This window comes from Bos taurus, chromosome 27 (assembly GCF_002263795.3).
Source record: "Bos taurus isolate L1 Dominette 01449 registration number 42190680 breed Hereford chromosome 27, ARS-UCD2.0, whole genome shotgun sequence".
In the NCBI taxonomy this organism is placed as follows: Eukaryota; Metazoa; Chordata; class Mammalia; order Artiodactyla; family Bovidae; genus Bos; species Bos taurus.
The window spans coordinates 5,069,466-5,141,554 of NC_037354.1; positions in this window are offsets into that span (position 1 = coordinate 5,069,466).

The following is a 72,089-nucleotide window of genomic DNA, read 5'->3' on the forward strand; positions in this document are numbered from 1 at the left end:
CTTCTCCCACCCCCACCATGCTACCTGAATTCCCACCTCCTCACAGGTCTCTCTGCACACTTGGAACAAAAAGATCTTCCCTCCACTAACCTGTGTTTGCAACCAAAACAAGGCAATTGTAAAGAACAAAGTTTAATGAAGTAGGAAACAAATATAGCCTAGAAAAAGGCAGCAATGCTCAACTGATGGTTTTTTTTTCTTAAATAAAATAAATAAACCCTTAGTAAGACTAATAAAAAACTAAAAGGTAACAGTACCAATATCAGGAAATATGAAAAAACAACAGTATAGGTCCAACATATATAATATCTTTTATAGGAATATGAACAATTCTTTGCCAGTAAATAAAACATTTAGGTAAAATTGACAACTATAATTTTAGAAAACACAAATAACCAAACTAAGCATTTTAAGAATTTTTAATGAGATTTTCTTCTGTGTACTAAAAAATTAAATATAGAACTAAAGGCTTCTCTAAAAAGAAAACTCTTTGCTTACATGGCTTCATTGGTGAATTCCTCCAAAACTTCAAGGAAGAAATAAAGCCAGACATTTACAGAAACTAAAAAAAGGTGGACAAATTCCAATTTTAATTTGTTAGGAGGCCAGAGGAGCTCATTACTAAAATCTGATGAGGGCATGATAAAGAAAAAACATCCTCAATAAAACATTAGTAATAAAATTGAGAGATATATTGAAAGACAATATATTTCTGCTTCTAGGGAGAGTGGTGCAAATTGTGGGAAATCCTAAATCACTAGAAAATAAAATGAACTATTCTCCCCACAAAAGAAAAAAAAACCTATTTGAAAGCACAGAAGAAATACCGCAAAGTGAGAATTAGTGGACTTCAGATCCTAACCAATGTTGTGAACTCACAGGATGCCTGGGTACTTGCCAGTTTTAGATGCAAAGCAAAATGATAAGAATTTGGGGCTGCTGCCCCTGCAGAGTTGACAAACCAGCAGAATTTTTGACCATCCTCCAGGGCCAGAAAGACAAAAAATGAATGCTTGACAGATGTACAAAAGCATGGGCATTTCCCCCCAAAACATCTCCTGTACCTTGAAACTGCCTGGACAGGAAACTATATTTCTAACGGGATAGGCTTTGCAAAGCAAGTGGAGTTTTCCAGTTCTCACAGTGCGACAGAGACAAAAACTGGAGTTCAAGAGACAGCCTGCAAACAGAAGAGGCTTTTGGCCCCCAGGTGGCATGTCTCTATGCCCCAGCACCTGCGAGGAATGGCACGTCACCCTGTCCAGAGTGTGGCCCACCTGCCATCCAGTCCAGCTCCTAATTTCAACCATTCTTTCTCCCTAGAAGAGGATAAAGCAGGGATCCTCTATATTATTTATAAGAGCTTTCTCATTCAATAAAAATGAATAAGCACACTAAGATAAAACAACATGAAACCAACCCATCAATAAAAATAATAGAAATAGATTTATGTTTCATTCAGATATGAAACTTAAAAGGATTTAAAGTAACTATGATGAATATGTTTGATGGAGAAAAACAATGAAAATTTGGAGAATCTCAGAAGAAAAATAGGCTCTCAAGAAAGATTAAAGTTGGTTCTCTAGGAGAAAAAAAATAATACCAGTAAACATGTAGCAGTGAAAGTGGAAAGTCACCCAGTCGTGTCTGACTTCTTGTGACCCCATGGACTATATAGTCCATGGAATTCTCCAGGCCAGGATACTGGAGTGGGTAGCCATTCCCTTCTCCAGGGGATTTTCCCAACCCAGGGATCGAATCCAGGTCTCCCACATTGCGGGCAGTGTTTTTGCCAGCTGAGCCACCAAGGAAGCCCAAGAATACTGGAGTGGGTAGCCTATCCCTTCTTGAGCAGATCTTCCCAAACCCGTAATTGAACCAGGGTCTCCTGCACTGCAGGCACATTTCTTTACCAGCTGAGCTATGAGGGAATCCCAACATCTAGCAAGAAAAATATTGAATAAAAGTGGGGAAAAAAAACATTATAATATCAGGAATGAAAAGAGAGTATCACTAGAAGTCCAAGGAATACTAAAATATAACAGTTCTTTTATAAATGACTTCAAGCATAGAGTTTTGAAGACTGCTTGAAAAAACTAAATTCCATGAAAAATATAATTTATAAAATAAGACACAAAAGAAATAGAAGATGTGATTGCTTATAATGCTATTTTAAAAATTACTTTGTAGTTAAAAATATTTTCAAAAACAAAACTCTAGGTGTCTTCATCAGTAAATTCCTCCAGTAACTAAAAATAATGCCACTCTAATTAAAGTTATTCAGTTAATTTGGAAGGAATAAAAAGGACTTCCCAAATTTATCATGGTGATCAACTTGATAACTGCAGAAAAAGCATTTGATAAAATTCAAACCCCAGTTATGGTTTTAAAAATTAGCAGACAAGGAATAAAAAGTAATTTATTTAATCTGGTAAAAAAAATATGCAGAAAAATGCCTACAGACTGCAGCATACTCATTGATGAATTATACATAAAAAGCTTTCTCACTGAGAATGTATCATGACACTTACCACTGCTATTACTATTTAACACTTTACTGAGGGGATAGCCAATGTAGTAAGGCAGTAACATGGAAAATCTGAAGACTGCAAATAGGGAAAAAATTAGTCATTTTCCCCATGTGATATTTTCTTTACAGAAAATCCAAAGGAATCTAGAAACAAAGTATTAGGATTAGTGAAAAAAATTAGCAGTCTTTGAATGCTATTTTTAAAAATATCAGTTATTGCTACTCAATGAACAAACTGGAAAAGAATTTTAAATATCTTCATTACAATAGCATCTGAAAAGTATCAAATTTCAGAAGATATGCATGATCTCTACACAGACAAATAGAGCTAACAAATATTATAAATAACCCCCAAACTGGCCTTCACCAAAGAGCTTCCTATATTTTGACAAAACTCTAGGAGAAGTGCAGTGGAGAAAGAGTGATTTTTTTCAATAAATGGTTCTGGAGCCAACACATACAGACAAAAAGGAAAAAAAACTAACTTTGACTCCTATACCTTGGTGGGAAAAATAATTTCCAAGGGAATTCTAGACCCAAACACAGAAGCAAAGTGATGTGGTGAATGCCAAAATTTTCAACAGAATACATAAACAATAAACATAAACAAAGGTAGTAATTGACAATATCAATTTAATAACATCTCTTCATCAAAAAAACACTACTAAGTGAAAAAGCAAGTCTTAAACCTCCCTTTCCTTCATTCTGTGCAATAGCTGACAGTGAGAGACCCAGTGCAACAAGGCAGCTTCCAGTGGTTTGTGTCACAACCAGTAATCCATCCACTGACCCTCCATTCACACACCCACCCATCTATCCATTGACCATCTGCACACCCACCTGTATTTACATGTATACATGCATTTCTGTGTGTATGTATTTGAAGTGTAAGCGATAGAGCCATTAAAGGCAAATGGATTTACATCACTTTGAATTTGTACATCAAATCTCTTGATTGATGTCCCTGGGTCACTAAGTGAATGACTTTCAAGTCTGTAGAAGTATGTATAATAATACCTCATCCCATAGCTGTGTGACTCAATTGAAAGCACCATGAATCATATGAAGCATTGTCTAGAGGGCAGCATATTTTGTCATATTTTTTTTTAAATACTGAAAGTTCTTTAGTTCTGTGACTAAATTCAGCATACATTGTCCTGTTCTTATGCTTATCACCACATAAATTTTGACCTTGGATGAATGATGGGATTTTTTTTCATATAAATGAATTCTCCAGAATCACAATCATCTTGTGATCTATCTTAAGGCTAAAAACTATCTGACGATGCTTCTAGCTACATAAGTATATGTTCCTCTGCCCTCAAGACACAAGGGGCCAACCAGAGGCCTGGTTCAGAGAATCAAGGTATGTATACACCCTAAGCAAAGACTGTCCTTCCTTTTCTTCCCTTATGATGGATTTAATATGTTACCTTACAGACATGGTTGCACAAAATTTGAGAACTGCTCTGGAGTCACCTTTCTCTCCTTCTACCGTGACCCAGACAATCACTTGATGGAGAGTAATACACGGCAGAATTCTAAGAAGTCCGTTTATGAGCATGTTTTCATGATGCCATCATATTCTTCGCTTACGAGGTGGGAATTCAAATGTTTCTAAACTCCTGAAGCTATGTATTACCCTTGGAAGTTCTTTTAAAAAAAAAAAAAAAGAATGAAATGTGTTACTTTTAAAAACTGATTAATTTTCACATAAGAATTTTGAGCACACTGTCTAAATAATAACTATTACTCATAATACACTGGCAAAAACAGTCATACAATGGATAGTAAATTCCACTTCACTGAAAACAGTTAGCTGGTGAGGTTGAACTTTTTTGACAATATGAAGTAATAAGAAACTTAGAAATACACTGCTTTTGAAGATGGATGATCATGCACCAGTCTACTGCAAAATGGACCTGAAACATTTTGATTTCTCACTTAGTTACAAAAAATGTTTCATATAACACTGAGCTGAGAATGATTCCAAGATGGACTTTGAGCTTAGAGTCAAAGAGAGATTGACTCATGGAGTCCCCCACAGACACAGGCAGATGCCAAGCCTGCAAAGACTTGTCACTCAGATATACAGACCATCATTCTGTATGTTTAGGTGGTTTTCACAATCTTCTTCTCCTGTTCAGACCCCTATAACCATCTGTGACCTGGGCAGTGCTATCTAGCTCCACAAGGGAGACCCCCAACCGAGGTTTCCAATAGCATCAAATACAACAATGTACTGCAAAAATTGTATGTTGTTTATATGATTAACAGGCTTCCCTGGTAGCTAGCTGGTAAAAAATCCACCTGCAATGCAGAAGATCCCAGTTTGATTCCTGGATCAGGAAGATCCCCTGCAGAAGGAATGGGCTACCCACTCCAATATTCTTGGACTTTCCTGGTGGCTCAGACAGTAAAGAATCCAACTACAATGCAGGAGACCTGGATTCAATCCCTGGGTTGGGAAGACCCCCTGGAGGAGGGCATAGCAACCCACCCCAGTATTCTTGCCTGGGAAATCCCATGGACAGGAAAGCCTGGTGGGCTACAGTCCATGGGGTCGCAAAGAGTTGGACACGACTAAGCGACTAACCACAGCATATGATTAACAAAAGGTTATCAAGTCCAAAACCTGAACGTACTACCTATTGCCAAATCTCTTTTACTGATGTTTTCTTTTTCTGAATTGTGTCATTCAAATTCAGGGCCACTATGTACAGCTGTATAAGGCTCTTCTAACTCCCTGGTACCATTCACATACCGGGCAGTATTAAATGGTCCCCTAGAGATGTGTATTAAATGGTCCCCTAGAGTTGGAGAAGGAAATGGCAGCCCACTCCAGTGTTCTTGCCTGGAGAATCCCAGGGACGGGGGAGCCTGGTGGGCTGCCATCTATGGGGTCGCACAGAGTCAGACACGACTGAAGCGATGTAGCAGCAGCAGCAGAGTTGTGTAGGGGCTTCCCAGGTGGCACAGTAGTAAAGAACCTACCTGCCAATGCAAGAGACACAAGAGATGTGGGTTTGATCCCTGGATAGGGAAGATCCCCTGGAGGAGGAAATGGCAACCCACTCCAGTATTCTTGCCTGGAAAATTCCATGGACAGAGGATCCTGGCCGGCTTAGAGTCCATGGGGTCACAAAGAGTCAGACACAACTACGTGACTGAACTAACACACAGAGTTGTGTGGCACAGGCGACCTGTCACTCCCCCTAGAGTGACATCAAAAACCTAGACTCCACCATGTCCTTAAATCCAGTGGCCAACACATCCTTGCATCTCAACATCCCCACGCCCACTGCTTCCGGTAAGCTGTCTGCCTCTAGCGTGAGCCAGCGTGAGAAACTGCCTCCATCTGTGGTCCCTTCTAAGCCAGTAACCAAAACAGGCAGAGTCAAATGTTTAAAACACATGCTTGTTGTGACAGTCCCTTATTTAAAACACTCCAGCGCCTTCCCCTCCATCTACAGCATAAAGTCCAAACTCCTCAGCTCAGCACTCCGGCTTCCAAGATCAGACCTGCCTCCCCCTCCATCCTCTCCTAAGAGCAGTCCCTCCTCTGCTGAAGCCCTGCCCCACACCCCCCAGCTCCAGCCTCGGTGGAGAACACAGGCTGCCTCACACACGCTGTGGTGTGTGTCCACGTCACGCCTTCATGTCTCCACAGCTCCACCTTCCATAAAATGCACGTTTTCACCTGTCCCCTCGTTGAAGTTTCCTACTACTCCTCCCTCTGCCCCGCGTCGCTGCTAATTCACCTTATTAATATCCACCCACACTGAGAGTAACTGTGTCCATGTCACTTTTCCTTACCAGACCGTTAGGTCCTTGAGAACACGTCAAAGGCACGAGCTACAGTTATATCCTAGGCAGCTACCACAGTGACTGGTACTCAGTGAGGCCCAATAAATGCTGCTGAATGCATTAACAGAGGTTTTAAATATCACCAACTTCCTGCTTCTATTGTTCGAGTAAACTCATAAAATTAGTATTAAGAAAGAGAAGCTAGCCTATATACAGTAAAATCATACAGATACTGAATAGAAAAGATACAGAATACATAAGTACTTCAAAGAAAATGAAGGTAAGTTGCAGATGGAGATTAACCTTGGTTAATACAATTTTTATTTCATGAAAAGCATCTCATTGAGAATGCCATCATGGAAGATTATTGACCATTCATGGCATCTTGCTTTAATTCAAAGGTCAATGGGTTTCTTCATTAGAAAACCTATTTTCTTGTTTCAAAATGAGATTTGAAAAAGAATAAAATCTCATGGTTCTAATTCATAATAAAATATTTGAATAAATTTCATAAGCTCCATTTGAAAGGATAATTTTTTTTGCAGTGGATTCTTTTTTTTTTTTTAATTGGAGGATAACTGTTTTACAAAGTTGTGTTGGTTTCTGTCATACAACAATGAATCAGCCATAAGCATACAATGTGCCCTCCCTATTGCCTGTACTGCAGGAGACCCAGGTTCTGTCCCTGGGTCAGGAAGGTCCTCTGGAGAAGGGCATGGCACCCCACTCCAGTACTCTTGCCTGGAGAATCCCATGGACAGAGGATCCTGGTGGGCTGCCGTCCATGGGGTCGCACAAAGTCGGTCACGACTGAAGCTACTAAGCAGCAGCATCAGGATACCACAGGGAACAAACACTCCATATTGTGTAATTAAGGGGAAAGAATCTAAAACAGAAAAATATATACACACACATATATATAAATGAAGTGCTATGCTGTATACCTGAAACTTACATATTGTAAATAAACTATACTTTAATAAAAAGCAAATAAACATTCCCTTTTATAAATTCGACTATTTTGACTTTCTCTTTGAGCCTGTTACATCATCTGCCTTGGGCCCCTATATCATGAATTTAAAAAATCCCTTAACCCACACATACAGTCACACATATACATACACAAATCAGAGTCTGAAATGCAGCCACAGCTTTGTTGTTGTTCAGTTGCCAACTTGCGTCTGACTCTTTGCGACCCCATGGACTGCAGCACACCAGGCCTCTGTCTCTCACCATCTCCTGGAGTTTGCCCAAGTTCATGTCCATTAAATAAGTGATGCCATCCAGCCATCTCATCCTCTGTCGTCCCCTTCTCCTCCTGCCCTCAACCTCTCCCAACATCAGGGTCTTTTCCAATGAGTCAGCTCTTCACATCAGGTAGCCAAAATATTGGAGCTCCAGCTTCAGCATCAGTCCTTCTAATGGATATTCAGGGTTGACTTCCTTTAGGATGGACTGTTTGGATCTCCCTGCAGTCCAAGGGACTCTCAAGAGTCTTCTCCGATACCACAGTTCAAAGGCATTGGTGCTCTGCCTTATTTATGGTCTAACTCTCAGCCACAGCTACATATCCACAAACAACCATCCATTGACAAGGAAATCATGACTTGATACACAATCATCATCTTGCAAAACTCCAGGCTACTGCAGCTAGATGTTCGGTCAGGTTAGAGTGGACATATGGTGAAGCCCATTATTCTGCCAACTCCTGCTTTAATTCAATCTAAAAGTATCCTCCAACTCAAAGCTGCAGCACTTTAAATTGTTTCAATGTTTTTAAAGGTAGACATCCAAGGACACAGAGACCTCTGAGCAGACATACCAACTCACAGGCAAGCTGAAGCACCAGGCACCTAGAGGAGAAGCTCTTTCCAACAGAATAATTGTGAGAAAAGCCACAGTGCTTGTTAATGAAAAGCACCTCCTTTAATAAGTGCTGATAAAGATTATAATTAAAATTTAGCCTTTGAACACAAAGACTGAGAAATGTTTGGAAGAAGTCTTGAAAAATCCTTATAAAAAGCCAAAACCTTTCCAAAACAGACTGGTACAAGGCAAAAAAAAGTAGCAAATGAGCCAGAAATATGGATTTAAAACAATATATAGAAGATTTCCATTAGCACAGTCGAAGGCTTTCACAATGCTTTAATAAGGCTGTAATAGAAGTTACATACAAAGCACATGCATGAATATATATGCACAGACACCTCACAAGGCGACTGTATTCCACATGGCATGAGGGTTTCATCCCCTTGGTGGAGCTCCAGTTATTCACAAAGTTTCCTTTCCACATGTGTCATACCTGGGGTCCATTTTGACTAGTAGCAGCACTGTGCTGTGCTTAGTCGATCAGTCATGTCTGACTCTTTGCCACCCCAAAGACTGGAGCCCACCAGGTTCCTCTGTCTATGGAATTCTCCAGGCAAGACCATGCATATTTGTAATTTCAGCAGCTAGAAAATATTTGCAAAGTGCCATTTTAACACTGGATATCTAAACGATGAATATTGTACTATCTGAAATTACTCTATGGATATAAGCTGCAGATTGCCTTGAAAATGCTTTGGTATAGGCAGGGAAAGTGTGTGCTTTTGTTTTCCTTTATAAATTCATCATCTAGTATGGGACAGACAAAGAAAGCTGAAATCAATAATATTAGGGACAGCCAAGAGACCTATTCTGAAACTTAATAGCATGTAAATTTGTTCCTTACAAGATAAAGAATCCCTACCTTGTTTCATATCATCTCCATCAATCTGAAAAGAAATTAAATTTAGACTGTAGTCAATCAAGATAAAATCCGGGGCACTGTAGTCCAGTTTTTTAAAAAATAGAACTAGAAAAACACAGAATGACAAACTAGGAACAAAAGCATACCACTGAAGAGGCGGTGTGTTCAGTTGCCCAGTCGTGTCTGACTCTGAGACCCCATGGACTACAGCACACCAGGCCTGCCTGTCCCTAACCATCTCCTGGAGCTTGCCCTAGTGCATCACCACTGCAATGAACATGAATGCATGAAGAGGTCGTAGGACATTAATACTGGCATCAAAAATCTGCCAATTAGAACTTACAGATATTTTACAAAAGAAGACATACAAATGGCCAACAACACTAGTTATTAGAGAAATGCAACTAATTATTAGAAAAATGCAAATCAAAATTACAATGACATATCACCTCACACCTGTCAGAACAGCCATCACCAAAAGTCTACAAATAACAAACGGTGGAGAGGGCGTGGAGAAAAGGGAACTCTCCTACACTGTTGGTGGAAATGTAAATTAGTGCAGCAACTGTGGAAAACAGTGTGGTTTCCTTTAAAGGCTAAAAACGGAGTTACCATACCATCCTGCAAGCCCACTCTTAGGCATATATCTGGAAAAGATGAAAACTCTTGATTTTAAAAGATGTATGCACCACAACGGTCAAAGCAGCACGGTTTACAACCTCCAAGACATAGAAGCAACCACTGATGGATGAGTGGATAAAGATGTGTGTATGCACACACACACATACAACGGAATGCTACTCAGCATAAAAAAGAATGTGATAGTGCCATTTGCAGCAACATGCTTGGACCCAGAGATTATCATATTAAGCAAAGTCAGTCAGACAAAGAAAGATAAATATCATCTGCTATCACTTATACGTGGAATCTAAAAAACCCATACATACGATCTTATTTCAAAACAGAAATAGACCCACATAGAAAATAAACTTATGGTTCCTAAAGGGGGAAAAGGAGAGGAGGGGGAAAAAAAGCAGTTTGGGATTAACAAACACACACTTCTTTAAAACAGGTAAACAATAAGGATCTACTGTATAACACAGGGATCTATAGTCACTCTTGTAATAATTTATAATAGAGGTGGGAGGGGGGTTCAGGATGGGGAACACATATACACTCATGGTGGATTCAAGTCAATGTATGGAGAAATCAATACAATATTGTAAAGTAAAATAAATTAATTAAACTAAATAAATAAATGTTAGCATCTAAAATAACTTGTAATGGAAAATAATTTGAAAAGGAACATATATATGTATATATAACTGAATCACTTTGCTGTATACTTGAAACATTTTAAGTCAACTATACTTCAATTAAAAAAATTTTTTTAAGTATAATTGAAGAATACGTTTAAGGAATTGAAAAGGCTGGAAATCCAAGTGGGCTAAGAATGCCTCAAGTAAAAATTAATAAATATAAACCAATGACAAGACAAATACTGATAAAATTCTCCAGTTCTTCTAAAATTTAGGAATTCTCTGCTTTTTGAAACAGAAAGAGTGACTGAGAGAGATGCAGGTGACATGGAGACAGAATGAAGGTGGAGAGGGCAAAACTGAGATTCTCTTCATAGCAGGGGCTGCTCTAGGTGATTTTATGACAAAATGGTAATGTGAGAATGTAAGAGTATGATTGTCTAAGAATCCTTTAAAAACTGTGATGCAAGAAAGCCAGGAAATGAAAGAAGCCAAGCCGTCACTTTTTGTGAAGGCAAAATGACAGGTGCTGAGACCCACAAGCTTGAGGACTGAGGTGCTTCTCGGTCCACAGATGGCGGTGGGTGGGTTGAGAGAGGGAACAGGAATAACCTTGCATGAAGAGAGCACTGCAGAACCTTACTGACAGGATGAATAAGACCAATTAAACAATTTGGAGAAAGGAAAATATCACGAATGTAGGTGATCTATTCCTGACACAAACCAAGAATAAATAAAACTAAGCATGAAGAATGTTGCTAATTAGTATAATTAACTATAGCAACTAATGAAACAAACAGGATTTTTTTAAGGATGGAGAAAGCCTGGTTTCCAGTCTGCAAATGAAACTGATCACAAATACAAAGACAGGCAACAGGATAGCTGAAAGGCTAAAAATTCTTCGTATTCACACAAAGAAATGCAAGACAAGGTGTATGAATGGAGAATAGTTAGACAATCACAGAGATGCAGCCATAGACACAACTTCCTTTTGAAAAGGAGAAGGACCCCATGGGGCTCTCTGAGGGCAAGGTGGCAGGGACAGGATTTCCCCCACCTCTGCTGTTTTAGCTCCTCTCTGGAGTACCAAGGTAACAGTATTCAGTATTCGAGGCACATTTCCTGAATCATTTTGCAGATGTGAAAAACCCCCCACCAAATGGAAGACTTAACCACTTGATGGCCATGACCGCTCAGCCCCAGGCCTCCTGGAGCCTGAGGCTGATAAAGATACTCCCTGTGACACCACCCGATTGATTCCCTTACCTCAGAGAACTGTGCACAAGCTGATCACACACTCTGCAACTCCCCCCAGCTCCACCGCCATCACCTGGCTTTTAAAAGTACTTGGGGGTGGCGGGTAGCTCAGGCTTTTTAGGGCATGAGCCACCTGTCTCCTTGCATGGCCCTGCAACAAACCTTTCTCTGCTCTGAACGCTGACATTTCTGTTTGACTTCACTGTGCATCAGGCAAGAACCTGGGCTAACACTTCCAATAAATAGCAGGAAGGATCTTGATACTCAACGATGTCTCACTAAACTGAACATTTTTGCACTCATTCCACTTCAAGGTGCAATTGCTTGGACCACCTACAAGGACTTTGGGGTCCCTGAAGCCTCTTGCCAAGATGCCCAGATTTGAGGGTTCAAAGACTACATGCAACAAGTTGGGGTGTAACCAATAGGACCTGAAATAGATTTGAGCAAAAAGCTATACTTGTGAGGTGCAAGACAGGTGCCTGATGGACCACAGACTGTACAAGGGTTTTCACTTGTATATTTGACTTTCAACAACCCCGTGAGATAATTATTACCCACTACAGGAATCAAGAGAAGTAAGATTAAGCAAATTGGCAGAAATGCTGGCTTTGGTTGCTGGCTTCTAGCTCCCAATCCCTGGTACTTGCCAGTAATCCTCTTTTTCCTGGAAAATGGGGTATTTATTCTGTTCATTCTGTAAGCCTGGGGAAAGATAGTCTAGACTTACCACTAGGCTAGAATAAATGCCACCAACCACCATTTACCAAAGTGCCAGGTGTGCCCTGGTTCCCCCACACCAGAAGGGGCACATCTCAGTCTGTTCGAGCTGCTATAACAAAATACAATAGACCCAGCAGTCTGTGAACAGGAGAAATGTATTTCCCACAGCTCTGGAGTCTGGGAAGTCCAAGATCATGGTACCGCCAGATTGTGTGTCTGGAGAGGGCCCACCTCCTGTATCTCAATGTGTCCTCAGTGGTGGAAGGGGTGAAGGGGCTCTCTGGGGTCTCCCTTCTAAGGGCACTAATCACATTCATGATGGCTCCATCCTCATGACCTAATCACCTAGTCCCCCGACCAAACTCGTCACAGGGGGTTAAGATTCAACATATGTATTTTGCTTGGGGCAGGGGACACACAAATATTCAGTCTCAGCAGGGCACATATGGGGACTGGTCAGCAAAGACCTTCCTATGCTATGACACTTTGAGGCTCTATCTGCTGCCCGTTGGAGCAGATGGCTGAGAGGAGAGATGGCTGGGGACCTGGGACTCAATTTAAGAAATAATTCTTCTCTCAACCCAATACTGCTGGTTCACAATAAAGTATGTAACTGATGCCTTTATTCCCCTCAGACAAGGGCTGTAACTGCCACTGCGTTTTAATCTGTGTTTCCACATGGCAGCCATCAGCCATCTCTGGCTGTTGAGCACTTAAACTGCAGGTGGACTGAACTAAGTTGTAAATGCAAAATGCCCTGGATTTTTAAGATACAGTACCAAGAAAATGTACAACATCCAGTATAAATAGGTTTATACTGGTTACATGTTAAAATGGTATTTTGAGTATATCCAGTTAAGATGTTACTAAAATTAAATTCATCTGGTTTTTATGTTAACGTGAGTACTGGACAATTTGAAATTACATATGTGGCTCATGTTATGTTTTAGCGCTGGTCTGAGTAGCCCTTAATAGATTACAGATGAGAGCAATCAATCAATCTTTTCAACACGCCCCATGGTCTAATATTCACAACTATGATGCTCACACTTGAACACATGTGAGAACTGCCAGGAGGGGCTGGTCAGGTGGCAGACCACCGCCCTCACCCCCTCTTTCCCACAAACTGTCTGAATCAGGGGATCTGGAGTGAGCCCATGTAATTGCATTTTGAACACAGATGCCAGGGATTAGCCTTTGAGAACCACTATTACCACATGTGGTCAAATTTACTCCACCAGCTCCAGTGGCCTGAGAATAACCTTGAGAAAAATGTTTTTTTGTTTAGGTTGTGCAGTACCTTCTAATTAGACACCCTAACATTTATTTAAAAATAAAATAAAACCTTCCAGTAACAGACCACTCACCAATGTATTCTGGGATCACACACCAAATAAGATTAAGGTCAATAAGACATTACTTAGTATTCTGAGGCTATTATTAGGTAACCTGCCTGAAGTTATCATTGATATACAATAACACAGAAAATGCTTAGGGCAAGAGTGGCCAGATTAGTGCTCAGGTTGTAAGAGGTGATGTATGCAGATGCGGAAATACAGAGGTTAAAGGAGGCAGAGGACTTATTAAAACTTGTACACTGAATCTATTTATCGCCTCTTACACCAAGCAGGCTGCCATAGTGCTGAGCACAGGGGTTTGCTTTTTCAGCCTAACCGAGGTTAATCTTTCCCTCTCCTCTCTTCATGTTATATTCATGACCTGAAAAATTATTGCAAAAAAGGGAGTTCCAGGCACCGACTCGTCCCTTCTCCTAATGGGAAATCAGGGTATCTGTGAGCAAGAGTTCAAGATTGATTTATTTCCTGAGATTAGGAGCTACTGATCTCAAATGGTGATTGAAAGTCAACCAGCATAGGTCAACCACTAAGAAAGTACTAGAAGCATAGGCCCATGGAGATCTTACAGGAGACCACCTTCACCAATTATTTCACTGGACTTCTGAGTCTTTATTTTCTATCGTTTAAAGATTTTATATTTTAATGCTACTTTGTGACATTATAAAGCTAAGCGCTCCTATAGTCAGAGGACAACCACCTGCATCTCCCACCAGGAAATGTGTTGCATTCGTTTTTAGAGTTTAGTTTAGGTATGAACTTGATTTTAACTAGTTTACCTTGTTAATTCTCAATGAACTTCTATTTCACAAAGTCCACGCTGAGCACCCCAGAATGCGCACATTCAATCTTGCTGATTTACACACATATCATTGATAGACTGCAATTAACACAAACTGTGCACCCACAAAGACATTATCACTCAGCAGAGGTTTCCAAGGTGCCTGTTCAAAAGTCCTAATTCTATTGGCTGTATTAATTAACATACGGAATTTTAATTTTACTACTGCATAGAGGAATGTCATTCTTGAATTTAGAGAAACTATTATCTAAAGAACATACTAATACAGTCCCAAGTAATTCACGCAGAAAAATACAAATGAAAAATAAAAAGTTGCATTCATCACTCCTCACACCAATACCACTGCCCTCTCTAAAGGCAAATTCTATTACCATTTTGATGTAAATGTTTCCAGAACATCTGATAGGTGTTTAGATGTATATCTGCACATATGCAAATCTTTCACTTTCACATAAATGCAAGTATACTAAACACATTTTTTGAAAAAATTTATTTTGTTCCTTAAGAATATTCTAATATTTGGGATTATATTTTGTATCTTTCTGAAAATAGAATTATTACTTTATATACACTCGAACTGCATGGGGGTTGGGATGGGCTAAGATGCTGAAAATAGAATTATATGTATGTGTTAGTGTGCTTACAAGCACTCAGGCATACATCAGTCTTTTTACTACTGTAAAGTATATCAGAGTATGGATATGCCTTTGTTTTCTGTTATTAATTGTTATTAATTATCTGCGTGCATGCATGCCAAGTCACTCTAATTGGGTCCGACTCTTTGCAACCCCATGCACTGTAGCCCACCAGGCTCCTCTGTCCATGGAATTCTCCAGGCAAGAATATTGGAGTGGGTTGCTATGCTCCTCCAGGGAATCTTTCCAACCCAGGGATTGATCCCATGTCTCCTGTGGCTGCTACATTGCAGGTGGATTCTTTACTGCTGAATCACTGGGGAAACCCATTAATTATCTAACCATTCCCTTATTTTAATTTTCTCTTCAATGTTTCTCTATTGCCAATGATGCTATGATGAACACTGTGCTAATGAACAATGTATCAGGCAAACACTTTTCCAAAATAGAAAACTAGAAACAGAATCGCCTAGGTGTTTTGTTTTTTTTTTTTTTTTTGGATGTATATTGATATTGCCCACCTGCTTTTCAGAACAATTGATCCATTTTATACATCCAGTATCAACATTCTCGTGCCAATGTTAGATGTTATTTTTTACTGTTAAAATATGAGAATAAGAATGCACACAAATTTAGAATAAGTTTCATCAGATATTGTACATATCCCTGGAGAAGGCAATGGCAACCCACTCCACTACTCTTCCCTGGAAAATCCCATGGATGGAGGAGCCTAGTAGGCTGCAGTCCAAGGGGTGGCTAAGAGTCGGACAAGACTGAGCGACTTCATTTTCATGCATTGGAGAAGGAAATGGCAACCCACTCCAGTGTTCTTGCCTGGAGAATCCCAGGGATGGGGGAGCCTAGTGGGCTGTAATTTATGGGGTCCCACAGAGTTAGACAGGACTGAAGCAACTTAGCAGCAGCAGCTACATATCCCAGTCCATCTTTCAATGTATCTGACCCTGTGCCTACAGCACATCTGTTTAAATACTATAGTTTTACTAAAATTGAAATTATTTATTAAAGCTGCTTCTGGCTGTCTCTTTGACCTCAAAAATGCAGTCCTCAGACAAGCTGCTCCCAAGCCCAAACCACATCTCAGTCTCAATCCCAATCTTCCTCAACATGGACACAGTGCCTCTAAGGAAGACTACTGGCTTTCTGTCAACTACATTCTCATCTGTATGGGAATAACAGATGGGGATAACTATTTGTATGGGATGGGGATAACTATTTCTCCCTCGGAGTGACTTACAGCTGTCTGGTATACAGCTGGTGCCTAATTAATGTGGGTCCCCACACCTCACTCACTTCTGCTTCTCCAACACTCCCCCACTCTCATTAAACTCAGAATGCCCTGACAGCTTTCCCTTCCTCACAACTCTATGCAATGCCTTAAAATTCAACTGCTTTATCTGGCACATTCTGGCTCCTCAAAGTAGACTGTCAGTGCTGCCTCATTAGTAAAGAAACTAATCCAAAACTTGGCAAGCAGGAGGGCTCTGCTTCCTCCGTCCAAAAGGACCCAAGATGGCAAGTCAGAGGCACAAAATGCCAAAGGCCTGATTGGTCCTGATGTAATCCCCCGCCAAAGTTCCACAGTCCTCAGAGAGGGCGCTGTGCTTGCTGATGACACTGAAAAATTGTGTGAAAAGAAAATCAAAAGGAACTTAGTTCTGCCTAAGCACTTCAGCACAGGCTTGCTGCCGTCTTAGATAAGGAGATGTGCAGAGCTGTGTGAAGACTGCTGGCTGGAGGCCAGCGGACATCACAGACCCTTGGAGGGGTGCCTGGGCCAGGGTCCAGAGCCAGCCTGGCAAGGAGCAGCCTGGCAGCCATGGAAGGGCAAGCGCTATCGCTGTGGGTCCAAGGGACCTTGAAGGTCCATGGTAAGGTTCCCAGATATGATCCCCTGAATTGCAGTCCGAAGTGTGCTCATATGTGTATGTTTTCTCAAAGAGAATTCCATCTCTCTCTCTGCAGATTCTCCAAGTGGTCCAGGACTCACAGCCAAGAAAGAAAAGAGGAAGTAGAAAAAATAGAATCCAACATCTTTGCAAAAGCAGATGAAACTGAAAGCCTGTTTTTACCTGTCAGTCTTTTCTGTTTCATCCTGTATTTTATACTAACTAGCCCTCTTTGGTTGGAAGCTATCAAGATACTTCATCCACTTTCACCAGCCTCCCTTAAAAGATATGTCCCAATTTTATTAGTTTCACAAACCACTACCTCAAAAAACATGAGAAAATAAGAGAATATAAGAGATCAATTTTATTCAGTTCAGTTGCTCAGTCATGTCTGACTCTGCAACCCCATGGACTGCAGCACACCAGGCCTCCCTGTCTATCACCAACTCATGGAGTTTACTCAAACTAACGTCCATTGAGTTGGTGATGCCATCCAATTATCTCATACTCTGTCGTCCCCTTCTTCTCCCACCTTCAATCTTTCCCAGCATCAGGGTCTTTTCTTTTTTTTTTTTAATTTTATTTTATTTTTAAACTTTACATAATTGTATTAGTTTTGCCAAATATCAAAATGAATCTGCCACAGGTATACATGTGTTCCCCATACTGAATACTCCTCCCTCCTCCCTCCCCATACCATCCCTCTGGGTCGTCCCAGTGCACTAGCCCCAAGCATCCAGTATCGTGCATTGAACCTGGACTGGCATCTCGTTTCATACATGATATTTTACATGTTTCAATGCCATTATCCCAAATCTTCCCACCCTCTCCCTCTCCCACAGAGTACATAAGACTGTTCTATACATCAGTGTCTCTTTTGCTGTCTCGTACACTGGGTTATTGTTACCATCTTTCTAAATTCCATATATATGCATTATTATACAGTATTGGTGTTTTTCCTTCTGGCTTACTTCACTCTGTATAATAGGCTCCAGTTTCATCCACCTCATTAGAACTGATTCAAATGTTTTCTTTTTAATGGCTGAGTAATACTCCATTGTGTATATGTACCATGGCTTTCTTACCCATTCATCTGCTGTTGGACATCTAGGTTGCTTCCATGTCCTGGATATTATAAACAGTGCTGCGATGAACATTGGGGTACACGTGTCTCTTTCCCTTCTGGTTTCCTCAGTGTGTATGCCCAGCAGTGGGATTGCTGGGTCATAAGGCAGTTCTATTTCCAGTTTTTTAAGGAATCTCCACACTGTTCTCCATAGTGGCTGTACTAGTTTGCATTCCCACCAACAGTGTAAGAGGGTTCCATTTTCTCCACACCCTCTCCAGCATTTATTGCTTGTAGACTTTTGGATTGCAGCCATTCTGACTGGTGTGAAATGGTACCTCATAGTGGTTTTGATTTGCATTTCTCTGATAATGAGTGATGTTGAGCATCTTTTCATGTGTTGGTTAGCCATCTGTATGTCTTCTTTGGAGAAATGTCTATTTAGTTCTTTGGCCCATTTTTTGATTGGGTCATTTATTTTTCTGGAGTTGAGCTGTAGGAGTTGCTTGTATATTTTTGAGATTAGTTGTTTGTCAGTTGCTTCATTTGCTATTATTTTCTTCCATTCTGAAGCCTGTTTTTTCACCTTGCTAATAGTTTCCTTTGATGTGCAGAAGCTTTTAAGGTTAATTAGGTCCCATTTGTTTATTTTTGATTTTATTTCCAATATTCTGGGAGGTGGGTCATAGAGGATCCTGCTGTGATGTATGTCAGAGAATGTTTTGCCTATATTCTCCTCTAGGAGTTTTATAGTTTCTGGTCTTACGTTTAGATCTTTAATCCATTTTGAGTTTATTTTTGTGTATGGTGTTAGAAAGTGTTCTAGTTTCATTCTTTTACAAGTGGTTGACCAGTTTTCCCAGCACCACATGTTAAAGAGATTGTCTTTAATCCATTGCATACTCTTGCCTCCTTTGTCAGAGATAAGGTGTCCATATGTGCGTGGATTTATCTCTGGGCTTTCTATTTTGTTCCATTGATCTACATTTCTGTCTTTGTGCCAGTACCATACTGTCTTGATAACTGTGGCTTTGTAGTAGAGCCTGAAGTCAGGTAGGTTGATTCCTCCAGTTCCATTCTTCTTTCTCAAGATAGCTTTGGCTATTCGAGGTTTTTTGTATTTCCATACAAATTGTGAAATTATTTGTTCTAGCTCTGTGAAGAATACCATTGGTAGCTTGATAGGGATTGCATTGAATCTATAAATTGCTTTGGGTAGTATACTCATTTTCACTATATTGATTCTTCCAATCCATGAACATGGTATATTTCTCCATCTATTAGTGTCCTCTTGAATTTCTTTCACCAGTGTTTTATAGTTTTCTATATATAGGTCTTTAGTTTCTTTAGGTAGATATATTCCTAAGTATTTTATTGTTTCCGTTGCAATGGTGAATGGAATTGTTTCCTTAATTTCTGTTTCTGTTTTCTCATTATTAGTGTATACGAATGCCAAGGGATTTCTGTGTGTTGATTTTATATCCTGCAACTTTACTATAGTCATTAATTAGTTCTAGTAATTTTCTAGTGGAGTCTTTAGGGTTTTCTATGTAGAGGATCATGTCATCTGCAAATAGTGAGAGTTTTACTTCTTCTTTTCCAATTTGGATTCCTTTTATTTCTTTTTCTGCTCTGATTGCTGTGGCCAAAACTTCCAAAACTATGTTGAATAGTAATGGTGAAAGTGGGCACCCTTGTCTTGTTCCTGACTGTAGAGGAAATGCTTTCAATTTTTCACCATTGAGGATAATGTTTGCTGTGGGTTTGTCATATATAGCTTTTATTATGTTGAGGTATGTTCCTTCTATTCCTGCTTTCTGGAGAGTTTTTATCATAAATGGATGTTGGATTTTGTCAAAGGCTTTCTCTGCATCTATTGAGATAATCATATGGTTTTTCTTTTTCAATTTGTTAATGTGGTGTATTACATTGATTGATTTGTGGATAGTGAAGAATCCTTGCATCCCTGGGATAAAGCCCACTTGGTCATGGTATATGATCTTTTTAATGTGTTGTTGGATTCTGATTGCTACAATTTTGTGAAGGATTTTTGCATCTATGTTCATCAGTAATATTGGCCTGTAGTTTTCTTTTTTTGTGGCATCTTTGTCAGGTTTTCGTATTAGGGTGATGGTGGCCTCATAGAATGAGTTTGGAAGTTTACCTTCCTCTGCAATTTTCTGGAAGAGTTTGAGCAGGATAGGTGTTAGCTCTTCTCTAAATTTTTGGTAGAATTCAGCTGTGAAGCCATCTGGACCTGGGCTTTTGTTTGCTGGAAGATTTTTGATTACAATGTCAGTTTCCGTGCTTGTGATGGGTCTGTTAAGATTTTCTATTTCTTCCTGGTCCAGTTTTGGAAAGTTGTACTTTTCTAAGAATTTTGTCCATTTCTTCCACGTTGTCCATTTTATTGGCATATAATTGTTGATACTAGTCTCTTATCATCCTTTGTATTTCTGTGTTGTCTGTTGTGATCTCTCCATTTTCGTTTCTAATTTTATTGATTTTATTTTTCTCCCTTTATTTCTTGATGAGTCTGGCTAATGGTTTGTGAATTTTATTTATCCTTTCAAAGAACCAGCTTTTGGCTTTGTTGATTTTTGCTATGGTCTCTTTTGTTTCTTTTGCATTTATTTCTGCTCTAATTTTTAAGATTTCTTTCCTTCTGCTAACCCTGGGGTTCTTCATTTCTTCCTTTTCTAGTTGCTTTAGGTGTAGAGTTAGGTTATTTATTTGACTTTTTTCTTGTTTCTTGAGGTGTGCCTGTATTGCTATGAACTTTCCCCTTAGGACTGCTTTTACCATGTCCCACAGGTTTTAGGTTGTTGTGTTTTCATTTTCATTCGTTTCTATGCAAATTTTGATTTCTTTCTTGATTTCTTCTGTGATTTGTTGGTGATTCAGCAGCGTGTTGTTCAGCCTCCATATGTTGGAATTTTTAATAGTTTTTCTCCTGTAATTGAGATCTAATCTTACTGCATTGTGGTCAGAAAAAATGCTTGGAATGATTTCTATTTTTTTGAATTTACCAAGGCTAGCTTTATGGCCCAGGATGTGATCTATCCTGGAGAAGGTTCCATGTGCGCTTGAGAAAAAGGTGAAATTCATTGTTTTGGGATGAAATGTCCTATAGATATCAATTAGGTCTAACTGGTCTATTGTATCGTTTAAAGTTTGTGTTTCCTTGTTAATTGTCTGTTTAGTTGATCTATCTATAGGTGTGAGTGGGGTATTAAAGTCTCCCACTATTATTGTGTTATTGTTAATGTCTCCTTTCACACTTGTTAGTATTTGTCTTACATACTGCGGTGCTCCTGTGTTGGGTGCATATATATTTATAATTGTTATATCTTCTTCTTGGATTGATCCTTTGATCATTATGTAGTGACCATCTTTGTCTCTTTTCACAGCCTTTGTTTTAAAGTCTATTTTATCTGATATGAGTATTGCTACTCCTGCTTTCTTTTGTTCCCTACTTGCATGGAAAATCTTTTTCCAGCCCTTCACACAGCGAGGAAATGCCACAATAAAGAGAACTCCACAAACTGCCAGAATACAGAAAGGACACCCTAAACTCAGCAATTTAAACAAGATGAAGAGACAGAGGAATACCCAGCAGATAAAGGAACAGGATAAATGCCCACCAAACCAAACAAAAGAGGAAGAGATGGGGAATCTACCTGATAAAGAATTCTGAATAATGATAGTGAAATTGATCCAAAATCTTGAAATCAATATGGAATCACAGATAAATAGCCTGGAGACAAGGATTGAGAAGATGCAAAAAAGGTTTAACAAGGACCTAGAAGAAATAAAAAAGAGTCAATATATAATGAATAATGCAATAAATGAAATTAAAAACACTCTGGAGGCAACAAATAGTAGAATAACAGAGGCAGAAGATAGGATTAGTGAATTAGAAGATAGAATGGTAGAAATAAATGAATCAGAGAAGATAAAAGAAAAACGAATTAAAAGAAATGAGGACAATCTCAGAGACCTCCAGGACAATATTAAACACTACAACATTCGAATCATAGGGGTTCCAGAAGAAGAAGACAAAAAGAAAGACCATGAGAATATACTTGAGGAGATAATAGTTGAAAACTTCCCTAAAATGGGCAAGGAAATAATCACCCAAGTCCAAGAAACCCAGAGAGTCCCAAACAGGATAAACCCAAGGCGAAACACCCCAAGACACATATTAATCAAATTAACAAAGATCAAACACAAAGTTAACAAATATTAAAAGCAGCAAGGGAAAAACAACAAATAACACACAAGGGAATTCCCATAAGGATAATAGCTGATCTTTCAACAGAAACTCTTCAAGCCAGGAGGGAATGGCAAGGCATACTTAAAATGACGAAAGAAAATACCCTACAGCCCAGATTATTGTACCCAGCAAGGATCTCATTCAAGTATGAAGGAGAAATCAAAAGCTTTTCAGACAAGCAAAAGCTGAGAATTCTGCACCACCAAACCAGCTCTCCAACAAATACTAAAGGATATTCTCTAGACAGGAAACACAAAAATGGTGTATAAATTCAAACCCAAAACAATAAAGTAAATGGCAACGGGATCATACTTACCAGTAATTACCTTAAATGTAAATGGGTTGAATGCCCCAACCAAAAGACAAAGACTGGCTGAATGGATACAAAAACAAGACCCCTACATATGTTGTCTACAAGAGACCCACCTCAAAACAGGTCTTTTCAAATAACTTAGCTCTTCGCATCAGGTGGCCAAAGTATTGGAGTTTCAGCTTCAGCATCAGTCCTTCCAATGAATATTCAGGACTGATTTCCTTTAGGATGGACTGGTTGGATCTCCTTGTAGTCCAAAGGACTCTCAAGAGTCTTCTCCAACATCACAGTTCAAAAGTTCAATTGTAATAGTCTACAGTTTATCCTTCTGCCAAATTAAACTAAATATTTTTTTCCTACTTTTCCTTTTTAAAAATTTCTGTATTTGTTGTCACTCACGAGACCTGACAGCGTAAGACCTTGAACCCTTTGTCCTCCAGTCACTTTTCTACTCTCCACTGAAGCCATTCTGGGTCAATCTCCATTAATCCATATTGAGGGGTCCAGAGTGAACCAGGGCCCAGAGCCCAAAAATGTCACCTGTCTGCTCCACCTGAAGGTATCCTACCCAGCATTTCAAAGGAATGCCATACTGGTCACAGCCAAACTCCTGATTATCAGAAACTGTATCTACCTTATATTTTTCCTCATGGGATTCATTTCTTTAATGCAAATCACTAGTAGTTTTTCTTCTCACATGGCTAATCTTAATTCTCATCCTTGATTTCATGCTGAACATCCACTAGTATTACACACACCTATGGATTAACTTCGGAGAAGGAAATGGCAACCCACTCCAGTATTCTTGCCTGGAGAATCCCATGGACAGAGGAGCCTGGCAGGTACAGTCCATGGAATAGCAAAGAGTCTGACATGACTTAGCAAATGAACCACCATTATGGATTGACTTCTGTCTGCCAGATACAGTCTGCAACTGGGCATCGTGTCATCCACACGTCAGAAGAACAAAATCCCGACCATTAAGGCATTTTCATTTGGTAGACAGGAGTTCCACAAACCACGACCTCAAAAAAAAAAAACAAAAAACAAAACATGAGAATATAAGAGAAATACACGGGAATGCCTTGAGGCTTCGAGCGGAGAGAACTAACACAGTTAACTGCAATCAGAAAGGCTTCCTGGCAGAGATGGTACCTCCCAGCCTTGGAAAAGGGCAGGAAACATGGATAGCACCAAGTAGTTATACTGGGCTGATGCTTGCGTTTTATTGTGAAAATGTTCAATGTAGATTGTTGCCATCTCATGAAGCTGTAGGCATGAAAGAGCCTAAGTAACTCACTGGACTTGTTAGATTGTGGCTCATTTTTCTCTATTAGTAATAAATATGGTTTTCATCATTCTCCCTGAATAATCGTTCATTAACACACAGCTAACTAAGGAACGCAGTCTTCCACAGGTGGGGTTTCCTCATATACCAAACGCTTGTTCCTTCAAAGGTCGATTATTTTTTTTCATTCCTTTTAGGTTATAAATCTGTCTAAACTTTATAAAACACATCCCCATATTATCAGTTTTCCCTCAACACATGAACTTACTTCTTTCACATCTAAGACCAGCCTTCACATGGGAACCCAGAGCACCCCGCACGGAACAGACGCCCAGCCATCAGCGCATGTGTGGAGGAGAGGGCAAAGCCCGCCCACTACACCCACAGGAGAAAAGCCTGTGATCGTGGAAGCACTTCCGGTGACCCCAGAGATGGCGTCACGTGCACGCAGGCCGACCACGACATTTTGTAATTACAAAATGGATGGAGGTCTGACACCTGAGTAAGTGGAACGCTGTGGTGGATTCTTAAAGACTGTTCCTCACAGAGTAGTGAGTGAATTCACAGGCCTCACATTCCAGTTTAGTACCCATGGATTTGTTAATCTGGAAAATATTGAATATCCATTCTTGCCAAAACTCAGTGGTAGCCTGCTCATTGTTTAATATATACCAGGTACCATTTTTAGTACTTTTTCTAAGGGTTTAGTTAATCTGCACAACGCCCCACCCTGAGAAAAGTACTATAACTAGACACCCCATTTTAAAACGAGACCAGACCAGCAAGGCACAGAGAGGGCAGGTAAGTCCCTGCAGCAGCACAGCCATTAGCGAGGAGGCTAGGAGTCTGTGAGCTTAGCCGTCTCCCCTCTGTTTTGTGTAGCTCAGAAGTTGCCATTTTTAGTTGCTAATAATAATTTTTATTATTATTTTAATCCAGTATTTCAACAAACTTACCTTTCATGTGCTCAACCCTATCCAAAGGTTTTAATTCACTTTCCAAGTAAAGCAGAGTAAACAGTGTTAGTCCACGGGCACTTATATCTGTTAGCTGTTTCCTAAGAGCTATGCAATATCCTAAGGACATTTCCAGGAATCATCAAGGAAATTGATTCCTCGTGACATACTCATGGTCTAGTCCACTTTTTCCTGCATTTCAAGAGTCTTAGATCCTAGTCTCTAATTTATTCTCTGACATAAAATGACTGGCTCTTTGCAATTGGTAAAATTTTCCTAAAATACCCAAATCAGTCTGCATAATTTTAAATGGTAAACTCTGGTTTGTGATTAAATTATAGATTAAAGATATAGTTGCTTCCTTCACAAATGGAGAAAGACTCCCTTAAACTGTAGCAGGGAAAATCCATTTCACAGAGAATAAGAAACTTAAGCGCATTTTGATAAAAATAAACAACTACTAAGAAAAAGAAAGTAATCCAAACTTCCAGGACACGTTCAGGCATTAGGATGCTCTTGATTGACCTCTAAGGGAGTGCAGAGCGAAGGGGTTAATCTTTAAAAATAAAGTTCTTGATGGGCACTAATGGGAAGATTAAGGGTTGCTGAAAACTGATGTCAAGTCATGATCACCCCAATGAACCAGGAATCTCAGGGCATGGGGTCCTCAGCTGTACCGCCGGACTGGGCCATTTTGCAGACAGACCGGTCAGCACAATTATTACCTTTGAAGCCAGAAACAGAGACACGGTGTGGCCCTCTCACTCGCACTGAATTTTCATCTGCATGCAAACTCGTGCGGGGCACTGACTCTCCAAGTCAGTCCAGAAAAATTCCAAGAAGTCAAGGGAACTGAGCAGAAGGACCAGATGGACTTTTGAAAAAGTCTCCCCTGACATCATCAGATGAAAGGGAACTAGGCCCACTGGAGAAGCAAGCTTCCCAAGTTCATGTAACAAGTACAGTAAGCATGATAAGTGAAGGAGCAGTTTCAAAACACAGTTCTCATCTCCTAACGCAGGCTTCGAGGGACTTCACAAAGGCAGAGCAGTAGAAGAGGTCAGCAAGCACCCCAGAGCTGTATCCGGCCCAGTCCAGCTTCTCCCTCCTTGCTGAGCCAGTGAGGATTCCAGGCCTGAGGAGGCGCAGACAATCACCGAGCATCGCCGTCACCTGGGTCTGTGTGGGCCTCGCTGCCCAGGCGATTGCAGAGCGGCCTCACCTGATCACACACGAGCCCCAGCTCTCCTAACACAGAACCTGCTTGCTGACTCAGAACAATGAGCTCTGTGAGACCCATGTCCTATTTGGCAAGGTGTGTATGCATGCTCATTCCTGTAGGATTCTTTGGGACTCCATGGACTGTAGCCTGCCCGGCTCCTCTGTCCATGGGTTTTCCCCTGGCAAGAATACTGGAGTGGGTTGCCATTTCCTTCTCAGGGGATCTTCCTTCCCAACCCAGGGATTGAACCTGCATCTCCTGCATTGGCAGGCAGATTCTTTACCCCTGAGCCACCTGTGAAGCCCTCTTATTTGGCAACCTCCAGGCTTAAATAAACCTGCGGAGACCCTCCTAGGCTTCCACTGCAGCTTTCTCCAGTTTTTCTCAAAACCCTTCCCCTTGGGCAGTTCATTTCCCCCTGGTCTCCTGAGTGGCCCCTGGAGCTAGGCTTCATTGGGAATGAACAATGCAGCCATCAACATCTTGGGCCAACTACAAACCCAAAATGCGTCTGGTGTGCTGCGAACGTGAAGGTGGCCGAGAGGCCGGAGAAAGAGCAGAATTTCCAGCAGCTGCTACAGAAATAGCACAGCCAATTAAGATGCCAGCTGCACAGAGGCAGCAATACAATCTGGAGCATTAATAACTCTGGACTGTGCATTTTTAGGAAAACAGATTTGCCTTTTACCTGCAGGTTTGGTGATAAAGATTTAGAGCAGGGCCAGCCAACTGGCATCCCATTAAGTCCCTCCCCGCCCTGTGTGTTGTAACCGGATCCTCCCCAACTACACTTGCTTGGCTCTGGCCTCCTGAGTACCTTTTGGTTCACGTGCTTGTACAGCTGGTCTTCTTGAGTTGCGGTCAAAGAGCTTAACCAAAATAGTTCTCAGGAGAAGAATAAGATTTAATAAGGAGAGAAAACTAAAGGAAAAATCGCATCCATGGAAATAGCTACATGGTGTGTGAATACAGACACTATTTCAGTGACTAGGAACAGAGTTCCATAAAGTGAACGTCGATACCTCACATTTTACGTGGTTGTGGCTGAATAGATTTCCAGGGCTCTGGCATCCTCTGGCAGGGGAGGAAAACCAACCTTACGTCCAGGACCGAACGTGAGCATGGTGAATGAAGCCCTGTTTCATATCAGAGCCCAAAAGCATTTCCAGTTCAATCCAAGCCCTCATTGGTGAGAGAGTAAACAAAACATTTGTTTGTTCTCAAACTCCTGCCTGCCCGATTTTGTCCATCTCAGTCAATGGCAGCATCAGCCACCAAAGTGGATTTAAGTTGCTGAAAATACAAACCTAGATTTTTCCCTTGATTCTTCCTTTTTCAAAGTCTTCAGTAAGTCCTGGTCATGTTATTCCCAAGAAATGTTTTTAGTTGCCTTACTCTTTTTTTATGTCCACGGGCTTCACGCTGGTCCAGGCTGACATTATCTCTGCCTCTTCCCTAGACAATCACAGGGCTCCTGATACTTCTCAGGATCTTGGGTAGCATTGCCTGATACTGCCACCCGTGTGTGTGTGTGTGTGTGTGTGTGTGTGTGTGTGTGTTCGCGAGTGTGTGTGTTAGTCACTCTGCTGCTGCTGCTGCTAAGTCGCTTCAGTCGTGTCCGACTCTGTGGGACTCCAGAGACAGCAGCCCACCAGGCTCCCCCATCCCTAGGATTCTCCAGGCAAGAACACTGGAGTGGGTTGCCATTTCCTTCTCCAATGCATGAAAGTGGAAAGTGAAAGTGAAGTCACTCAGTCACGTCCAACTCTTTGGAGTCCATGGACTGTAGCCAGCCAGGCTCCTTTGTCCATGGATTTCTCCAGGCAAGAATACTGGAGTGGGTAGCCATTACCTTCTCCAGAGGATCTTCCCCACCCAGGGATCGAACCTGCATCTCCTGCATTGAAAGCAGATTCCTTACCATCTGAGCCACCAGGGAAGCCCAGTGCCACCCTTGCCCATGCCATCTCCTCACTATCCATTTGCCACACATATCTTACATGTGAGTCAGTTATTCCCCATCATTCCCCATAATCTCCCAGCAGCTTCTCATTATCTTTAGAATAAACCCCAAATTTCCAAGCCTCTAAGCCCTCTGTGCCTGGCAGAGCAGAGCCCCTCAACCGGCCCACCGGGTACCCCGTTGTGGGTCCCCAGTGCTCCAAGCACCTCACCTCTTCCCATGACTGGCTCCCCAGACAAGCCCCCAGGTTAAGTGAGTGCAGACTTTGCATGTGTCTCTCCAGCATGTGCAAAAAGCTGGCATAACCCTGAGGTTCTGGGAGAAGGGGTACAAACTTGGGCATCCAGGGACCACCACAGGGAAAACAAAGACACTCTCAGCACCCAGCTGACTCTGTGGGATCTGGAGAAGGCATGCCATCTCCAAACCCCCATCCCAAGAAGGAACTGCTACTGCTACTGCTGCTAAGTCGCTTCAGTCGTGTCTGACTCTGTGCAACCCCATAGACGGTAGCCCACTAGGCTCCCCCGTCCCTGGGATTCTCCAGGCAAGAACACTGGAGTGGGTTGCCATTTCCTTCTCCAGTGCATGAAAGGGAAAAGTGAAAGTGAAGTCGTTCAGTCATGTCCGACTCTAGCAACCCCATGGACTGCAGCCTACCAGGCTCCTCCATCCATGGGATTTTCTAGGCAAAAGTACTGGAGTGGGGTGCCATTGCCTTCTCCGCAAGAAGGAACAAGAGGTGTTAAATAGGAATCCCCATAGACAAGGTCTGAGCAAGCATCAGAATTCCTAGCCAGGCTGACTGGTGAAGGTACTTCTCTCCTGAAGCCAATCAGTAAGAACAGGAGGGCAGAGTCCAGTAAGTGACAACTACTGTTCTCTTGTGTGAGCTAGTTTCAACATTATAAAAGGCAGGAGGTAAGAGAAAAGAAAGATATTACTGGAAATAGTGGAGTAGTCAAAACCTCCAAAAAATCGATCGTTTCTTCCCTAAAGCAAACACTGGCCAAGTTGTCAATATCAACTCTATTAGAACTCTGGAAATCAACAAAATGCTTGAAAACAATGTATCATGTGAAGATATGTTCCACTTTATTAGTTTATGCAGAAAAGGAACTGTGAACCAAAATCCAGTAAGAGGTTACTTCTTGGCAAAATGGTGCAGTCACTTTGGGAAATAGTTTAGTGATTGCTCAAAATTTACTTACAGAATTATCATAAGATCTAGCAATTCTGCTCTAAAGTATAGAACCAAGGGAACTAAAAACACATCTCCCCCACAAACCTGTGCACAGATGTTCATAGGAGCATTATTCACAATAATCCAAAAGTAGAAACGACCCAAAGGTCATGATAAACAGATAAGCCAAAAAAAAAAAAAAAGCATATGCATACAACGGAACAGCATTTGGCCATAAAAAAAGAATGCTGCGACTTGCACAGGCCTTGAAAACATCAAGCTAAGTGAGGTAAGTCAGACAGGAAAGGCCGCATATTACACAGTTTCACTTTGAAATGTCCAGGATAGGCAAATCCATCAAAACAGGAAGTAGACAGGTAACTGTCAGGGCTTGGGTGAGGAGATATAGGGCTGCTAATGAAGATGTTTCCTTTTACGGTGATGAAAATGTTCTGGAATCAGATAATGGTCATCATTGCAAAATACTGTGAATATACTAAAAACCATTATGTTACATACTTTAAGTGGGTGAATTTTATGGTATATGAATTATATCATAATTAAAATAAAAGCTTCAGCTAGTATTAATAAGTATGCTGGCTACTACTTTACGCTTATTTTAAGAAATAAAAACTCACACCCACAATGGAAGATATGAAAGATCAAGACCAGCAAATTGTTCCAAGAAAGATAGAGAAGAATGGGAAGATCAATAAACTTGTAAAACAGTAACAGGGAACATTTTATGAAAAGGGAAATTTTCATTAAGTTTTTCTGGGATGATTGCATAAGTGTGGGCATATGTGTAAATATCATTAGCTATACCTCTAGTGTTTATGTGCTTTACTGTACATAAACAATACTTCAGTTAGACCAACAAAGAATACATTTTGCATTAAGATTTAGTACACATCCATGTACATACACTCATGTACACTCATACACTTGAAAATTGTTTCAAGAAACAAGATTCCTCTTTGTCTTAGGATACATTCCAATCTATTCTAATCTTGTCTATTGACACAGAGCAAACAAGGTAACAGCATTAAACACTTGAATTCATCTGGAAAACACTAGAGTCACTCTCTTTTTCTAATGAATAGGAGTTTAAGCAAAAAATTTAATTATATTTATATACATATATATCATATCCCTATAGATTTTAACAAGTCCTTCTCTCACCTGAATAAATTTTTCATTTCACTTTCAATTTATTGTCTTAGTATCCTTACGTTCCCATAACTCTTCATGAATGATTTTGATTAACAAAAGAAAGTCAAGAAAATTCTTCCACCAACAAATTTTCTGGCACTTTAAAAAAAAATCCAGTTGTTATCCATCTCATTAGAACTGATTCAAATGTATTCTTTTTAATGGCTGAGTAATACTCCATTGTGTATATGTACCACAGCTTTCTTATCCATTCTTCTGCTGATGGGCATCTAGGTTGCATCCATGTCCTGGATATTATAAACAGTGCTGCGATGAACATTGGGGTACACGTGTCTCTTTCCCTTCTGGTTTCCTCAGTGTGTATGCCCAGCAGTGGGATTGCTGGATCATAAGGCAGTTCTATTTCCAGTTTTTTAAGGAATCTCCACACTGTTCTCCATAGTGGCTGTACTAGTTTGCATTCCCACCAACAGTGCAAGAGAGTTCCCTTCTCTCCACACCCTATCCAGCATTTATTGCTTGTAGACTTATGGATTGCAGCCATTCTGACTGGCGTGAAATGGTACCTCATAGTGGTTTTGATTTGCATTTCTCTGATAATGAGTGATGTTGAGCATCTTTTCATGTGTTTGTTAGCCATCTGTATGTCTTCTTTGGAGAAATGTCTATTTAGTTCTTTGGCCCATTTTTTGATTGGGTCATTTATTTTTCTGGAGTTGAGCTGTAGGAGTTGCTTGTATATTTTTGAGATTAGTTGTTTGTCAGTTGCTTCATTTGCTATTATTTTCTCCCATTCTGAAGGCTGCCTTTTCACCTTGCTAATAGTTTCCTTTGTTGTGCTTATTATACAGAGTGAAGTAAGCAAGAAAGAAAAACACCAATACAGTATACTAACGCATATATATGGAATTTAGAAAGATGGTAACAATAACCCTGTGTACGAGACAGCAAAAGAGACACCGATGTATAGATCAGTCTTATGGACTCTGTGGGAGAGGGAGAGGGAGAGGGTGGGGAGATTTGGGAAAATAGCATTGAAACATGTATAATATCATGTATGAAACGAGTCACCAGTCCAGGTTCGATGCACGGTACTGGATGCTTGCGGCTGGTGCACTGGGACGACCCAGAGGGAGGGGAGGGGAGGGAGGAGGGTGGAGGGTTCAGGATGGGGAACGCGGATATACCTGTGGCGGATTCATTTTGATATTTGGCAAAACTAATACAATATTGTAAAGTTTAAAAATAAAATAAAATTTAAAAAATAAATTAATTAATTAATTAAAAAAAAAATCCAGTTGTTATCTTTTGAAATAACCACCACGATTTCCAAAAGTTTCTCTTTGGGGGTTATAACCATCAATCATTTTTATCACTAAAGGGAAAGTGATGTTTTTAAGCTCTTTATGCCCAAAGCAAGTCTTTATCATCACCATTGTGGTGATAAATTAGGATTATAATGAAGATTCACTCAGCGGTGACCCACGGCTGACCCTGGCCCTATTTAGGGTAAAGTGCAGCAACACAGTCCACCCAATTCCGCGAACTGAGACAAACAAGACAGACCACCAGAGTGGGTACAGATACCTCTGCTACAGGCTGGGCTCCTGGGATGAACTGGTTTTCCTGGTTCTGAAAGAAGATTGGCTTCCTTCCAATTTCTGACATAGTTTAGCTTGCTGGAATCCCCAAAGACTCATCTCAGTATCCCGCAGCGATCCCTTCCACATCTGAACAAACCTTCGGACTCACTTAGGACTTCTCTGTACTTCTCCCCCAACTTTTATTCTGAATCTGCGTGTGGAACTCTTTTTAATGCCTGTAAAAAAAACATCATCTTACTGAATTGGTCTCACTGTTCTTGCTTGTGTGTTTTTTATTTAGCATATATTTTACATATACATATATTGGGGATTCTAAATCCTACAATATTTCTCCCTCACAGTATCATATCTCCAAGTATAAGCATCTACTGAGCATATAAGTATAGCAGAGGGGTCCATGAGAAGAAAAATGATGTTGTACCTGGTTCTGACCACCAGAGCCAAGACAGAAGACCTGGAAGTCACTCTCTGAGTCAGCTGTCACTACAGTTCACCTTTATGAGCTGCAAGTTATATGTTTCCTCATCATTGTTCTTGTTCCAGGGACGGATGTCTGTCTTTAGGGGGGACATGAGGCCACATCTACATTTTAAAATAATTTATAATTATTAAATAGTTAAAATATACAAAAAAGTACATTCAATAATTGAATAAAAGTCACAGATGTATTTAACAGAATGATGTCATATTTACTTAGAACTTTTTTAACGTGCTGCTGCTGCTGCTAAGTCACTTCAGTCGTGTCTGACTCTGTGTGACCCAATAGACGGCAAAATACATTAAATGCCGTGACTATCCCCTTTCTTGGATTTCCCTGAATACAATACAGTGATAAATATACATGAACAAGAGTTACATGTATAACAAAGGAGGACCTGCTAGGACAATGCAAAGTTATGTGAGAAATGTTAGCTACAAAAGGCTACATCTTATAGGAACATATAGGGTACTGTATATTATGGATACAGACATGTATGTCTATACCACACACATAAACATGCTATAGAACCACAAGGAAGTTCATGCACATGATAACTGCTAACTGTAGCATTCTTCCCTCTCTTCAATTCTGGAAAGTAAAGACAGACAATGGGATTGTGGAAATCACACGTAAAGACAAATAGTCAACTACATGTCCACCTATGACCTAGCAATTCTACTGGTAGGTATATAGTCTAGAAAACAGTGTCTTTGAACATGAGCCAAAGATATTAACATGAAGTCAAAGTACAGGCACTCAAGAGATACCTGGAGCAATAGGCAAGCTTGAACTTGGAGTACAAAATGAAGCAGGGCAAAGCCTAACAGAGTTCTTCCAAGAGAATGAGCTGGTCATAGCAAACACCCTCTTCCAGCAACAAAATGGACATCACTAGATGGTCAATACCAAAATCAGATTGATTAAATTCTTTGCAACAGAAGACATAGGTCTATAAAGTCAGCAAAAACAAGACAGGGTGTTGACTGTGGCTCAGATCATGAACTCCTTATTACAAAATTCAGACTTAAATTGAAGAAAGTAGGGAAAACCACTAGACCATTAAGGTATGACCTAAATCAAATCCCTTACGATTATACAGTGGAAGTAACAAATAGATTCAAGGGATTAGATCTGATAGACAGAGTGCCTGAAGAACTATGGACAGAGATTTGTAACATTGTACAAGAGGTGGTGATCAAAACCATCCCCAAGAAATGCAAAAAGGCAAAATGGTTGTCTGAGGAGGCCTTACAAACAGCTGAGAAAAGAGAAGCAAAGGCAAAAGAGAAAAGGAAAGATATACACATCTGAATGCAGAGTTCCAAAGAATAGCAAGGATATATAAGAAAGCCTTCCTCAGCCATCAATGCAAATAAATAAGGAAAACAATAGAAAGGGGAAAGACTAGAGATCTCTTCAAGAAAATTAGAGATATTAAGAGAACATTTCATGCAAACATGGGCACAATAAAGACAGAAGCCATATGGACCTAACAGAAGCAGAAGATATTAAGAGGAGGTGGCAAGAATACACAGAAGAACTATATCAAAAAAAAGATCTTCATGACCCAGATAATCACAATGGTGTGATCACTCACCTAGAGACAGACACCCTGGAGTGAGACATGAAGTGAGCCTCAGGAAGCATCACTGCAAAAAAAGCGAGTGGAGGTGATGGAATTCCAGCTGAGCTATTTCAAATCCTAAAGATGATGCTGTTAAAATGCTACACTCAATATGCCAGCAAATTTGGAAAGCTCAGCAGTGGCCACAGGACTGGAAAAGCTCAGTTTTCATTCCAATCTCAAAGAAAGGCAATGCCAAAGAATGTTCAAACTATTGCACAGTTGCAGTTATCTCACACACTAGCAAATTAATGCTTAAAATTCTCCAAGATAGGCTTCAACAGTATCAACAGTGAACCAAGAACTTTCAGAAGTTCAAGGTATAGTTAGAAAAGACAGAGGAACCAGATATCAAATTGCCAACATCCGCTGGATCATCGAAAAAGCAAGAGACTTCCAGGAAAATATCTACTTCTGCTTCATTGATTATGCTAAAACATCTGCCTGTGTGGACCACAATAAACTGTGGAAAGTTCTTAAAGAGATGGGAATACCAGACCACCTTACCTGCCTTCTGAAAAATCTGTATGCAGGTCAAGAAGCAACAGTTTCAACCAGACATGGAAAACCGTTCTGGTTCCAAACTAGGAAAGGAGTACATCAAGGCTGTACATTGTCACCCTGCTTAATTAACCACTAGACAGAGTACATCATGCGAAATGCTGGGCTGGATGAAGCACAAGCTGGAATCAAGATTACTGGGAGAAATATCAATAACCTCAGATATAACGATGACACCAACCATATGGCAGAAAGTGAAGAGGAACTAAAGAGACTCTTGATGAAAGTGAAAGACAGAGTGAAAAGCTGACTTAAAACTCAACTTTCAGAAAACTAAGATTATGGCATACAGTCCCATCAATTCATGGCAAATAGATGGGGAAACAATGGAAACAGCGACAGACTTTATTTTCTTGGGCTCCAAAATCACTGCAGATAGTGATTGCAACCATGAAATTAAAAGATGCTTGTTCCTTGGAAGAAAAGCTATGGCCAACCTAGACAGCATATTAAAAAGCAGAGACATTACTTTGCTGACAAAGGTCTGTATAGTCAAAGGTATGGTTTTTCCAATAGTCATGTATAGATGTGAGAGTTGGACTATAAAAAAAGGACTATAGTTGGACTATAAAGAATTGATCCTTTTGAACTGTAGAGTTGGAGAAGGCTCTTGAGAGTCCCTTGGACTTCAAGGAGATCAAACCAGCCAATCATAAAGGAAATCAGTCCTGAATATTCATTGGAAGGTCAATACTTTGGCCAATACTTTGGCCACCTGATGGGAAGAATTGACTCATTTGAAAAGACCCTGATACTGGGAAAGATTAAAGGCGGGAGGAGAAGGGGACAACAGAGTATGACAGGGGATGACAGAAGATGAAATGGTTGGATGGCATCACCGACTCAAATGACATGAGTTTGAGTAAGCTCTGGTAGATGATGATGGACAGGGAAGCCTGGCGTGCTGCAGTCCATGGGGTTGCAAAGAGTCAGACATGACTGAGTGGCTGATCTGAAGTGAATTTGAACATGAAAGATAGGTGTGTGTCCAGCCACTGGACAAAGTCTATATAATCCCACCCACATGAAGTTCAGAGTTGGCCAAACTATTTTCTAGTAAGAAATATAAGGAAAGAAATAAGAAAAGTGATTAACAAGATAGCCCAATAGTGAATGGGAGGAGGCATCAGGAAACCTTAGGGTGATGAAAATGATCCCTATCTTGGTCTGGATACTGCTTAAGTGTGTGTAAGTTCATAGAGTTATACCCTTAGTATTTGTATGTATTTTGTATTTGAATTGCATCTCTATATTGGGGATTCCCAGCTGGCTCAGTGGGCAAGAATTTGCCTGCAATACAGGAGACTTAAAAGATGAGGGTTCGATCCTTGGATTGGGAAGATCTCCTGAAGAAGGGAATGACAACCTACCCCAGTGTTCTTGCCTGGAGAATTCCTTGGACAGAGGAGCCTGGTAGGATGTAGTCCATGGGGTCACAAAGTCAAATACGACTGAGCAACTGACCATGCATGCATTCTAAAATAAGAAACAAAGCACTTCCTTCATTATCATATTTCTGAGACTTTCCATTCTTTTTGCCTTTCCACACTCTGGACTCAGGTTTGAATACTTCTGAAGTCTTAATTAACAAACAGTGCCTATCCTGGAAAAGGGTTCCTGGGAATTACTGGGGTCTTTCTTCTGTTGTTACCATTTCCTTTATTAGAGAGTTGTTTTTTTTTTTTTCCTTTCACCATTCTGCTCAATGTTTCCGTAACCTCTGATTGCTGTATTTTCAGTTTTAAGACCTTTGGCTTAGATATGCATTTCTCCAAATAACCTGTTCTTTCCCATAATCCTAAACTTATACTTAGTGTTTCAAGATCCTGAACCATGCATCAGAAAGTAAAATCTTAACTCCTTTTGTTTCCCAGAATTTGGATGGGAAGGAGTTGGAAAAACTGCACTTTTAGACACCAGACAGAGGTGTGCATGAGTGCGTGCTCAGTCATTAAATCATACCCAACTCTTGCAACCCCATGGACTGTAGCCCACCAGGCTCTTCTGTCATGGGATTCTCCAGGCAAGAATACTGGAGTGGGTTGCCATTTCCCTCTCCAGGGGATCTTCCCAAGCCAGGGATTGAATCTGAGTCTCCTGCTTGGCAAGTGAATTCTTTACCACTGAACCACCTGGGAAGCCAAACCCAAAAGATGAGAAACTGGAGGTGGTTACACAAACGACCCAGAATAAAATACCCTGGAATAAACACAAACTAACCTCTTCTATGCAAATATACTCTATCAGCTTGGAAAACAGGCACTTCTGTTGGACACGCATAGAATGTTTCATTAACATCTCTATCACCGGGATCCCGAGCACACCAGCATCAGTGGCCTAAAAATTAAAAAAAAAAAAAAAAAATCTTATGATGTTTATCTGAAATCCTCATCTTTCAAGATTTCATGTATATATGTAAACCAAAATAACTTACAGAGAGCTTTCTCAATCTGACTGAAAAATAAATTAAAAAGCATTATTTCCAAGTCCTTGGAAACCGGCTCAAGGCCGACACCTCTCACTGTGCCTAATGTTATAAAAATCTATAAGCCATTAACTCTAGCCACATTAAATATATAAAAATCAATTCCAATGCCCTGTACTTCTTTCAAAGTCCCAACGCACAATGGGAAATATATAAGAAAATGCTGCTTGCTCCCCGATGTTCTTCAGATGTTTCTCTGATTTATCCTGGAAAGTCAGTCAGTTGTGCCCACCTGTACCACGGACATTAGGAAGCAGTCAGCTAGTCTCATGGTCTTTGGGAAGTTCATAGTCAGACTCTGTTCAGAGGCCAGGCCCAGCTCTCAGGCGGTCAAGCCCGGCCTCCGTGGTACTAGAGCCACAGCCTCTGGGGGAAATCACCTGTTACCATGGTCCAACGCCAGACTTTGACTCACTGTACAGGACTCACTTCCTTCCTTCACTATGAAAATACAGGGAGTTTTACTTTCTGGGGAAGTTCCAATTAACCCAGGGATTACAGCTATATGGTTGACAGCAACTTTATCCTCTCCCCTTTCAATATGCATGTGTTTATAGATAGAAGATGCAGATGACACCACCTTTATGGCAGAAAGTGAATAAGAACTAAAGAGCCTCTTGATGAAAGTGAAAGAGGACAGTGAAAGAGTTGGCTTAAAACTCAACATTCAGAAAACTAAGATCATGGCATCCGGTCCCATCACTTCATGGCAAATAGATGGGGAAATAGTGGAAACAGTGGCAGACTTTATTTTTCTGGACTCCAAAATCAGTGCGGATGGTGATTGCAGCCATGAAATTAAAAGATGCTTACTCCTTGGAAGGAAAGTTATGACCAACCTAGATAGCATATTGAAAAGCAGAGACATTACTTTGCCAACAAAGGTCCATCTAGTCAAGGCTATGGTTTTTCGGTGGTCACATATGGATGTGAGAGTTGGACTGTGAAGAAAGCTGAGCATCGAAGAATTGATGCTTTTGAGCTGTGGTGTTGGAGAAGACTCTTGAGAGTCCCTTGGACTGCAAGGAGATCCAACCTAAAGCAGATCAGTCCTGGGTGTTCACTGGAAGGACTGATGTTGAAGCTGAAACTCCAATACTTTGGCCACCCAATGTGAAGAGCTGACTCATTTGAAAAGACCCTGATGTTGGGAAAGATCGAGGGCAGGAGAAGAAGGGGACAACAGGGCATGAAATGGTTGGATGGCATCACCAACATAATGGACGTGGGTTTGGGTAGACTCCGGCAGTTGGTGATGGACAGGGAGGCCTGGCGTGCTGCAGTTAATTGGGTCGCAAAGAGTTGGACCCGACTGAGCAACTGAAGTGAACTGAACTGAACTGATAGCTAGCAGATTTTTAAAATGTAGTTGATTTACAATATTGTGTTAGTATCAGGTGTACAGTGAAACGACTCAGTTATCTTTTTTAAATTGTATTCCATTATAGGCTATTCTAAGATATTGAGTATAATTCCCAGTGCTAAACAGTAAATCCTGGTTGCTTATCTATTTTCTGTATAGTTGTTTGTATCTGTTAATCCCAATTCCTAATTTGTCCCTCTCTCCCTCCCTCTCCTTTTTGGTAACTACAAGTTTGTTTTCTATGTCTGTGAGTCTGTTTCTATTTTATATATAGATTCATTTGTGTAATTTTTAGATTTCACATATAAGTAATAACGATATCATATTTGTCTTTGTCTGACTCACTTCACTAAGGATAATATTCTCTAGATCCATCCATGTTGCTGCAAATGGCAATACTTCCTTCTTTTTATGGCTGAATAGTATTCCACTGTGTATGGATGTGCATGCATATATACACACACATACTCACACCACCCCTTCTTTATCCATTCATTTGTCAATGGACATTTAGGTTGTTTCTGTCTCATGGCTATTATAAATAGTGTTGCAGTGAACACTGAGATGCATGTATCTTTTCAAATTATAGTTTTCAAAGTTTCCAGATATATACTCAGGAGTGGGATCACTGGGTCTTACAGCAGCTCTATTTTTAGTTTTTTAAATACCTCCATGTTGCTTTCCACAGAGGCTGCACCAATTTACATTTCCGCCAATAATGTATGAGGCTTTCCTCTGTCTCCACACCATCTCTAGCTTTAACTATTTGCAGACATTTTATTAGGCTTCCCTGATAGCTCAGATGGTAATGTGGGAGAGGGAGACCCAGGTTTGATCTCTGGATCGGGAAGATCTCCTGGAGAAGGGAATGGTAACCCACTACAGTATTCTTGCCTGGAGAATCCCATGGGCAGAGGAGCCAGGTGGGTAGTCCACGGGGTAGCAAATGTAGTGTTTTTTTTTTTTATTTAATTTATTTATTTTAATTGGAGATGAATTACTTTACAATATTGTAGTGGTTTTTGCCATACATTGACATGAATCAGCCAGGGGTGTACGTGTGTTCCATTCTCTAATAATTAGCGATGGGCTTTCCCCATGGCTCAGTGTCGAAGAACTGCCTGCAGTACAGGAGATGCAGGAGATGTGGGTTCAATCCCTGGAGGAGGGCATGGAAACCCACTCCAGTATTCTTGCCTGGGAAATTCCATGGACAGAGGAGCCTTGAGGGCTACAGTCCATAGGATCACAAAGAGTCAGACATGACTGAAGCAATTGAGCACAAGCACAAATAATTTGCAATACTGAGCATTTTTTTCATCTGTTTATTGGCCATCTGTATGTCTTCTTTGGAGAAATGTCTGTTTAGGTCTTCTGTATTGTTCTAATAAAGGGGCACAGAAAGGTTAATGAAAAATTATGAATGAACTTTAAAATTTTCAGCCTAAATCACAGATAAAGAAGAGAAGTTTATTATATCTAGTACCATCAACCAAAAAAGGATTTGCTAATTATAGTATTTAGAGAAGTACTGAGAAATCAGAGAATAAGCAGTTATAAAAATACATTAAAGCCAAAGTCTATTCAACAGCTCTCCTTGAAGGCAAACTCATAGGATCAAATCAAAGCCAAACATACGAGCACCTGGGTGAGGTTCAGCATCCTAGTCCAGCATACCCCAAGCCCCATGCAGCTCAAATGTGTATAAAGTAGAAATGCTTGAGGCTCTAGGTACTGTCAAGATTTGTATTGTTTGGAGTGTAAATAGTCCTTAAAGATTTACTGAGCAAGGCCTTGCCCACCAGAACAACCCAGTTTTCCCCACAGCCAGTCGTTCCCATCAGGAAGCTTCCACAAGCCCTTTACCCTCATCCATCAGAAGGCAGACTGACTGAAAACCATAATCATAGAAAACTAACCAAACCGATCACATGGATTACAGGCTTGTTTGACTCAATGAAACCATGAGCCAAGCTGTGTAGGGCCACCCAAGATGGAGGGGCATGGTGGAGAGTTCTGACAAAACATGGTCCACTGGAGAAGGGAATGGTGAACCACTTCAGCATCCTTGCCTTGAGAACCCCATGAACAGTATAAAAAGGCAAAAGTGTATGACACTGAACGATGAACTCCCCAGGTTGGTAGTGCCCAATATGCTATTAGAGAATAGAGAAATAGCTCCAGAAGGAATGAAGAGGTTGAGCCAAAGCAGAAACAATGTCCAGCTGTGAATGTGTCTGGTGATGGAAGTAAAGTCCGATGCTGTAAAGAAAAATATTGCACAGGAACCTGGAATGTTAGGTGCAAGAATCAAGGTAAATTGGAAGTGGTCAAACAGGAAATGGCAAGAGTGTACATCAACATTTTAGGAATCAGTGAACTAAAATTTACTGGAATGGGTGAATTTAATTCAGATGACCATTATATCTACTACTGTGGGTAAGAATATCTTAGAAGAAATGGAGTAGCCATCAGTCAGCAAAAGATGCTGAAATGCAGTACTTGGATGCAATCTCAAAAATGACAGGATGATCTCTGTTCATTTCCAAGGCAAACCATTCAATATCACAGTAATCCAAGTCTATGTGCCAATCACTAATGCCGAAGAAGCTGAACAGTTCTATGAAGACCTAAAAGAGGCCCTAGAACTAACATCCAAAAAGATGTCCTTTTGATCATAGGGGACTGGAATGCAAAAGTAGGAAGTCAAGAGATACCTGAGTAACAGTCAAGTATGGCCTTGGAGTACAGAATGAAGCAGGGAAAAGGCTAACAGAGTTTTGCTAAGAGAATACACTGGTCATAGCAAACACTCTCAATAACAGAAGAGACGATTCTATGCATGGACATCTCCACATGGCCAATACCAAAATCAGATTGATTACACTCTTTGCAGCCGTAGATGGAGAAGCTCTATACAGTCAGCAAAAACAAGACCTGGATCTGACTATGGCTCAGATCATGAAATCTTTATTGCAAAATTCAGACACAAATTGAAGAAAGTAGGGAAAACCACTAGGCCATTTGGGTACGACCTAAATCAAATCCTTTACGATTATACAATGGAAGTGACAAACAGATTCAAGGGATTAGATGTGATAGACAGAGTGCCTGAAGAACTATGGACAGAGGTTCATGACACTGTACAGGAAGCTGTAATCAAAGACATCCCTAAGGGGGGGAAAAATGCAAAAAGGCAAAATGATTGTCTGACAAGGCCTTACAAATAGCTGAGAAAAGAAAAGCAAAAGGCAAAGGAGAAAAGGAAAGATATACCCATGTGAATGCATAGTTTCAAAGAATAGCAAAAAGAGATAAGAAAACCTTCTAAAGTGAACAATTTAAAGAAATAAGGAAAACAATAGAAAGGGGAAAGACTAGGGATCTCTTCAAGAAAATTAAGAGATATCAAGGGAATAGTTCATGAAAATAAATGGGAAAAATAAAGGACAGAACTGATATGGACCTAACAGAAGCAGAAGATATTAAGAAGCGGGTGCAAGAATACACAGATCTTACTGACCCAGATAACCACGATGGTGTGAACACTCACCTAGAATCAGACATCCTGAAGTGTGAAGTCAAGTGGGCCTTAGGAATAATAACTATGAACAAAGCTAGTGGAGGTGATGAATTCCAGCTGAGCTATTTCAAATCCTAAGAGATGATGCTGTTAAAATGCTGCATTCAATATGCCAGCAAATTTGGAAAACTCAGCAGTGGCCACAGGACTGGAAAAACTCCTTTTCATTTCAATGCCAAAGAAGGGCAATACCAAAGAATGCTCAAACTACTGCACAATTGCACTCATTTTACATGCTAGCAAAGTAATGCTCAAAATCCATCAGGCTAGGTTTCAAGAGTATGTGAACAAAAAACTTCCAGATACACAAGCTGGATTTAGAAAAAGCAGAGGAACCAGAGATCACAATGCCAACATCTGTTGCATCATAAAAAAAAAAAAAAAAAAAAAAAAGCTAGAGAATTCCAGAAAACTTCTGCTTTGTTGACTATGCTAAATAAAGCCTTTGACTGTGTGGATCACAGCCAACTGTGGACAGTTCTTAGAGAGATAGGAATACCAGACCATTGTACCTGCCTCTTGAGAAATCTGTATGCCAGTCAAGAAGCAACAATTAGAATCAGACAAGAAACACAGACTGGTTCAAAATTGGGAAAGGAGTATGTCAAGGCTGTATATTGTCAGCTCTCTTTATTTAACTTATATGCCAGTTCAGTTCACTTCAGTACAGTTCAGTTGCTCAGTCGTGTCCAACTCTGCAACCCCATGGACTGCAGTACACCAGGCCTCCCTGTCCATTACCAACTCCCAGAGATTACTCAAAATCATGTCCATTGAATCGGTGATACCATCCAACCATCTCATCCTGTTGTCCCCTTCTCTTCCCGCCTTCAATCTTTCCCAGCATCAGGGTCTTTTCAAATGAGTCAGCTCTTCGCATCAGGTAGCCAAAGTATTGGAGTTTCAGCTTCAACATCAGTCCTTCCAGTGTACATTCAGGACTATTACCTTTAGGATGGACTGGTTGGATCCCCTTGCAGTCCAAGGGACTAAGACTCTTCTCCAACACCACAGTTCAAAGCCATCAATTCTTTGGCTCTCAGCTTTCTTTACAGTCCAACTCTCATATCCATACATGTCCACTGGAAAAACCATAGCCTTGACTAGATGGACCTTTGTTGGCAAAGTAATGTCTCTGCTTTTTATATGCTGTCTAGGTTGGTCATAACTTTTCTTCCAATGAGCAAGTGTCTTTTAATTTCATGGCTGCACCCACCACATGCAGTGATTTTGGAGCCCCCCAAAAATAGTCTGCACTATTTCTATTGTTTCCCCATCTATTTCCCATGAAGTGATGGGATTGGATGCCATAATCTTAGTTTTCTGAATGTTGAGTTTTAAGCCAACTTTTTCACTCTCCTCTTTCACTTTCATCAAGAGGCTCTTTAGTACTTCTTCACTTTCTGCCATAAGGGTGGTATCATAGTTATATCTGAGGTTATTGATATTTCTCCCGGCAATCTTGATTCCAGCTTGTGCATCCTCCAGCCCAGCATTTCTCATGATGTACTCTGCATATAAGTTAAATAGGCAGGGTGACAATATAGAGCCTTGAAATACTCTTTTCCTGATTTGGAACCAGTCTGTTGTTCCATGCCCAGTTCTACCTGTTGCTTCCTGACTTGCATACAGATTTCTCAGGAGGCAGATCAGGTGGTCTGGTATTCCCATCTCTTTAAGAATTATCCAGAGTACATCACTGAACTGCTGGGCTGAATGAAGCACAAGCTGGAATCAAGATTTCTAGGAGAAATATCAATAACCTCAGATATGTAGATAACACCACCCTTACGACAGAAAATGAAGACGAACTAAAGAAACTCTTGATGAAGGTAAAAGGGGAAAGTGAAAAAGCTGACTTAAAACTAAACATTAAGAAAATTAAGATTTGGGCATTCAGTCCCATCACTTCATGTCAAATAGATGGGGAAACAATGAAAACAATGATAGACATTATATTCTCCAAAATCACTGCAGATGGTGACTGCAGCCATGAAATTAAAAGACACTTGCTTCTTGAAAGGAAAGCTAAGACAAACGTAGACAGCATATTAAAAAGTAGAGACATTACTTCTCCAACAAAGGTGCATGGAATCAAAGCTATGGTTTTTCCAGTAGTCATGTATGGATGTGAGAGTTGAACCATAAAGAAGGCTGAGTGCCAAAGAATTGATGTTTTTGAACTGTGGTTTTGGAGAAGACTCTTGAGAGTCCCTTGGACTGCAAGGAGATCAAACCAGTCAGTCTTAAAGGAAATCAATCCTGAATATTAATTTGAAGGACTGATGCTGAAGCTGAAGCTCCAATTCTTTGGCCACCTCAATGCAAAGAACCAACTAATTAGAAAAGATCCTGATAGGAGGAAAGATTGAAGGAGGAGGAGGAGAAGGGGATGATAGAGGATGAGATGGTTGGATGGCATCACCAACTCAATGGACATGAGTTTCAGCAAGCTCCAGGAGATGGTGAAGGACAGGGAAGCCTGGCAAGCTGCAGTCCATGGGTTGCAAAGAGTCGGACATGACTGAACTACTGAACAATAGTCCATGTTGACATTGAAGAATCAGCACTCAGGTACTTATCTGAGAAAGTACCACCCACTCATTTTCACTAACCATAGATTTCCCCTTGGTTCCTCACGTTGACATCAGTTTCGGTTTTGCTAATTACACCTCCAGCCTTGCTGCCTCAGATGTGGAATATAGCTCTCCAGCTTTTGGCATGCAATTTCTTAAAGGAAAATGTTTTTTTCCTGTTAGAAGCTAAGTTACTCATTAAGGGATCTCTACCTCAATAGCACTGTGATTTAACCAACTGGGCAGACTGCCTTGACCTTATATACCTAGACTGCATACAAAAAGGAAAGAAATTGCTGGAATTCCTTTGCTGTCCTAAATTGCTTTTGGTCTGGATTTACTTAAACTACTCAAGAGTCGGGTTCCCATCCAATATTTAAAACACTCAGGAAAGAGACAATCAGATGTTAAAAGTGTCAGAGAGCTTCTGAATACACAGGACCGAAGGGACCCACAGTCCAGGGAAGGAAGAAATGTTAGAAAGTCAGCTGAACACCTGCAGACACCTTTCCCTGGGGGGCATTTGCCAAGCCACTGAGAAATAAGTTTGGTTTAGGCAGAAGCCACAGCTGGGGGCAGAAAAAATGGTAGAGAGTTTGGTGTCCATAAGGGGCTGGAATATCAAAACTAGAGGCTTGTGTGTATCAATACAGTTAGTCTCAAGATGTTTGCCAGTTTCTGAAGCAATGCAAAGCAGGAGGCTAAGGAATTAGCTTTAAAAAAATCTGTGAAGTAGTAGAAAAAAAGTACCCAAAGTCTCTGTCTTAAGGAGACAAAGACCCACCAGGCTCTCAATAAAGATGTCGTCAAATGAGGTAATGAGCCAAGAAAAAGGATTCAGGAAACGAGAGCAAGAATACACCCTACAGGGAGAGAGGTGATGGGAAGCTTGAGCCCAGGGTGAGGGTGGTGTGGTGTGCTAGAGGGCATGTGGACCAGCAGAAACAGGAAATCTCTAGAAAGATGTTTCCTGGAGGAAAATGGTAAAATATTTCATACACTGGAGTAGTTGGAAAATATTCTGGACAGACATTTGGCAGATATGTTGAACCACTCCAAAAAAAAAAAAATATATATATATATATGTATATTATTGATGGGAACATAAAAATCCTGTACCAAAATTGAGGCAAATATTTCCTTGAGGAAAAATTAAAAGTGAGCATGAGCTCACTACTTCATTTGACCAGGAACATTAATAAAAGTTTGGCTATTGCTTCCAAAAATGCAATGCAGGCATATTAAAAGCATGTAAAGAGAAAAATTGTGATGGAAGGGGCTGTGTAATGAGCTAAATCTTTACCCGTCAGAGAAGGAAACCAATAAATAATATCTAAAATGGAAATCTGTGAAAGCAATAAAGCACAGTATTTAGCAATAAAGCACAGTATTTAGCAATAAAGACCTAACAAATACAGGAACAAAAATAATTGAAATATATTGTCTAGTTGGGGCTGAGGGAGGGAAAGTGAATGACTGCAGGTTTTACAGTAAGGCTTTTAACACTCTTGACTTTTAAACTATATCAATGTACAAGCTAAACTTTAAAAATAAGAATTAGCATATCTTACATGTCATGAAATAATTGTATAAATATTTCCATTGAAAATTAACAAAATAAATTTTCATTCCCAAGAAGTCAACTTTTTTTTATGTAAAACTTTGAGTTGCATAGAAGAGCTAAAAGGGGTTTCTAATATATGTTGTGCAGAATATGTGCATTAATACAGCATCTGAGAACTGAGAAAGTTCTATCTCTTGGCTCTCAGTTCTGACAATTGTACACCTTGGGGTTTCTGGAAAATAATTGCTTGCAAAACCAACAAACCACCCAAGACACAAATTATGCTTAACAAAGCTCAGCTTTCTAAATTGCACCATATAATCACCATGTTTGAAGTTTTCAATGTAATGATATAATTATCTTTCTGTGAATTTTTGTACATTTTTCCAACAAATATATATTGACACTCTGCTAATTGCCATGCACTCACTAACTACTTAGAGTACAAAGATAAAGCTGAAAAATAAGTCTGCTGTCAGGAAGTCCATAGGAACTCACACAATCTCTCATCATTGCCATTATATCAAAGAACAAAGATTCTAAATCTCCATTTTCTGGATTACCTCAAAATTTAACCCTGAACCAAGTCAATATTGAGATAGATGTTCTTAACAGAAAACCTCTTCAGGGATTTTTGTGTGGTGGTTCTAATAGTGTCAATATAATTCCCAAATAATTCTAACCACCATTTAGAATTCCAAAAGAGACTAGAGAATTCACCTGCCAATGCAGGAGACACAGGAGACTCGGGTTCATTCCCTGGGTCAGGAAGATCCCCTGAAGGAGGAAACAGCAACCCACTTCTGTATTCTTGCCTGAGAAATCGCATGGACAGAGGCTCCTGGCGCGCTACAGCCCATGGAGTCACGAAGAGCTGGACACAAGTGAGCACCGAGCACAGGGAGACTAGGACTTTAGGATCAGGGAATAAATATCCACTTCAACAATTTCTTGCTTATTGTATTTACCACAACAATTCACGTACATGCAACTATGAAGAAATAAGACTATTTTCTTTACGCCACACGTGAAAGTCAGTGGAATACATGTATTTAAAATCGTGTCTTATTTTAAAGGGCTTCCCTGGTGGCTCAGATGGTAAAGAATCCACCTGCAATGCAGGAGATGTAGGTTCGATCCTTGGGTCAGGAAGATCCCCTGGAGAAGCTAATGCCTACCCACTGCAATATTCTTGCCTGGGAAATGCCCTTTACTCATTTTGATATAGGAATAAAAAACTGTAAACTCATTTCATCTAATTCAATATAGTTCTGACTTTCTATGCTTTTCTGCATAAAGATAAAACACTAGTTGCCATTCACTTCGATACATGGATTACTAAGGAAAGGGAAAAAATGGGTCAATAATATTTCATTTGAGGCAATCTCTCTCTCTTTCTCCTTTGGGAAAACAAACCTCAATCTCATATTCAATATTAGCTTGCACTTTTAACTTAGACAGAGAAACAACCAATTAAATCTTCCCTTAATACTAACAAGAGTTTATAGAAACAACACAGAGCGATGCCCCCAAGGAAATCTGTAATGAACACAAATCAATCTGTATCAGGACCTATTGACTTGGTTTTTAGACACTTAGGATCACAGAATGGTGAGTCTCTTCAGTAAAAGGAGTCAGTTTGACCAGAAAGAGCATCATTTTTTTCATTATCAGTTTACAATTTATTTCTTTTAAAAGACACTATTGCAAAGTAGTACTGGAATTTGACAGCCTGAGTTTGATTCGTGATTTTGCTATACTGTCAATGGAAGTACGTCACTTAACCTCTCTAAGATTTAATTTTAAAGGGATAATAATAACCAGTCTTTGATCTATGCTGAAAATCATATGTAATATATACAGCAAATAATAATTGTAAATGACCTGTAATTATGTAATTAGCATAATTATAATATGAAAAAATACAATATATTGTCATAAAATGTTCCTACAACATTTTAAATCCCCAAATCTGTAGTTACATTTTCTTTACATTTGTAACATTGTGTTTTCTCTTTTTGGGACAAACTTGGAAAAAAGATATTTATTTTGTTGTTCTTTTCCAGATAATACATAAAAATCATAAAAACAAAAGTAAGCATATAGAGGTAAGTAAATATCAATTAATGTCTAATATATTCTTCTTGCACCCTAATAAATTACTTTGAGCATTCCCTTTTTAGTAATTATTAGATGGATAGATAAAATTGTAATATTTCTCTCGGTTCTCCATTTAAAGCAAAAGAGCCCAAAAGGCTGAAAATATTTACAATCACTTGTATTGTAAGTGATTGTAAACATTTACAACTGCACCTTGGGAAAAAACAGGTTGCCAGTCCTCATTATGTCTTAACAAATAACAGCAGTTCACAACTACAAAATATATGGATGATTCCTCTAATAAATTGGTGAGCAAAAACATCAGGGACACACTGAGCTGTTGGTTTATGTAAAGTTGTAATATATATAAAGCTCATCTATGTTGCTGGAATTTGGGGTGAGTGGCAGGACAGTGACCAGAAGGTGGAGTCAGACAGCGCACTCGCAATCTTCCAATTCTTGATCTGAACTCTGGTCAAATGACACATTTATTATTTGTTCACTTACATGTCTACGTTTTTGTCAATAAAAAGCATTTGTTTTATATATTAAAATAAATTATTATAATGTATTTATATATTTTAAAAATTTATGAAGTATGGTCATGTGGTACAGTATTGTTCAGTTCAGTTCAGTCGCTCAGTCATGTCCGACTCTTTGCAACCCCATGAATCGCAGCACGCCAGGCCTCCCTGTCCATCACCAACTCCCAGAGTTCACTGAGACTCACGTCCATCAAGTCAGTGATGCCATCTAGCCATCTCATCCTCTGTCGTCCCCTTCTCCTCCTGCCCCCAATCCCTCCCAGCATCAGGGTCTTTTCCAATGAGTCAACTCTTCGCATGAGGTGGCCAAAGTACTGGAGTTTCAGCTTTAGCATCATTCCTTCCAAAGAAATCCTAGGGCTGATCTCCTTTAGAATGGACTGGTTGGATCTCCTTGCAGTCCAAGGGACTCTCAAGAGTCTTCTCTAACACCACTGTTCAAAAGCATCAGTTCTTCGGGACTCAGCTTTCTTCACAGTCCAACTCTCACATCCATACATGACCACAGGAAAAACCACAGCCTTGACTAGACAGACCTTTGTTGGCAAAGTAATATCTCTGCTTTTCAGTATGCTATCTAGGTTGGTCATAACTTTCCTTCCAAGGAGTAAGCGTCTTTTAATTTCATGGCTGCAGTAACCATCTGCAGTGATTTTGGAGCCCCAAAAAATAAAGTCTGACACTGTTTCCACTGTTTCCCCATCTATTTCCTATGAAGTGATGGGACCAGATGCCATGATCTTCGTTTTCTGAATGTTGAGCTTTAAGCCAAATTTTTCACTCTCCACTTTCACTTTCATCAAGAGGCTTTTTAGTTCCTTTTCACTTTCTGCCATAAGGGTGGTGTCATCTGCATATCTGAGGTTATTGATATTTCTCCCGGCAATCTTGATTCCAGCTTGTGCTTCTTCCAGCCCAGCATTTCTCATGATGTACTCTGCATATAAGTTAAATAAGCAGGGTGACAATATACAGCCTTGACGTACTCCTTTTCCTATTTGGAACCAGTCTGTTGTTCCATGTCCAGTTCTAACTGTTGCTTCCTGACCTGCATATAGTATTGTTACCATGAGATAAACTGGTATCACCATAAGCAAAATAGGAACATAACCCTGGGACGTAAAAGCTGGACCGTAACATAAAGCATCACTGACAAGTCGGACATGACTTAGCAATTGAATAACATCAACAACATAAACACATTAATTTCCAATCTTTCCTTCCTTACAGCTAAAGAAAATAAAGCCAACAGAAGTCATTCGATTTGGTCAAATTACTATACTTTGTTGTTGTGTTGCAGTCCCTCAGTCGTGTCCCACTCTCTGTGACCCCAGGGACTGCAGCCCACCCGGCTACTCTGTCCATGAGATTTGCCAGGCAAGAATACCGCAGTAGGTTGCCATTTCCTCTTCCAGGGGATCTTCTCAACCCAGGGATCAAACCCACATTTCCTGCATTGGCAGGAGGATTTTTTCACCTCTGAACCACCTGGAAAGCCCTACTTACTTTGTATAAGAGGACAAATGAGATCCAGTTTTCTGGCTTAAAAATCCAGTACTTTTCCGACCACACAACATGCCTTAGTACTCTTCGCCTCATCAAAACAAAAGAAAGTAAAATAGCCAAAAAATGCAAGTCTTATAACTTAATACCAGTGATCTTCATGAAATTACTCTATCATAATTTACTATTTAAAGTGGCAAATATTTCAATCATTTGTATAGTTCAATATGTCTTTTCAAAGAGAAGAAAGAAACAAATATCAAAATGTGATGATTAAAAAGTTTGTCCTCAAGAAGTTTGAAAACAGAATTTATGGCCTCTCCAAGCCATGTGATCGTTCCTATCACCGCACTATGATAAACACAAAAATTCATTTTTTAAATTTTTAAACATTTAATAATAAGATACTTCAACCATCCAGAAAATATGCAAAATAATAGACACCAATCTTAGGGTCTTAGAATCTTAGATCTAGTTATTAACATTTGATCTATATGATTGATATCTTTATTAGGTTTTAACTTAAAGAAGTGTAGCTGGAGCCAGTCACTGTCATATACCTAGCTCCCTGCATTTTTCTCACTCCCAAGAAGTAACCCTTAAACTCAATTTGGTATTTTTTTCATGCTTTCAAGTATTATTTTACTTAAAGATACAAATTCTTTATGTACTTACATCACTATGAAATATTGTTTTGTATATTTTAAATTATGTAAATAAATGTTCTGAATGTATCCTTATTTTAGATGGAAAGTTTTTAAGATTTGCTTCCAAATAACTTTTCAAACCTTCCTGAGACAGAAATCACTTGACTTTCATCCTCAAAGTGCTTTGAAAGGTAGATTATAATTGCAGTGTCCTATTCTGCCTGTCATATTTTATTTCTTAAGCTGCCTACATGTGAGTTCAATCTGGTATCTATGTTTATAATTAATTAGATCCCAAAATAGAAATGGCAGCAGAGAATAGAATTTTGTTGTTGAAAGTATCAGAATTGACTGCAGTGTCCTGATATTTCCTTATAGTCTGTGCAACCTTTTTCCACTTACATGAAATCTCAATAAGAAAAAGAATTGCTTTCTATTTCCCAACTTCAACAAGAAGGTCATTACTCTTTTATTGGGCAGCTTTGCAGTAAATAGCATTCATTCGTAAAGCTTTGATTTTTAGCTTCATTTTAACTCTGCTCCACTGTCAAGTATTTCTTCTCTGAGTCACCCTCTCCCACCTCCCATCCCAGATCCTCTCCATTAACACCTGTCCATCTTCTCTACGGTCATTGCCACCTTCTGGAGTCACATCACATCCAACTCCTTCATGCGACTTCAGTTTAACCAAATCTGCCACTGTGTCCCCTAATCTGATCTCATTACAGCTGCTCTAAAGGAGATATAGGAATCTCAGGTTTCTAACATTCTCTAAATTTCTGCATCTTAAAATTCTTATTACATCTCTGACCTCACTGGCACCAGTTCCCACACAGTCTCTACCCTAAAACTATGGTGGGCTCTCTCAGTTTCTAGACTGTTCCATGCTCCTCATCCCTCCTGAGAACCCTGGTGGAACCTTTGCTCAGGGCTCTGTCCTCCACTCCAGACACAGTCCTTTTCCTAAGAAGGAGACCTCTGCCCCCACCACTTCATCTACTGTACCTTGCTGTTTTTCTTCACAACCTTATCAGTGTATCTGTGTGTGTGTGTGTTACTGTTTCCCTCCCTCATTAAACCTTAAGCTCCATCAGAGCAGAGACTATATCTACACTGTTTAACATTCAACACTGAACCCCAGCACTTCGCATAACTTGGCTTATAGTAGGTACTTCCTGAATAGTTGTTCAATTATTTTAAAATGTGAGTTTGTATCAACTAATGAATATGTAAGCAAGTGGAGGGCGGCGTACCCAGTATTCAGCAGTGTTTGCTTACAGAAAGTGAGGCGAGATATATCAAGGCAGCACAACCTTACCAACTAGAGAATCAGCCGCAGCCTCCACCGCTCACAAAAACTGCCCTGTAGGCTCGCCTGTGTGTGGAACCTCCCTCACGTTCGCTAGTCAACCTGCCCGCCTGTCTTCACGGCTTCAACTGCCAGCGAGCTAAACAAAGTTCTAAAGGCAGGACCCTTTGGGAGGTGACAGAGCAAGAAAGCAGAACCTGTGGAAGCTTAAGGAAGTGAGAAGCTTAGGAAGCAGTCATAGGAGAGAGTTATAAACACACGTGCGGTGCAGGAACTCAGTCTTTATTCTCCGCTTTAGCTCCTGACACTTCTGGTGAGAATGCAAGGAGAGAGAACACCAGACAGGGAAAGATGTGGGCAGCGCAGGACATTCAGTCCTCTGTAGCCACCTACTGGTCACCTTCCTTCTTTTCCACGCCCATGAGCCATTATCCTGTCAAAACAGGAAGTCCCAGGGCTTCCCTGATGGTCCAGTGGTTAAGACTTTGCCTTCCAGTGCTGGGGCTATGGGTTTGATCCCTGGTGGGGGAACTCACATGCCATGGGGTATAGTCAGAAAGTTGCGGAAATAAAAACAAACAGTAAAACGAGAGTTTGGAAACACCATCCCATCTTCTCCTGATGCTGAGAACATCCGCTCTTTTCCACATTCAGTGTATCTTAAACCACTTGTAAACAAAATACTCTTCTTAAGGAGAGTGTTTTCCTTATCTATTCTCACATGCAAAGGAAATAAATTAGGAAAGATTAAGATTTTTGTATTTAAAAGCCTTACTGCAAATCCCTGTGAATGTATCTGTAATCATGTCTATTTCAAGACATGGCATAATCTTTGTTTTGCCCTTGCTGTTAATCTACTTATTAAGGAGTCTAAGAAGCTGGGGCCTCTGAACTGTCTAAAAGTGATGCCTTCCTAGGGTTTTAAGATGTTCCATTTACTTTTAAAGATAATAACAAAGCGTTACTAGAGGTGACTTTGACACCTTTTGAAACTGAACAAATAGTGGTCTAGTTGTTGGCTATCAGATTCACAGAGGAAATTCATCCTACAGGTGAAACACTCCCAGCCTGGGGCAAAGACATGTGAAACAGATGGTGCAAATAAAAATGTACAGAGATCATGCAAAGACTCAAAAAATAAAAAAAATACCCACGAAGACAAGTATATTATTACCACTTTGGAATTCACATTTTTATAATTCTCTGGGTATGCAACACATGCACTCTGAATAAAAGTAAACTGAGAATTATTCTTCTAGCTGTCAAAACTAATCATAAATTTTTATTAATAAGGACAGTAAGGTTTAAGAACAGGCAAACAGACAAATGAAACAAAAGTCAAAAAGTAAGCCCATATACAGATAGGAATGTGGTATATAATAGAGGTGCTATTATAATTAAGTGAGGTTATTTTAAAAAGTGGTAGAGCATTTGCCTATCATTGCAGGGGGGTAGGGATTTCTCTTCTTCATGGGCACATGGCTAAATGGGCTTTCTTAGCCTCTCTTGAATATAGATATGACCTTGTACCAGAGCTCTGGCTGATGGAAGGTGGGCAGGATCAACACACCCCCAGGCCTGACCCACAGAAGACTCCTGTGCTATCACTGTGGCTTCCCCACACCTCTGGCAGCCTTGAAGCCCACTGTCAAATAGCAGAGCCACTGTATTCTTGCCTGGAGAATTCCATGGACAGAGGAGCCTGGCAGGCTACAGTTCATGGGGTCTCAAAGAGTTGGACACAAATGAGTGACTTTCACTCACTTAACAGTGTGGAAGGAGCCCAGGTTTCTGAGGCAAGTCTTAGAGGAGGGACTCCTGCCAATCAGAAACACCCGTTTTCAACTTAGCTGAAAGAGAGTTAGTCGCTCAGTCATGTCTGGCTCTTTGTGACCCCATGGATTGTAGCCCACCAGGCTCCATGGCATTCTCCAGGCAAGAATAGTAGAGTGGGTAGCCATTCCCTTCTCCAGATCTTCCCAACCCAGGGATTGAACCCAGGCCTCCAATATTGCACATGGATTCTTGACCACTGAGCCACCAGCAAAGCCCTAGCTGAAAGAAGTAAACTTTTATTGGGTTAGACCACTGAGATTTGGGAGTTTATTTGTTAAAGTAGCTACCACTGTATTTTCTAATACAGATTTTCTTTTCATACCATACACATGATACCTATATTATTAAGACCTAAATATCTTTGACACCCTCCAAAACAGAATATAAGAAAAAATATATTTATGACATTTAGGTAGAACTGGAACACTTAAACAAGACACAAATGCAAAACAGCAAATCATAAAGAAAGAATCTACCTACATTCAAAGGAAAAAGAAATCTGTTATAGAATACATATAAACACATCAAATCATAATCAAAACAATGTAAAGCAGAGAGAAGATATTTATAATGCACATGACTGACAAAAAAGATTAGTAAGGAGAACATTAAAATTCCTATAAATATTTTTAAACAAAGAACACAATAAAAATGAACAAAGGATGAAATCTAAATAGCCAATAGAAACATGGTCAAATTACTATCAAATTATGAGTCATTGAGGAAATGCACAGTAAACCACAGTGAAAAGTTTGACACACATTTCAAAACTGAGTAAATTTAAGGGAGTGTAAACACACGGCCTGCCCACAGGGCTGGGAGTTGGTTCAGGCATTTTAACACAGAGGTGGAAATATCTAGTTCATATGCACATGTAATCCCACTACAGCCCAGCCAATTCCACTGCAAGGCATATAATCCAATGAAGCTAGCTCACATACATACATACAAGAAAAATTCCTGTAGATACATTAAGAGTTGTAGAAACTTACAAAGAAACCTTAAAAGTCCATCAATTAATAATAGATAAATTCTGGAATGTTCATAATATTAAATGATCAGTTCAGTTCAGTTCAGTAGCTCAGTCGTGTCCAACTCTTTGCGACCCCATGAATCGCAGCACACCAGGCCTCCCTGTCCATCACCAACTCCCGGAGTTCACCCAGACTCACGTCCATCGAGTCGGTGATGCCATCCAGCCATCTCATCCTCTGTCGTCCACTTCTCCTCCTGCCCCCAATCCCTCCCAGCATCAGTCTTTTCCAATGAATCAACTCTTCGCATGAGGTGGCCAAAGTACTGGAGTTTCAGCTTTAGCATCATTCCTTCCAAAGAAATCCCAGGGCTGATCTCCTTCAGAATGGACTGGTTGGATCTCCTTGCAGTCCAAGGGACTCTCAAGAGTCTTCTCCAACACCACAGTTCAAAAGCATCAATTCTTTGGCGCTCAGCTTTCTTCACAGTCCAACTCTCACATCCATACATGACCACAGGAAAAACCATAGCCTTGACTAGACTGACCTTTGTTGGCAAAGTAATGTCTCTGCTTTTCAATATTAAATGATATGTGACAGTAAATACTAACAAACTAGATGCATATGTTTTAACAAGTCTAATATTGGTAAAGAAAAAGCAAATTGGAGAATTGTTAACACAGCATGAGGGTTTCCCAGGTGGAGCTAGTGGTAAAAAACCCACCTGCCAATGCAGGAGACATGAGAGATGCAGGGTCGATCCCAGTGTTGGGAAGGTCCCCTGGAGAAGGGCATGGCAACCCACTCCAATATCTTTTTTTTAATTAATTAATTTATTTTAATTGGAGGCTAATTACTTTACAGTATTGCGATGGTTTTTGCACTACATAGACATGAATCAGCCAGTGGTGCACAGGTGTCCCTCCCATCCTGAATATCCCTTCCCACCCCATCCCTCTGGGTTGTCCCAGGGCACCAGCTTTGAGTGTCCTGCTTCATGAATTGAAATTGCACTGGTCATCTATTTTACATATGGTAATATACATGTTCCAATGCTAGCCTCTCAAATCATCCTACCCTCACCCTCTCCCATATAGTCCAAAAGTCTGCTCTTTATATCTGTGTCTCTTTTGCTGTCTTGCATATAGAATCATTATTACTCTCTTTCTAAATTATATATATATATATATTCATTAATATACTGTATTGGTGTTTCTCTTTCTGACTTACTTCACTCTGTATAATAGGCTCCCGTTGCATCCACCTCATTAGAACTGACTCAAATGTGTTCTTTTTTATTGCTGAGTAATACTCCATTGTTTGGAAGGAAAGTTATGACCAATCTAGATAGCATATTAAAAAGCAGAGACAGGAGAGGAGCCAAGATGGCGGAGGAGTAGGACGGGGAGAACACTTTCTCCCCCACAAATTCATCAAAAGAGCATTTAAACATCGAGTAAATTCCAAAAAACAACTTCTGAATGCCAGCAGAGGACATCAGGCACCCAGAAAAGCAACCCAACTCTTTGAAAGGAGAGAGAAGAAATACACCTCCACCCACCAGAACACCGACACAAGCTTCCCTAACCAGGAAACCTTGACAAGTCACCTGTACAAACCCACACACACTGAGGAAACACCATAATAAAGAGAACTCCACAAACTGCCAGAATACAAAAAGGACACCCCAAACTCAGCAATTTAAACAAGATGAAGAGACAGAGGAATACTCACCAGATAAAGGAACAGGATAAATGCCCACCAAACCAAACAAAAGAGGAAGAGATAGGGAATCTACCTGATAAAGAATTCCAAATAATGATAGTGAAATTGATCCAAAATCTTGAAACTAAAATGGAATCACAGATAAATAGCCTGGAGATAAGGACTGAGAAGATGCAAGAAAGGTTTAACAAGGACCTAGAAGAAATAAAAAAGAGTCAATATACAATGAATAATGCAATAAATGAAATTAAAAACACTCTGGAGGCAACAAATAGTAGAATAACAGAGGCAGAAGACAGGATTAGTGAATTAGAAGATAGAATGGTAGAAATAAATGAATCAGAGAGGATAAAAGAAAAACGAATTAAAAGAAATGAGGACAATCTCAGAGACCTCCAGGACAATATTAAACGCTACAACATTCGAATCATAGGGGTTCCAGAAGAAGAAGACAAAAAGAAAGACCATGAGAAAATACTTGAGGAGATACTAGTTGAAAACTTCCCTAAAATGGGGAAGGAAATAATCACCCAAGTCCAAGAAACCCAGAGAGTCCCAAACAGGATAAACCCAAGGAGAAACACCCCAAGACACATATTAATCAAATTAACCAAGATCAAACACAAAGAACAAATATTAAAAGCAGCAAGGGAAAAATAACAAATAACACATAAGGGAATTCCCATAAGGATAACAGCTGATCTTTCAATAGAAACTCTTCAAGCCAGGAGGGAATGGCAAGACATACTTAAAATGATGAAAGAATATAACCTACGGCCCAGATTATTGTACCCAGCAAGGATCTCATTCAAGTATGAAGGAGAAATCAAAAGCTTTTCAGACAAGCAAAAGCTGAGAGAATTCTACACCACCAAACCAGCTCTCCAACAAATACTAAAGGATATTCTCTAGACAGGAAACACAAAAACAGTGTATAAACTCGAACCCAAAACAATAAAGTAAATGGCAACAGGATCATACTTATCAGGAATTACCTTAAATGTAAATGGGTTGAATGCCCCAACCAAAAGACAAAGACTGGCTGAATGGATACAAAAGCAAGACCCCTACATATGTTGTCTACAAGAGACCCACCTCAAAACAGGGGACACATACAGACTGAAAGTGAAGGGCTGGAAAAAGATTTTCCATGCAAATAGGGACCAAAAGAAAGCAGGAGTAGCAATACTCATATCAGATAAAATAGACTTTAAAACAAAGGCTGTGAAAAGAGACAAAGAAGGTCACTACATAATGATCAAAGGATCAATCCAAGAAGAAGATATAACAATTATAAATATATATGCACCCAACACGGGAGCACCACACTATGTAAGACAAATGCTAACAAGTATGAAAGGAGAAATTAACAATACCATAATAATAGTGGGAGACTTTAATACCCCACTCACACCTATGGATAGATCAACTAAACAGAAAATTAACAAGGAAACACAAACTTTAAATGATACAATAGACCAGTTAGACCTAATTGATATCTATAGGACATTTCATCCCAAAACAATGAATTTCACCTTTTTCTCAAGCACACATGGAACCTTCTCCAGGATAGACCACATCCTGGGCCATAAAGCTAGCCTTGGTAAATTCAAAAAAATAGAAATCATTCCAAGCATTTTTTTCTGACCACAATGCAGTAAGATTAGATCTCAATTACAGGAGAAAAACTATTAAAAATTCCAACATATGGAGGCTGAACAACACGCTGCTGAATAACCAACAAATCACAGAAGAAATCAAAAAAGAAATCAAAATTTGCATACAAATGAATGAAAATGAAAACACAACAACCCAAAACCTGTGGGACACGGTAAAAGCAGTCCTAAGGGGAAAGTTCATAGCAATACAGGCACACCTCAAGAAACAAGAAAAAAGTCAAATAAATAACCTAACTCTACACCTAAAGCAACTAGAAAAGGAAGAAATTAAGAACCCCAGGGTTAGTAGAAGGAAAGAAATCTTAAAAATTAGAGCAGAAATAAATGCAAAAGAAACAAAAAAGACCATAGCAAAAATCAACAAAACCAAAAGCTGGTTCTTTGAAAGGATAAATAAAATTGACAAACCATTAGCCAGACTCATCAAGAAACAAAGGGAGAAAAATCAAATCAACAAAATTAGAAATGAAAATGGAGAGATCACAACAGACAACACAGAAATGCAAAGGATCATAAGCGACTACTATCAACAATTATATGCCAATAAAATGGACAACGTGGAAGAAATGGACAAATTCTTACAAAAGTACAACTTTCCAAAACTGGACCAGGAAGAAATAGAAAATCTTAACAGACCCATCACAAGCACGGAAATTGAAACTGTAATCAATAATCTTCCAGCAAACAAAAGCCCAGGTCCAGACGGCTTCACAGCTGAATTCTACCAAAAATTTAGAGAAGACCTAACACCTATCCTGCTCAAACTCTTCCAGAAAATTGCAGAGGAAGGTAAACTTCCAAACTCATTCTATGAGGCCACCATCACCCTAATACCAAAACCTGACAAAGATGCCACAAAAAAAGAAAACTACAGGCCAATATCACTGATGAACATAGATGCAAAAATCCTTAACAAAATTCTAGCAATCAGAATCAAACAACACATTAAAAAGATCATACACCACGACCAAGTGGGCTTTATCCCAGGGATGCAAGGATTCTTCAATATCCACAAATCAATCAATGTAATACACCACATTAACAAATTGAAAAAGAAAAACCATATGATTATCTCACTAGATGCAGAAAAAGCCTTTGACAAAATTCAACATCCATTTATGATAAAAACTCTCCAGAAAGCAGGAATAGAAGGAACATACCTCAACATAATAAAAGCTATATATGACAAACCCACAGCAAACATTATCCTCAATGGTGAAAAATTGAAAGCATTTCCTCTAAAGTCAGGAACAAGACAAGGGTGCCCACTTTCACCATTACTATTCAACATAGTTTTGGAAGTTTTGGCCACAGCAATCAGAGCAGAAAAAGAAATAAAAGGAATCCAAATTGGAAAAGAAGAAGTAAAACTCTCACTGTTTGCAGATGACATGATCCTCTACATAGAAAACCCTAAAGATTCCACCAGAAAATTACTAGAAATAATCAATGACTATAGTAAAGTTGCAGGATATAAAATCAACACACAGAAATCCCTTGCATTCCTATACACTAATAATGAGAAAACAGAAAGGGAAATTAAGGAAACAATTCCATTCACCATTGCAACGGAAAGAATAAAATACTTAGTAATATATCTACCTAAAGAAACTAAAGACCTATATATAGAAAACTATAAAACACTGGTGAAAGAAATCAAAGAGGACAGTAATAGATGGAGAAATATACCATGTTCATGGATGGAAGAATCAATATAGTGAAAATGAGTATACTACCCAAAGCGATTTATAGATTCAATGCAATCCCTATCAAGCTACCAACAGTATTCTTCACAGAGCTAGAACAAATAATTTCACAATTTGTATGGAAATACAAAAAACCTCGAATAGCCAAAGTGATCTTGAGAAAGAAGAATGGAACTGGAGGAATCAACCTACCTGACTTCAGGCTCTACTACAAAGCCACAGTTATCAAGACAGTATGGTACTAGCACAAAGACAGAAATATTGATCAATGGAACAAAATAGAAAGCCCAGAGATAAATCCACGCACATATGGACACCTTATCTTTGACAAAGGAGGCAAGAATATACAATGGATTAAAGACAATCTCTTTAACAAGTGGTGCTGAGAAATCTGGTCAACCATTTGTAAAAGAAAGAAACTAGACCACTTTCTAACACCATACACAAAAATAAACTCAAAATGTATTAAAGATCTAAACATAAGACCAGAAACTATAAAACTCCTAGAGGAGAACATAGGCAAAACACTCTCCAACATACATCACAGCAGGATCCTCTATGACCCACCTCCCAGAATACTGGAAATAAAATCAAAAATAAACAAATGGGACTTAATTAACCTTAAAAGCTTCTGCACATCAAAGGAAACTATTAGCAAGGTGAAAAGACAGCCTTCAGAATGGGAGAAAATAATAGCAAATGAAGCAACTGACAAACAACTAATCTCAAAAATATACAAGCAACTCCTACAGCTCAACTCCAGAAAAATAAACGACCCAATCAAAAAATGGGCCAAAGAACTAAATAGACATTTCTCCAAAGAAGACATACAGATGGCTAACAAACACATGAAAAGATGCTCAACATCACTCATTATCAGAGAAATGCAAATCAAAACCACTATGAGGTACCATTTCACACCAGTCAGAATGGCTGCAATCCATAAGTCTACAAGCAATAAATGCTGGAGAGGGTGTGGAGAAAAGGGAACCTTCTTACACTGTTGGTGGGAATGCAAACTAGTACAGCCATTATGGAGAACAGTGTGGAGATTCCTTAAAAAACTGGAAATAGAACTGCCTTATGATCCAGCAATCCCACTGCTGGGCATACACACTGAGGAAACCAGAAGGGAAAGAGACACGTGTACCCCAATGTTCATCGCAGCACTGTTTATAATAGCCAGGACATGGAAGCAACCTTGATGTCCATCAGCAGATGAATGGATAAGAAAGCAGTGGTACATATACACAATGGAGTATTACTCAGCCATTAAAAAGAATTCATTTGAATCAGTTCTAATGAGGTGGATGAAACTGGAGCCTATTATACAGAGTGAAGTAAGCCAGAAGGAAAAACATAAATACAGTATACTAACGCATATATATGGAATTTAGAAAGATGGTAACAATAACCCTGTGTACGAGACAGCAAAAGAGACACTGATGTATAGAACAGTCTTATGGACTCTGTGGGAGAGGGAGAGGGTGGGAAGATTTGGGAGAATGGCATTGAAACATGTAAAATATCATGTAAGAAACGAGTTGCCAGTCCAGGTTCGATGCACAATACTGGATGCTTGGGGCTGGTGCACTGGGACAACCCAGAGGGATGGTATGGGGAGGGAGGAGGGAGGAGGGTTCAGGATGGGGAACACATGTATACCTGTGGCGGATTCATTTTGATATTTGGCAAAACTAATACAATTATGTAAAGTTTAAAAATAAAATAAAATTTAAAAAAATAAAAATAAAAAGCAGAGACATTACTTTGCCAATAAAGGTCTGTCTAGCCAAGGCTATGGTTTTTCCAGTAGTCATGTATGGATGTGAGAGTTGGACGGTCAAGAAAGCTGAAGGCTGAAGAATTGATGCTTTTGAACTGTGGTGTTGGAGAAGACTCTTGAGAGTCCCTTGGACTGCAAGGAGATACAACCAGTCCATTCTAAAGATCAGTCCTGGGTGTTCTTTGGAAGGAATGATGCTAAAGTGAAACTCCAGTACTTTGGCCACCTCATGCGAGGACTTGACTCATTGGAAAAGACTCTGATGCTGGAAGGGATTGGGGGCAAGAGGAGAAGGGGACGACAGAGGATGAGATGGCTGGATGGCATCACTGACTCGATGGCCATGAGTCTGAGTGAACTCCGGGAGTTGGTGATGGACAGGGAGGCCTGGTGTGCTGCGATTCATGGGATCGCAAAGAGTTGGACAGGACTGAGCAACTGAACAGAACTGAATACTCCATTGTGTATATGTACCACAGCTTTCTCATCCATTTATCTGCCAATGGACATCTAGGTTGCTTCCATGTCCTGGCTATTGTAAACAGTGCTGTGATGAACATTGGGGTACACGTGTCTCTTTCGATTCTGGTTTCCTCAGTGCGTATGCCCAGCAGTGGGTTTGCTGGGTCATATGGCAGTTCTGTTTCCAGTTTTTTAAAGGAATCTCCATACTGTTCTCCATAGTGGCTGTACTAGTTTGCATTCCCACCAACAGCTTATAAGAGGGTTTCCTTTTCTCCACACCCTCTCCAGCATTCACTGTTTGCACACTTTTTGATAGCAGCCATTCTGACTGGCATGAGATGGTACCTCATTGTGGTTTTGTTTGCATTTCTCTGATAATGAATAATGTTGAGCATCTTTTCATGTGTTTATTAGCCATCTGTATGTCTTCTTTGGAGAAATGTCTAATTCTTTGGCCCACTTTTTCATTGGGTCATTTATTTTTCTGGTATTGAACTGCTTGTATATTCTGAAGATTAATTCTTTGTCAGTTGTTTCATTTGCTTTTATTTTCTCCTATTCTGAAGGCTGCCTTTTTACCTTGCTTATAGTTTTCTTCATTGTGCAAAGCTTTTAAGTTTAATTAGGTCTCATTTGTTTATTTTTGTTTTCATTCCCATTACTCTGGGAGGTGGATCATAGAGGATCTTGCTGTGATTTATATCAGAGAGTGTCCTGCCTATGCTTTCCTCTAAGAGATCTATAGTTTCTGGTCTTATATTTAGATTATTAATCCATTTTGAGTTTATTTTTGTGTGTGGTGTTAGAAAGTGTTCTAGTTTCATTCTTTTACAGGTGATTGACCAGTTTTCCCAGCACCACTTGTTAAAGAGCTTGTCTTTCTTCCATTGTATATTTTTGCCTCCTTTGTCAAAGACAAGGTGTCCATAGTTATGTGGATTTATCTCTGTGCTTTCTATTTTCTTCCATTAATCTATATTTCTGTCTTTGTGCCAGTATCACACTGTCTTGATGACTGTAGCTTTGTAGTATAGTCTGAAATCAGGAAGGTTGATTCCTTCAGTTCCATTCTTTTTTCTCAAGAGTGCTTTGGCTATTCAAGGATTTTTTGTTTTTCCATACAAATTGTGCAATTATTTATTCTAGTTCTGTGAAAAATACCATTGGCAGCTTGATTGTGATTGTGTTGAATCCATAGATTGCTTTGGGTAGTGTCAATGACTATAGTAAAGTTGCAGGATATAAAATTAATACACAGAAATCCCTTGCATTCCTATACACTAACAATGAAAAAGAGAAAGAGAAATTAAGGAAACAATCCCATTCACCACTGCATCAAAAAGAATAAAATACTTAGGAATAAATTTACCTAAAGAAACAAAAGACCTATATATAAAAAACTACAAAACACTGTTGAAAGAAATTGAAGAGGACACAAATAGACAGAGAAATATACCATGGTCATGGATTGGAAGAATCAATATAATGAAAATGAGTATACTCCAGTATTCTTGCCTGGAGAATGCTACGGACAGAGGAGCCTGGCAGGCTACAGTCCATGGGGTCAAGAGTTGGACATGATTGAAACGACTTATACAGAATGAATGAATGTGTATAAATTTCAAAATAGAGAAAAATACTTTCTTTTGCATATAGAGATATACCTTTGTTACTAAAGTCCAGAACCTTGCATAGAAAGAATGCAGAATCCCTTTAATAGAGAAGGCACACAGGAAAAACAGGATGAAATGTGGGTTTGTGATGTCGACTGTCTTTCGAATATTTTAAATCTTTCAATAAAGGCAACTAAAGCAAACATACTTCAAAAAATGCATTAAAAATCTAGATCAGATGTTTGTTGTATTATTGTCCCCATAATTTAGAATATGTTAATATTAAAAATTAAGTGGAAATGAAATGAAGTCATAAATATGATAACCAAAATGTAAGAATAATTTATCCCATATCCTTTAGAATTAATGTCTTTTATGAGGACAGAAATGCTTTCACATACACTGCTCACCAAAAAAATTAAAAAGAGAAAGAAGAAAGGAACACTAAAAAAAAGAAGAAAAAGCAAGACAATATTTAGTTTTACAATATGTACTTTTTATCCAAATGAACAGATGACAATCTACCAGGAAGGAAAGTAAATTTTTCATACATTAATATGTTAAGGAACTAGAACTTTGCTGTAAATGTTCTTGCCTTTGGCCTTCTCAGCTCTTGATGCCTTGAACATTTAAGACACTCCAATCTTGTTAATCATCTAATTTAATCTTTGTAACAAGCCTATGGGTAGTAAAAATGATCCAAAGGACTAAGTTGCTCCTAGTTAAACAGCTGAACATAAGCCCAGGTCTTCTGACTCCTGACACACTTCCTGTGCCCTTAGATTACCGGTGCATACAAAACAGTCAAGCTCCAGGAACTCAAAGCCACCAACTTCCCCCAATAAGTGGAAGTCTGTCATTTTGTGACCCAACCACTTGTTTTAAAAACGATTATTCCAAACAGAACACACATCAGTCTCATTTGTCATTCTGAGCAGCTCATGAACCCATACCCATTTTCTCCTTAGGCCACACTAAACACTGAGAGGGTAGCTCTCACAAACCCCTGCAACCTGTTCTTTGGTTCATTCGAAGGAAAAAAATCTACACTTGAGAAGCTTTCAAGTATTCCCACAGAATCCACAGTGATCCTTGACCAGCACCTTGCCAACACCCCCACTGCATGCATAAGAAATGGCCTTTCCATGTAGGACCTGTCAGCTTCTGCAATCCACTTCTGTGTTGATCCATATACAATGCTTCTTCTGACGCTGGCTGGGATCCAGGCCTGGAGAACCGCCTAGCGAGAAGCGCTCCTGAGCAGGCACATGGCTATATACAGTGCATCTGTCACGCCAATGGGTGCAAACTGAATTGCTGACAAGGACCGTTTCTTCAATCAAAAAAAAAAAAAAAAAAAAAACAAGTAAAAGCTTCTTTTTAAGGTATAAGAAAGATAACTGTAAATTGAAAGAAGAGACTGGTGGGAGGGAGTCATGGTGTGGGCTCATCAATTCAAACTGTGAGAAGAGACTTCTCCTTTTCTGCACATCAAACCTCAAAAGGAGGCAAGTCAGAGTCGGTGACCTGAGTCCCCGTAAAGTGAATCAGCAGCTCTAAAATTCTCATTAATCCAGTAGTCTCCCACTGGAAATGGAAGGTGACTTCATTGCCTTAAAACTTAAGAAGCCTTAGCTTCTGTTTCTGTTCATGTCAGGGGAAGGGAATTTTAGGAAAAGCTGAAGACAGTATTATCAGGAACTGAAATATGATTTGCTAAAAAGGAAGCCTGATATTGCCTTTCAGTTTTGTGGCTCACAAAAAGAAAACTCTAACTCTTTCCTTTTATATAAAAACTGTTCTTTACTGTGTCTCACAGGAGAACCCAATTACCCCTAATTTCTGGCCACTTAAAAATGTTCAGGAGAAACACATGTTATTTCTAAAATAACATACAAATACATAGGACACAAGGAAAAGAAGCTGATTCATTTAAAAAAAATACATTAGGAGTTGATAAATTTTCAGTTTTCAGTTTTTCCTTTGAATAATTATAACTCATAGTTATTTGTTTTGCAGAAAGCCTTAATCCCACAATCATCTTTTGGCCAAGCCCCCAAAATAACATTTATATTCTCAAGAATATAAATTCCTCTAAAAAATACAATAGTGAATGTAACAAAAAAGCTGCAGACTCACAAACATAGAGAACGAACCAGGGGTTTCCAGTGGGAAGAGGGAAAGAGGGGTGATGGGGAAGACAAGGATCTATTTACAACACAGGGAATACAGCTAATACTTTATAATAACTATAAATGGAGTATACCCTTAAAAATTGTGAATCACTATATTGAATATCTGTTGCATATATAATATAGAGCAACTATACTTCAATAAAAATAAAAATTAAAAAAATTGAAGAACATGAATTTCCTCTTCAATTATTATTTCCCTATATATATGTATTGTTGCTGTTGTTAATCACTAAGTCATGTCTGGCTCTTTCATAACCCCTATGGACTGTAGCCCTCCAGGCTCCTCTGTCCATGGGATTTCCCAGGGAAGAATACTGGAGTGAGTTGCCATTTCCTTCTCCAGAGGAAGACAATCTATGAAGAAGGAAAGTAAATTTCCTGACCGAGGGATCAAACCTGCGTCTCCTGCATTGGCAGGTGGGTTCTTTACCATTGAGTCACCAAGGAAACCCTATATGTATATATTACCAAAGATTTATTTGATATTCAGTAAAATGCAACACTTTTCCATTTAAAAATTATAATATTTCCAAGCCTAAGGCTTACTGCATTTTTAAAATTTATATCTCATGTAAAGCTCATTTACTTCATCTCCACCAAATGAAAAAGTGGCAGCTGTGTCTAGAAATTCTGCAAGTATTGCTATTGCCATGAATCTCAGAACTCAGCTATCACTCCTAGATAGTTCATCACTCTAAGCTGTGAAGCTCTCTTGCGGATAAGATAATAGGCAGTTCATCCTGATTTCCTGAAAGTCCTGCAGTGAGCAAGAAAACTGAACTTCAGCTGTGACCCCCTAAAATCCTTAAAAGGTCATCAGGAGTTTGGAGTCTGTACTTGCCATGTGGCAGGGTCCTTGCCATCAGTACTGTAGCAAGAGAACTGCAGAGAGCAGATTGTGTTTTGTGGGTCAGGACCAAACTCGAAACAAGATGGCTCTGAAGGATAGAACAGTTCTAGACAGGTGAGCGTGTCCAGAGGACAAAGGGCATGGAGCCGACAGCATGATCTGCACAGGAAGGAGAGCTCAGACCTGGCATAGAGAGGGGCAGACATGGGGGCACAACGTTTGCAACAGGGGTTGCCATGGTGAATGAGTATAAACCTGAGGAATGCTAAGGATTACATTAGATGGATGGGGTGGAACTGGATTATGGAGCATAAAAATGTGTTGCTGTTGTTGCTTAGTCACTCAGTCATATCTGACTCTTCTGCGACCCCATGGACTGTAGCCCCCAGGCTCCTCTGTCCATGGGATTTCCCAGGCAAGAATACAGGAATAGGTTGCTATTTCCTTCTCCAGGGGATCTTCCCAACCCAGGGATCAAACCCTTGTCTCCTGAGTTGGCAAGTGGGTTCTTCACTGCTGAGACACCAAGGAAGCCCATTAAAAACGTGGAGAAACAATTAATTACTGGATGAGACAGAACCAAAAATGGGGAGCAATAAAAGATTCCAGAGGAGGAATGTGACATAAGCAATGCTGGAAAACAGTAGCCCAGCAAAATTGGTGTAGGAGTAAATGTTTTATATTCTCCAAAAATTTGCATGTAAAACCTAATCCCCTATGTGATGGTACTGTGAGGGCGTGTGGTAAGGTGATTAGGTCATAAGAATGGAGCTCTCCTCCTTCAGCCCGCTTCTGTTCTGTGAGAAAACACTGTCTGTGAACCAGGAGGGGCCTTTGCTAGACACCACATACACCTGCACCCTGACCTTGGACTTTCAGCCTCCAGAACTGGGGAAAATGAATGTTTATTGATTATAAGACAGCAGTCTGTAGTATTTTTGTTATAGAAGTTTGAACTAGGTCAATAATTTCCTAGAACACATTGGAAATGGAAGAACTTGGAGGAGGCCACTAAAACCAAGCTTTTAAAGAAATGGTGAAACTTTCACCATTGCAGCACAGCTTAAATAGTGAAAATAAGTATGGAGAGAAAAGGATACATTCAAGAGAAATTTTGAAAGAACATTTCCAACTAATCTCTTAATGAAATAAATATGAGATAGAAAATATTATCAACCATTTAAATTTGGGGGAAATTGCAAAAAACAGTTTTGAATTCATACCACCATTAATAAGAGAAAGTACTATATTTTTTTCTGTCAAGATTTTACAGTAAAATTTTCTTTTACTGGCCAGATGTGAGAACAAGACAGTTCTTAAAATTCTTAACATTGTCCACCATTTTAACATTCTGGGCATTATAATATTGCATCAGAAAATTTCCAAGTTGCATGTTACCTAGAAAAACAAGCTTATTTTTCTTTAATTTATCCACCAACAATGAGACTATTATGTTTCCATCTTCACTTCTGCTTCATTTTCAAGAGGTTGCACCTGAACATTCAGGACTATTCAATCAACAAAGGCTGTTGGGTGGGAAAGTTAATGTCATCTCATGACACATTCGAGAATTGTACTTTCTCCCTTAAAATATGAGTAAACAGCCTACAAGGACATCTAGCACTGATTTTACATTCAAATTATAAACCTGCTATAATGTGGATATTATAAAATAATGCATCCTACTCTTCAAATAATTCTTTTTCTTCTTTTCACACCATTCTTCCAACTCACATGGCGACAATAACCTTTGTATGACAACTTAGTACAGGATCTTCAATTCCAAGGTCAATGGAAATGATTGAATAAAATATCTCTGGCTATAAAACTGCTCTAAAGTAATCTTACATTTACACTTGGCCAAACACTCATTTGAGGATTTGAATATCAGGGTATTCTGCTACTAAAACACTTAATATCTGATCTAGCTCTGCGTGGTTGATTATTAAGAAACATTTATTTTGTAATTCTGAGGTTCAAACCATGTGGTAACAAATGGATTTGATTCCATCCTTGATCTTGTCATGGAACACAGAGGTGATATAAAAATAATAGAAGAATTGAGGATTTATCTTCCAGTTTTCTTGAGATATAATTGACATATAACACATGTGCATTTAAGAGATACAAGGTGATGAGTTGATACACATCTATATTTTGAAGTGATTATCACATCAGTGTGAGTCAGCACCTCCATCTCCTCACATAATTATCATTTCTTTTTTGTGGTGGGAACACTTAAGACCTACCCTCTTAGCAACTTTCAAGTGTATAATACAGTGTTGTTAACTGTAGTCGCCATGCTGCCCGTTAGATCTCCAAAACGTATGCATCTCATACCTGGAAGCTTACACTCTTGGACCAAGCATCTCTCCATTCCCCCCTGCTCAGCCCGTGGCAGCCACCATTCTGCTCCCTGCTTCCACCACTTTGACTCTTCAGCGTCCGTGAATAAGTGATGCCACGTGGTATTTGTCTTTCTCTGTCTCAACCAGTTCAGTTAGCATAACGCCCTCAAAGTCTATACGTAGGGTCACAAACAGCAGGATGTCCTTTCTCGTGATTGCACAGTATTCCGCTGTGTGTATAGACCACATCTTCTTCATCTGTTCATCCACAGTCAGGCTCTCAGGTGGTCAGCAGTCTTCACTATTGAGAATGGTGCCGCCATGAACACTGGAGTGTAGATGACAGTGACTCCATTTCCTTTGAATGCATACCTAGAAGTGGAATTGGATCATATGATAGTTCTATTTTTAGTTTTTGGAGCACTCTCCATACTCTTTTTCCATGGCAGCTGCGTCAATTTACATTCCCACCAATAGTGCACAAGAGTTTCCTTTTCTGTTTCCTTGCCAACACTTGTGATTTGTGGTCTTTTTAATGACAGCCATTCTGACAGGTGTGAGGCCATATCTCATGGTTTCAACTTGCATTTCCCTAATGCTGAGTGACACTGAGCGTCTTACCATGTACCACGCAGTTCATGCTCTCTTTCGGCAGAATCGCTAAGCTTCTGTGCTCTCCCAGGATTCTGCCATTTGTTCCCTCAAGGGTGGAGGTGAAGCTGAAATCTGTGGCCTCTCCCTGGCCCACTGGCTTTCTGCACGTGCTCAGCACTCACCTGTCAGAGCTCATGCTTTCTGTCACCATCAAGAGCACACACAGGGAGCTGGCCACAGGGTCAGGAGTGGGCCAGGTCCATGAAGTGTTGGGGGTGTACGTGGACCATTTGGGGAAAATCCATGGGCAACACATCCCAGAGGCATCTCAGGGCTTCCTGTTGAAGTTTGAAACAGAGTAACAGCATCCGAGTCCCTTTAACGTCCTCTGAAAGTCCCATCTGCTGCTCTCCCAGACTCTTCCCACCCACCCCTGAGTCAGGCTCTGCATCGGGTGAGAGAGACACGGGCATCTCAAGCAGCACCCCGCCCACCTGTGCAAGCTGGCCGTCCACTCCCATGCTCTCCCTTTCCCTTGAGGGAGAAACCACAGGTGAGAAGCTACGACTCTCTGAGCTGTGATGCTGGGGTGTGAAGTGATGTGGGTAAAGTCAAACTGTCCTTCTGACTGTCTTCATGTGTCCCAACTCAGATATTTGGGTTCTAGTGGAGTGATGGAGCCTCTGCACCAGAAACCTGGACTTTCACAAAGGTTTGTGCAATCTAGGTACCTATTTGAACATGCCCAGTGTTCCTGCTTCCATCATTCAATCACCCAGCTCCTTTCTCCCAGAATGTCATCAGGAGGTTTGCCTGCATAAACCCATCACGGCTCAAAGCCCTGTGCAGATTCATCCTCCTCTATAAACTCTGCTCTTAAGATAATCCCTTTTCCAAAGGGATTTTGTCCTTGTCTTCATGATGAACTTTGCATTTTGAGTTGTACTCATGGGCTTCCCAGGTGGTACAAGTGGTAAAGAACTCTCCTGCCAATGCAGGAGACATAAGAGATGCAGGTTCCAACCTTGGGTTGGGAAGATCCCCTGGAGAAAGGTATGGCAACCCATTCCAGTATTCTTGCCTGGAGAGCCCCATGGACAGAGGAGCCTGGTGGTCTACAGGCCATGGGGTCACAAAGAGTCACATGTGACTGAAGCAATTTAGTACACACACATGCACAGTCATTTGCACACATGTCTGTAAATCATAAAGAGCTTGAAAACGTACTACACACCATGCCTAACCCTCAGCGTGCACTCAGGCAACATTTGTAGAATTTAATTTTTTACAGTGGTTGAACTTCAAACTTTTATTTTGGATAGCCTTGGGCATTTGTTGACCAATTACGCTTCTCTAGTAAATGAAAATAGAGCCATGGGGGCAAAGTGCATCTACAGCCGCCCTCGTATCCACAAGGTCTGCATCTATGGATTCAGCCAACCAAGGATTGAAAATACTCAAAAAAAAAAAAAAAAAGCTAGAAATTTCCAAAAAGCAAAACTTGAATTTGCTATGCACCAGCAATTATTTATGTAGCATTTACAACCATCTGCATAGAAATTAAATTGCATTAGATATTGTAAGTAATCTAGAGATGATTTAAAGTCTACTGGAAGATGTGAATAGGTTACATGCAAACACCACATATGCCACTGTATATAAGGGACTTGAGCTTTCAGGGATTTTGGTATTCACGGGGGTCCTGGAACCAATCCCCTGTGGATACCAAGACCAACTGCATTGTCTTGTTGGCAGGCTACATATCCAGCCCATCTGTGCCCAATGCCATGGGCAGCTTGAGTAACATCTGTTAGCCACATACATTAATGAGACGCTATACTCATCTATCCATCAAATCAGCAAGGCAATGAAACTAATTTACACTACATTCTCTGTCCAAAGGCCCACTCACATGAAACCCAAAGAT